The sequence below is a fragment of the Lactuca virosa genome, chromosome 9, assembly GCF_052849685.1.
Source record: "Lactuca virosa cultivar CGN04683 chromosome 9, Lactuca_virosa_CGN04683_v6, whole genome shotgun sequence".
NCBI lineage: Eukaryota > Viridiplantae > Streptophyta > Magnoliopsida > Asterales > Asteraceae > Lactuca > Lactuca virosa.
The window spans coordinates 155,635,003-155,707,091 of NC_136434.1; the positions used below are offsets into that span (position 1 = coordinate 155,635,003).

The 72,089-nt window shown below is 38.2% G+C and overlaps 2 protein-coding genes, 1 long non-coding RNA gene and 1 pseudogene across 4 annotated transcripts; 2 read left to right on the forward strand and 2 right to left on the reverse strand.

Annotated features, from left to right (window-relative positions):
• Positions 1-4,067: 4,067 nt before the first annotated feature.
• Positions 4,068-6,116, forward strand: LOC145139934 (L-type lectin-domain containing receptor kinase IX.1 pseudogene; annotated as a pseudogene).
• A 221-nt stretch (positions 6,117-6,337) lies between these two features.
• On the reverse strand, positions 6,338-9,619 carry AGD2 (Pyridoxal phosphate (PLP)-dependent transferases superfamily protein). Its single transcript, XM_079071165.1, has 10 exons — positions 9,439-9,619; positions 9,265-9,341; positions 8,948-9,015; positions 8,705-8,821; positions 8,444-8,506; positions 8,174-8,278; positions 7,987-8,037; positions 7,355-7,675; positions 6,848-7,054; positions 6,338-6,752 (listed from the first exon to the last, which is right to left on the reverse strand). The coding sequence occupies exons 1-10, from the start codon at positions 9,525-9,527 to the stop codon at positions 6,459-6,461; spliced, it is 1,392 nt and encodes a 463-aa protein (XP_078927291.1). The 5' UTR covers positions 9,528-9,619; the 3' UTR covers positions 6,338-6,458.
• A 1,770-nt stretch (positions 9,620-11,389) lies between these two features.
• On the reverse strand, positions 11,390-14,032 carry LOC145140862 (uncharacterized). 2 transcript variants are annotated; one of them, XR_013722317.1, is made up of 4 exons: positions 13,773-14,032; positions 12,600-12,712; positions 12,433-12,506; positions 11,390-11,680 (listed from the first exon to the last, which is right to left on the reverse strand). It is a non-coding gene; the product is annotated as an uncharacterized LOC145140862 (long non-coding RNA). The 2 variants fall into 2 exon arrangements; XR_013722318.1 differs by having other exon boundaries at positions 13,736-14,032.
• Positions 14,033-23,900: 9,868 nt separating this feature from the next.
• LOC145139303 (putative pectin methylesterase CGR3) lies at positions 23,901-26,665 on the forward strand. The gene is made up of 7 exons (XM_079073175.1): positions 23,901-24,096; positions 24,743-24,885; positions 25,002-25,041; positions 25,127-25,168; positions 25,249-25,623; positions 26,123-26,178; positions 26,278-26,665. Exons 2-7 carry the CDS (start codon positions 24,763-24,765, stop codon positions 26,428-26,430), a joined length of 789 nt encoding a protein of 262 aa, XP_078929301.1. The 5' UTR covers positions 23,901-24,096; positions 24,743-24,762; the 3' UTR covers positions 26,431-26,665.
• Positions 26,666-72,089: the final 45,424 nt, after the last annotated feature.

Sequence of the window (72,089 nt, forward strand, 5' to 3'; positions counted from 1 at the left end):
AAATAATATCCCTTCGCAAATGAGAATTTATGTTTATGAGTTGAAATGTGTAATTGATATTGTTAATGATATTTATGAGATAATTGTGATTAGGAAATCGAGAAGAATGGTCGAACAAGGAAGTTCCAAGGTCGGGATATCATCTAAATAAACCATAAAGGCCAAGGTGAGTAAACATTGATTTACTCATATATTGATTTAGTATGCTTAACTAAATTCCAAGAATTTATAATTGCAATTTTTATGTTAAGAATATATGTGATTTGAAAGAGAATGATTGATAGAGGATAGAAATTGATACTAGAAAACCCACGAGAGGTGATTGGATGGTATCATGTATGAGAATTTCATTAAAATGATATGATGAAATCTTGATGATATATATAAGATGAGATTGAATGAGATAATTGAATTGTGATATGAGATAGTATCGGTAAACGGAGTTGATTAAGAATACCTGAGAAATGTGTATCATGCCCGCGAGGGGTATAAGAGTCGTTTTGATACAAAAGATGATTTTGTGATTATAATATCTTAAAGATATAAGAAAAAGTTACTCACTAAACCTTGAGCTTACTTTTGTATATTTCTTAATGAATGCTGGTAAAAGCATCATGGATAAGGGAAAGAGCTTGATGGAGTAGCCATAATGTGTTTCTTTTGATAACTAAACTTTGGAATGTTTTGTAGAATTGCAAACCTGGCTCGAACTCGATCCTGTATAACTATCTTTTGATGTAAATTATAACGACTTGTATGATGGCTTGTATGAAGTACATATTTAAAAATAATAAAAAGATAATAAAAAAAAATCTTATGTATTTTATTTTAGCCGGGTGTTACGAAGACGTAGTATGAAAAAACATCAACCTATTTAGTTTGTTAAGACACAATTTCATTAGTCGCAAACAAGCACCATTCAAGAGATTATGTAAATATTTGTTATGCTAATAAATTTTCAAAATGAACTTTTAACTTTTTAGTGTCCATGCTAATGAGGTTGGCTGGCTATCGTCCTTGGTCCATAATATTGGTTCATAACATGAAAATAATGAAATCGATATGAAATGAACCTTTAGATTTGACTTTTACAAATGAACAAATAACTTTTAAAGATAATGCCTTGGGAGGGTAAGGTATTTTAGCTTTTGGTCATATTTGGTCACTAAATTATTTTTGGTGTTTTATTAACCCTTGAACTTTTTGAAACGTATACATTATACTAGTATGACGAGGTACAATGGGTTTTTGTCGGTTTTCGTCATCTTTTCCGGCAAACATAGGTTTTCTGACCACCTTCTACGGCAGTGGCGAATCTAGAACAAAATATCACGTGGTTTCCAAACTAAGTGAAGCCGATAAAAAAATCAACAACACTTCTGAGGGGTCGGGTCGGGTCGTGTACGATTTAAAGAAATATAACTGAAAAAACCGATCAGCCACCACAAATTAAAATTTTAAAAAAAACCGACTGAAATATAATTGAAAAAACCGAACGATTTAATGAAAAATTAGTTGATTATTAATGCATTGCTACCTTATTGTTTTATAAAAACTATATATTATATTTAACAGCACAAATGTCTCATATAACTTATTTTTTGCCCTTTTTAAAATGATTTTTAAGACATTTTAAAAAAAACAAACTCAAGGTAGGTCTTCTGTTTTTTCTAAAGTAGTTCTTAATTTTTATGGTATATATATTATAAATGAAATTCAAATTTTAGGTAGGTCCTAGGACCTACCTTCTCATATGTTAGCTACGCCCTTGTTCTACGGCCAAACATGAATTTTTCGGCGAAGTTCTTTTTATGGAAGAACAAATTCCTTGAAAACACACACACCATCTTAACTCAACTCCATTTCTAAAATCGTTTGTGCATTGTGAGTCCAATCAATCGAAACCCATATCAGATTTCCTAGGTTTCAAGAGATTTTCGAGTTCTGAAATTCAAGGGTTTCAACGGTTTTTCAAGTTTTGAAGTTCAAGCTTTTTCTGAGTCCAGTCGTGCTCATTGTGTGGGTAAACCCATATACACACTGAATCGAAAAATCAAAGTTGCATCTATAACATAAATCACAAGTTAAAAACACTCGAAACTTGAATATGAACAAATGAAGAACAAACTCAAATATGGAAAACAAACCCATAACTTGTTCTTGTGTTCATCGTGTATATGTATAACCCGGAAAAGCCCTAAATCAAGGTTTCCTTCTATTGAAAACCCCAAAACCGAATCTAAATCAATGGTTTTCTTTTTCTAAAAACCCCCAAAATTGAATCTAAATCAATGGGTTCTTCATATGTGTGTTTGTGTGGGAGAAGAACAATGATTGTAGGTGGGTTCTTCTTCATCAAAATCGAATATGAATCTGAACAAACAAAATGAAGCTCCAAATGGAGCTTTATTTCTAAAATCATTTAGGGTTTTTTTTTTGTTCTTGTCAAAAATATGAAATGAAGCTTTGAAATCTAAAAGGAATCTTAAAATCTGAAGCTCGAAATCTGTCTATGTTCATGTTCCAGATCTTAGAACTCTATAGAAGCAAAGAAAGAAAGAGAAAAAGAGAAACAAGAAATCTAAAAAATGTGTCAAGAATTCATCTCGCCGGAAAATATATTTTGGCCAGAGAATATGACCGAAAAAACCATACTTCGCCGGAAAAGGCACCGAAAACCATAAAAACCTTCTATTACCGGTCATAATGGTATGTTTTAAACAAAAAAACAAGTTTAAGGGTTAACAATGCTTAAGTAACAAAATATATACAATGGGTATAGTTGGATACCCTTTCAAACCTAACTTTTAATATGTAATTGAAATAATATATTTGATATATTTAGGGTTTGGAAAAAGAAAAGAAAAAACATAATTGAAATTTTAATGCATAAAATTTCTCATGTGAGTGTGACCCTCTTCTTTGTCATCAGTTTGATGTACCATTGGTAATGCATGTAGTACAACATTCACAGCAATCTACTTTTTGGAATCTGGTTCGTTGTTATTTCATGTATGGGCCTTCCAATTGTCATCCTATATTTGATGAAAAAACAGTTTAAAAATAAAAAACGATACCTGCTCGAATTTTTAAATAATGGGTTTTATTTATTTTCTACCTATATAATGTATTTGAATTGACCAATTTTTCAATATTTCAACAAAAAGAGAAAAAAAAATCATCTGGCATATTAAAAGAATAAGAGTATTGTGACCATTATAAATTATAAATTATGGGAAAATCCAAAAAAAATATTAAAAATGCATCATGTTATTTTTGTGTCCATTAAAAGCGTTATATTTTCTGATTTTTGATAAAATAATGCTCCGGGACAGGATAATCAAAGAAAACTGGTCGTTATAGCTTACGTAGACTTAAAATGATATATTGCATTATTGATTTAATTATAAAGCTTACATGAAATAACAATTATAGTTTTTAGAAATTAATGAATAGCAAAATAGTAGCAGTTTTCTGAAATAACCATTTATATTTTTTGAAACTAATAATATTATATAATTTTTTTAGTTCCGTATAGCAGTATAGGATACAGAGTCCAGTACGGAAACATTAATTTAGCCAAAATCGAAAAATATATAATACTTATAAAAATATCATAGTGGTTTTGTAAGCATATGAGGAAAATACGTTGAGATTTTATAGGGTTTTCTCTAAAACTATCAAAGAAAATTTTATTTGATGGTTTTGAAAAGTCATGTAAATCTAAATAAAATCATTTTATTCCACACTTGTGTCTCAAATAAACCATTTTTCTGAAATCTGTTTTTTGAACATTTAACATTGTAATAGACGCCATACAAGATAAGTAAAAAAAGAATAGCATAATAATAATAATTATTATTAATTTTGATAATTATAATAGCAACAAAAATTATGATAATAATAAAAGGTCTTACACTTCTTTTGTAGTTGTGCTTCAGCCGGCTTAACCAGCAAAGTCCTGGTCATGAGTTGACTTAGCCAAGTGTTACATGCCAAACCTTACAAATCCAATGATTTATACTTTAAAGTTTAAACCACCACCACCTCTCAACCTTCACCCACCTATGGCTGTTTTCAGCAGCCCTATAGTTATTTTCCTCATTACCACCACCACCACCATCCTCCTCCTCCTTCCAGCACCTTACGCCACCGCTTTATCCTTCAAAAAAACCGGTTTCAGTCCAAACGACGGTGACATCACCTACGAAAAAGACGCGTATCCTTCAAACAATGCGATACAACTCACCACAAACCAACGCGATATTCATGCATTGGCTAGCATCGGTCGAGCTGTGTACTCCGAACCATTACACCTGTGGGACCACAACTCCCGAAACCTAACCGACTTCTCGACACGGTTCACTTTCACCATCAATTCTCTAAATAGCTCCAAGTATGGTGACGGGATCACGTTTTTCCTCGCACAAAACAGTTCCACGGTTCCTGATAATGTCACTAGGGGAAGCCTCGGGCTCAGGGATCCCGGTCAAGAGTTGAACTCAACCGACATACAATTTGTTGCGGTTGAGTTCGATGTTTTTCACAACGCGTGGGACCCGGAGAACGAACATGTCGGGATCGATATCGGGTCGATAGATTCGGTAATGAATGTGACGTGGCGGAGTAGGGTTAAAGAAGGTAAAACATATGATGCATTGATTAGGTATGATTCTAGTTTGCATAACCTTAGTGTTGCGTTCACCGGTTTCGGTCGAAGTGGTTCCCGTCTGACTCAACGGATTTATTACATTGTCGATCTAAGAGACCACTTACCCGAGTGGGTTGAATTCGGATTCTCCGGTGCGACCGAGAATGCTTCCGCTATACATAGTATATTCACATGGGACTTTAGTTCAAGTCTTGGTATCAGTGAGGATATAATGGATCCCAATCCCGATCTAGTTAGTCCAGGTCTTGGGAATCCTGTTCCCACGCCCAAGACCAAGGTTGGCTCTAAACCAACCGGTGTACTTGCTGGTTTGGTGATCGGGAGTCTTATCCTGATAGGATTGGTTCTCGGGTTCTTTATGTGGAGAAGGAAGAAAAAATTTGAAGTTGAAGACGACGTTTTTGTGTTAGATACCGAATTTGAAAAGGGTATCGGAGCGAAAAAGTTTTCATACAAAGAGCTGGCCCGAGCCACTAACAATTTCTCGGAGCAAGAAAAGCTCGGGGAGGGTGGTTTCGGCGGGGTTTATCGAGGGTTTATCAAAGAAATGGATTCATACATCGCAGTCAAGAAAGTATCAAGCGGTTCAAGCCAAGGAATAAAGGAGTACGCGTCGGAGGTCCGAACCATTAGTCGTTTGCGCCACCGAAACCTAGTCCAACTCATCGGATGGTGCCATGAACACAAAGATTTAGTACTTGTATACGAGTTCATGCTAAACGGTAGCCTAGACTCTCATTTATTTCACGGGAAAAGTTTATTATCATGGCCCGTGAGGTACACAATTGCACAAGGGTTAGCCTCCGCAGTACTTTATCTGCACGCAGGATGGGAGCAGTGTGTGGTGCACCGAGACATCAAATCAAGTAACGTGATGTTGGATTCGAGTTTCAACGCAAAGCTCGGTGACTTCGGGCTAGCCCGGTTTGTCGACCATGAGAAGGGCTCGCAGACGACGGTTATAGCCGGGACCATGGGCTACATGGCTCCGGAGTGTGTAATGACCGGTCAAGCTAGCCGGGAGACCGATGTTTACAGTTTTGGAGTTGTGGCACTAGAAATAGCATGTGGAAGGAAACCAATGGAGTTGAAGGTTGCGAAAGGTAAGACGAGAATGGTGGAATGGGTTTGGGAACTTTTCGGGCAGGGGAAGGTTCTAGAAGCGGCTGACCGAAGACTTAATAGAGATTACAACGAGCAGGAAATGGAATGTTTGATGATTGTTGGGCTTTGGTGTGCACATCCCGATAGTAGCTTTCGACCTTCGATGAGGCAAGTGGTCCAAGTTCTTAATTTTCAGTCCCCGCTGCCCGAACTGCCCTTAAAGATGCCTGTGCCAACTTACTTTACCCCGTTTTCAAAACCGAATCTTACACAAAGTAGCCACACACAGAGCTCAGTCTCAAACTATAGCTACGGCTATAACACAGACTCCTCAAAGTAACCGCTATTTATTTTTGAATTTTTATTGTGCATAACAGTGGTTTGTTGTTCGAGTGTTGTTTTCTTTAGAAAAGGGTTAAAAATGTAAGAAATAGCAATATACTTATATTTATTTGTTTATTAAAGAATCCTACTTTGATTTCTTTCGATAACAACATTGCATTTTCATTTTTCTATTGTACTTTCAATTATATTTCTGTATGAAATTGTGCAATCTAAATATCCATAAAACCACAACAATCTTTCCATATCAAAATTCGAAAGTTAATCTAATACAAATCATGATTCATGAAAGCAAATTATTGAAAGGTTTAGAACTACAAAACCTGGTTTTAATTTTGTTTTACTTGTAAAGCTCTTTGAACCTCCTACAAGCTTCCAACACGTTGTTCCTGTGTCCAAAAGCACTAACCCTAACGAACCCTTCACCAGCGGGCCCAAACCCACTGCCAGGTGTCGTCACCACATGAGTCTTCTCAAGAATCTCACTGAAAACATCCCATGAGCTTTGACCCGGGAAGTGGACCCACACATATGGAGCATCTTTTCCTCCATATACCTTAAACCCTAGTGAAGTAAATGTATCCACTATAATTTGTGTGTTTTCTTTGTAGAATCCCACCACTTCACGCATAGCCTACAACAATTATAAAACTCATTCATTTTCCATTTTCCATATATTGATTTATTTTCTTTTATTATGCTTATTGTTTTACAACTAATATTTCTAACCTCAAGACCTTGAGGAGAAAGACATGCAAGTCCACCAGATTGAGCAATGTTTGAAGCTCCATTGAAGCCAGTGCAAACAATTCGATTGAAGTCTTTTGCAACAGGAAATCCATCTGAATATTTCAGCTCTTTTGGGACTACAGTCCACCCTAAACGAACTCCTGTAAATCCAGCATATTTTGAAAAAGAAGCTGTTTCAATTGCAACCTGCAATTTGAACAACATGTTAAAAGTTTGAGTAAATTACACTTTTGGTCCCCAAGGATAGCTCACTTTTTCAACTTTGGTCCTTATTTCAGGTTCTTGTAACGTTTTTGGTTCATCTTCTAAGTAAAATTACCATTTTCATCTCTGGGTATGGCTGAATTTTGCGACTTTGATCCCAAAAATATAGTCAAAATCTCAAACAATGATCAAGATTATATTTTGGGGACCAAAATTGAAAATAATGAGCTGTAATTAGGGACGAAAAATGTAAATTACTCAAAAAGTTTTGATTTTGATTACCTCTTTGGCTCCAGGGATTTCAAAGATGGATTTAGGGGTGTCGCCTGATACATACATGGCATATGCTGAGTCATAAACAATGATGGATCCATTGTCTTTAGCAAACTTTACTAATTGAATAAGTTGTTCCCTTGATGCAGCTGAGCCAGTTGGGTTGTTGGGTGAACAGAAAAATATAATGTCTGTTCGTGAAACTTTGGATAAATCAGGAAAGAAATCATTTTCTGGTGTGCATTTCATGTACTCAATATTTGCAAATTTCTCAACATCTTTCTGGAATTCTCCTGTTTGACCCATAATCACACTTGAATCTACATAAGCCTGCAAAAGGGAAATGAATATCACAAATTAACTCTTCATCTTCAGAGTAAATTACAAAAGATTGTCTTTTATTTTTTGTTTTTACCATGTTTAGTCCAAAGTTCCAATCTTTTTTCAGTTTTGGTCCTTATTTCAAGGTTTTGTATTGAAATTGGTCTCTGGAACCTTGATATGAAGACTTGAAATAAGGACCAAAATCGATAAGAAACCTTGAATTAAGGACCAAAACTGAGAAAGGCTTCAATTTTTGGACTAAACATGATAAAAAATATAAAGTGCAGGGACCATTTGCATAATATTGAATTGGTTACCGGGTATGATGGATCTTGAACTGCCATTGTCACATTTGACCCAAATAAGACCTGCCATGAAAATAAAAGTAGAGGGTCAACTGTAAATAATGATATGATATCATCTTTTCTGGTAATGAACTAATAAAGAAGAAAAGGACAAAATGTTTAAAGAAGATAGAACTAATGCTGTAAAGCAAGCACAAACCTGAAGGCGAGAAATGTCGGATTTAGCCCCATCAGATACAAATATGTCATCTTCCTCTATGCCAAGGTTAGCATAAAAAGCTGAAGCAAGTCGAGCTCTTAGTTCCTGATCATATAAATGGCATAAATGTTAATTAACTATTGTTGTAATGTACTAAGGTTAATTTGTCAAAGGTGTATGAGTGGAGTTTTTACATCAATTCAAGCTATGTATAGTTTATTGCTTTAGAATCATAACTATAATAAAAAAAATACTAAGAATTATACGTACCTTTTCACCTTGTTCAGCTCCATATCCACTGTAACCCTCAACAGTTGATAAACCAAGAGCTCTCTGTCAACCAGAAAATGAAAATATTTGTGTTTATGGGTGTATATACTTAATTACAAAACTACCCTTTTCTAGTCACATCTTATAGAAGAGGGACTATACATGGGACAAAAGATATATCATTGAGAAAGGAGGGGACTTTGATTTAAGAAAAAAATTTAATATGCACTTATTGTTAATTACAGTTAAGTGTGATCATACCTTAGCCATGGCTGAAGTAATAACATCTGGAATGGGCTCAGTAGTATCACCAATACCAAGGCTTATCACTTGTGCATCAGGGTATTTCAACATGTGAGCAGCTTTCCTTCTACCAATCTGTAATTGAGAACATGAAAAATCTTTGAATCTCATCTCCAAATGCAATGTAACAACCAATTAAGAAAACAAAGTTTAACATCCACATTTGAAACTCTAAGTAACATGTGACGTGATGTTACAGACCTCTGGAAAGAGGTAACCAGCTTGAAGTTTAGCAATGTTCCCATTTCGGGAGACTTTCGTTTTGTAAGCTGCAGAAGAGCAACAAAGAGAATTAAAAGTTTGGATTTCAGATGGATGTATGGAAATGTTATCAGAAGTATAGATGTATAAGTTCCCTCCAAAACATGGGTAAAAGTTCAATATAAAATTGATACACCTCAAATCACTTAATCAGTAAGGAATTTTTCCAATTATGCAGAAGCATCGAATAGATAAAAGTATCTTCAAATTGTGTTGACAATTGAAAACGACAAATTACTAACAAAATGTGTAATTACCAGTCTGTTCTGCCGGGGAAGTAGCTACACATTTACAAACCCCCGCCTTTTTGAGAGGTACACTTACAATCTGAGTTCTGCAGTGAAAAAATATATAGATAATTAGAACAAAAATTGAGTAGTCCAAGGACTCGGGATTAAATTCTGTTACCAAACAGGGAAATAGATGGATACCTTAGAACATCGAGGCCATTTTGAGCGAAAAAGGAGGAGGTTGACGATGAGAGTGAAGCTGCTAGGTGATTATGCTGAAGAACAGACATTGTGATCGGGAAATGATTGGACTGGACTAGCAGGAGTAGTACTAAAAGGCGCAGTCGTTTTTATGGTTGGTAGGAAACCCTAGCTTCTCTAGTCTTTGAGGGAATTGCACAAGTAGTCCTTGGCCAAATTCTTTTACTACATAAGGGTGTTCGTTGGACTATTTCCTAAATATTGTTTATTTAATAAAAAAAATTCACAGATAGTCCTTAAGTTTTTCCATTTGTCTTTAAATAGTCTTTATGAAATCTTTTTTTTTACATGTATGGTCTCTACGAAACAAACCTGACACACAAATAAGACCAAAAACTCCTCTGATTCTCGTCAAGATCAACGATAAAAACTATTGGATGTGACTATTGTTTGTGTCCCTTATTCTGAGTTTTTGGTAGCCATGCTATGATTGAATATGACACTTCTTCAATTTTTTTCTCTCTTGTAACAACTACAATTTTCATCGGTATTTTTTTCTTAAATCATCGTTGAGAAAGGAAGAGAGGTCAGAAGAGGCGGTGAGGGTCGAGAGGTTGTGGAAACGAAGGTAGAGGACGACGAGGTTTTTAATTTTTGGGATTTTGCTTCCTCCTTAGCCACTAAGAAGGAAGGACGCGAGTTACCTAAAAAATATAAAACGACGACCAATTTTAGGACACGCGGATGCATGTCTTAAATCCTTTAAATTTTATAAAATATGACATTGTTTATGACACCTACTTTTGCATGTCATAAATCTAGTGCATATCATAGTTCACGTGTCACTAAAAGCCTTTATTCTAGTAGTGATTTCAACCAACATAACATGCAAGCAAACAAACAATAGCCTACGAGTATAGCTAAGCATACAGTCATGTTAAAACACATGTTTCATAAGTAATACAGGAAGAAAATTCACTAGAACAATTACTCAAACAATTATCAACGATCCAACTGGCGAGCAAACACACCAAACATATATTAACATATAATAATATAACTGATGAATATATAAGGAAATATAGTAACTAGTATCCATGTCCTTCACTAATCTCATTAATATTGAAATGGCTATCAAACTATCAAATAAGAATTAGCCAGTCAAGATAGTCAGGAGGCATGATTATTTCGGCGTATAGTCTTTCTGAAATCCAACAACCAGACCAACGTGTCTATCACAGACACCGCTCCCATAAGTAGACGAATCAGTTCATAGCTGAGATTAATGATTAATCTAATACACGAGTTCATAATAACGACAAATGAGTATACTCTATATCAAGTTATACTTAAGCGAAAATGTAACTTACCCGATTGACAAATAACTCAGAAAACGATGAGCGTAACTTCGACGCTTTATCATTCTCTTAAGGATCCTTTCAAAACTTTCATCGCTTCACTAACAATATTTCAGGACGAGAAATCGAATCACGAAGGACCAAGATTTCGAGAGAGATAGAGAGGTTAAAGGAGGTGCAATAATGGAAGATGCTTGAGGCCTCTACTTATAAGCTGGGAAACCAGCATTCGCGTTACGCTTTCTCTTGTGTCGCGTCGTGAACTCCGAGACGGACATACCTACCTTGATATTTCTTGCACGCAAACGACTATATGTGGTGTCGGCACATTAACTCCTCACACCATGATTCCTTAAAACGTGCCACTAAATTTATAAATCCACCAAAGCTTAAAAAATCATAACTTTCACGTAAGAACTCCATTTTCGACATTCTTTATATCTACGTGTTTGTATTCACGTTTACTACAACGTTCATTTAGATTATTTTAGCTAAAATCATTTAGATTATTTTAGCTAAAAGGTAGTATATTTTTGCTTTGTGTTCTATAAACAAAGTTTATATCTTTATATGTCGAAAAATAAAAACGGGTGTTACAAATGAAATCCTTTGCAAAGCAACTTATAATGTAGATCTCAAAATCCTAATATCATAAAGAAATCTATATATTTCGATTGGAATCTACCAAATAACATATAACTATTTCACATGCATATCTATTCTTAATAAAAAAGTACTTTGGATGCCACGTGTCCCTCTTTTGCACCTCCAACTTGCCACGTGTCTTTACCAGGGAGTTCTTATGCATCAAATTCCCGCCCATTCTTTACACCAAAAAATCGAGAAATCAGCCCCTAAAAATCAGCTCACAGATTTTCAATTGCCTGCAAATAAAAACTCATACTAATCATATATTTATGGTCAATTTATGGTCAAAAAATCGATAAATCAGCTCCTTTAAATCCACATTATCATCTCCTGTAAATCTGGAATCAAATGAACGCAAATGGTTGACTACTAATTCGTTTTTTTTTTCTGCCAACTATTTGTATATCATAATCATAAATCTGTACCGATTTCCAAATTTAAATCAATTACCCACTAATCAAATCCATAAAAATCAGGAATAAAATCTGTGCTTCATTAGTCTCTGCATATTTATAGATACCTATCGAATTGCACATAAACTTCTACTGCTTTGCCCTCAAAATTTCATTTTCTTATCTACTCTGCTCTACCGATTTGCAAAAGGTTAGTAATACAATCTTTTCAAAAAATTTTTCTTTTAACATTAAACTCCACATCTATTTCGGTAGTTTCGATCATTCTTTGTTCTCTTTTTTTTTTTGGGCAGTTTCAATCATTCACAAGTCATAATATGTTTGATTTTATGCTTACATCAATTAATTGACTTTCATTCTTGCTATGTTTGCAGCAAATGCAGGTACTATTTTAAAAGTTGTTATTTTTCGTTTTTTTTTCTGCCAATTATTTTCAGATCACAATAGATGATACATCAATATACTTTTATATTACTAAATATTGCCTATTAGTTATGTAAAAGAGTACTTGATGCAATCTATTATCTTTTTGACTATTAGTAAATATTCATACCATTATTAAAAGTATTAAGTACCTTTCACTAATAGTCACACCATCAAGTTGCTAGATTGTAAAGATGCAAACTTTGTTTAGTTTTTGAAGTACAACCTATATAAATCAGCACCAAATACATTTAATATTCAATATGTTTAATATTTTTTTTATCAACTATAATAGTAAATAATATATTACGTTTTTTACCTTTCAACTAACCATAACAATCACATGTCCATAACCACATAGTCTGCTTGTGTTTGTACATTTGTACCCTTCATCCATTTTTAAACCATTCTCAGCACCCTTTACTACATTTTCTGCGAAATAATCAATAAAACAAATAAGATTATTTAATATAATAATGTTGGAATTAGATATTTGGATCACCTGATGCCACAAGAAGGAAGAAATAAATAATTTTTGCTTATATCTGTCTATAATTTATTAAGCATTTAAGTATAGGTGAAGGTAAAGTTAGTGTTGCTGCAATATGAGGGGTAAACTAGGGAGCAGAGTGATAGGGTTAACATTTTAGAATTATAATGATCTAATTGAATCAAAATTATTTAAAATAAAGAATATAGGGTTAAAAATTTTAAATTAAAAAAAGAATGAACAAAAACAGGAAAATAAATAATAAACATTTATTTCAAAATTAAGAAAAATGCAAACTGTGTACATAAATTGTTTGTTATATGTAGAGATGCACTAAAGGGTAAAATCGTCAAATTACAAAACTGTTGGAGGTTCTCGGCCATCTCTTCTATTGTTGTAATTTCTCTTTTCTTATGATTAATATCCGCTAATATATAGGTAAGAACAAATCAATTTTTTGGTGTTTGGGTGTGGTTTTAACTTTAATATTGGACTTATTTTTCAGATTTAACAGAAGGTTTATAAGTTTATGTACTTAAAAATAACACCTGTAGAGATATCACCACTTTAAGTGGTTATTATGTGTGTGATGTAATTGATCGCATAGAGATCATATGTATTATACCTAAAATTGAAACCCTAAATATACAGTTATACAAATGTCATATAGATTGGAAGGTATATCAACTACAATAACTGTTTTATTTACTCATATATTATCCCGTGATTAATTTTGCACCAAATTATGTATAAATTTTCGCAAATTCGAAATTCAAATATTTAAACAAATACTCAAATTTCAAAATTCGAACCAAAAGCATATCTATCTGATTGTGTTTCCGCTCTTAAAGAATTTCAAGGCATTCCTTTGATCAACTTCAATTTTCGTTAATATCTTCAGATAAAACATTTCTGGAGAAATAAAATCAGGTAAGATTTCTTCAACAAAATGTATTTTCTCTTACCAAAACTAAGATTAACAATCAATTGATCTTCTCTCACCTTCGATCTTGATTTCTTCAACCGCCAAAGTTGCGTTTATTCAGTCTGAGTTCGACATCGGCTATTACTGTATGTAAGCTTCTCTTCACTTCAAATTTCTAATCGGTTGTGTAGTAGTATCTTTCTTCGTCGATTTAGATGGAGAAACTTTGACACCGTTTTCATAATTTGATCGGTGGTTCTGGAGATATGTATGTAATCGATTCTAGGTCTGCATTGTTTTACATCGTTTCTTTTACAGACAAATGGGAAAGGGGGAAATATTGGGATGCCGACAAATGTTAGGTGATGTGGGCTTTTTGATAAATAAAAAATGTTGAATATGTTAAAAAATGATTAAAATGTTGTTTTTATTTGTTTCTCATTTTTTCAAATTAAATATTTACATAATTTCCATTATTATATTTCTACAATTAATATACCCAATGTATGTAAATTAACTGATAACATATAAATAAAAATTTATAGGTCGTATCTATTAATTTGCTTATATTTATATATCATTATACAATATTAACTGTTTTTATTAATTTATACATAAAAATGTCTTAATTTATAAATAAAACATCTTAAATATAATATATATATATATATATATATATATATATATATATATATATATATATATATATATAACTAACTAACTCATTAACCCTTATGATTTAGAACTACCATTTGTTTGCTATTTTATTATTAATCAATTTTTTAATTGAAGTTTATACGTATTACATAAGTTACCAATCATCTGTAATGGGTATTTTCAAATTATTAGTTTTTTCTAACGTTACTTTTTTTTATTATATATTAAACAAGAACATGGATGCCACACACACTAGAGAAAAAAGAAAGAAAAGAAAGTTATACTTGGATAATAAGAAATCCAAGAAAAACTATACCGCGTAATTGTCTCAATGTATACATATTGCACATGCTATTCCTTTTAGCGAATACGGTAATTTTCTTACTTTGTTTTACATATGTAATATCTATTATTTATTTATTTTTAATGTGTTCTTCATAATTATTTAAAAATAAATAAGCTTTTATAAAATATAATATATTGAACTTTATATAACAAAACGTCGTTAAATTATTTACTATTATTTTATATGTTCAGTTAACACTACATACTCTACTAACGCTAAAGAGAGGAGAAAATTTATAAAGTTATATTTGGATAATAAAAAATCCAAAATAATTTCTAATACATCTACGCATCAAAAATATTCTATTACACGTGTTTCTAACTTGTTGAATAATGGTATTGTTATTCATTCATTTTACAATTCTTTTTAACTATATAAAATATATCAAAATTTTGTATTATTAAATTTATTCTCTTTTTAAAAATTAATATTATTTGTTTTATTACTAACTATTTTTTTCTCATTACATAACAAATGTCTACAATCGTCGTCGTCATTTAGTATCTATGGATAACTATAGAAACGTTACATCAAATAAGGAAAACAAAAAGTCAGTCAAATCATTTGTATATCAACATACAACTATTCATTCTCCTTCTACAAATATAAATGTTAGAACTCCCTTATCTAACATTTCAAATGGTATGCATTTGTATATAGACAAATTCTAAAACATATGTTTCATATTTATATAATTTATAAAAATTCGTAACGTTGTAATTTGTATTTTCATTATACAAAAAAATAACTTTCTAACATATCTACAAATACAAATTGCTGATTTGATATTCAAACCATTATCATTTCGTAATTTCAACCCATCATTATATCACTATGAAATTACAGACAGAACATTGCTCAATAGTTAAGTTATAATTTAATTTAATTATTTTTAAATTTCTTTCACGTGTTGTCCACGGGTTATAACCTAGTTAAATATATTTAAATAAGAATCTCTTCTGGAAATAAAGGAAAGTCAACTGAAAAATCAGGTTTGGATATGAAAATCCGCACCATTATAACCATAAAACCGCACTAGCTAATTTTTTTGATTAAAAACTAAAACCGCATGGAATGGATCTGAAACTGCAAAACAACACCGAAACAAAACATCGGTTTTTACCTTATAAAAATCGCACCTTGCAATGTGCACAATGGCAGACCTATGTAGAGCCCGGGGTCCCATGTCACTACTCCGATTCCTGTAGTGTATTTTTTTATGTTAGGTGTAATGTCTTCGTAATATGAGTGTCACCACTATTCAAATGTTCTGCGTCTGCCATTGGATGCACGATTCAATTTGGTTCAAAACCCGGACCATGCTCACCCTAACATAAGGTATACTAAGTAATAAAGTATGAAAAAAACAATAGCACACACATTTGGAGCTGAATACTAGCTAATAACAACAAATAAAGAGGGAATGAAGGTAGACTTAGGGCCGTAAACGAACCGAACTAACACGAACAAAGGCTTGTCCAAGTTCGTTCATTTAAGTTAGTCGAACAATCGAACAACACGAACGGATAAACGAACATAGTTTTCTTGTTCATGTTCGTTCGTTTAACAAATTGTCTTGTTCATGTTCATTCGTTTATGTTTGTGAACATGCTAAAAGAACATAAACGAACAAAGATAAACAAACACAATTGAACATATATGAACATAAACGAACTATAATATAATAATGAAATAAAAAACAATTGAAAATATATGAACATAAAAAAACTTAAACGAGAACGTAAACGAACAACATAAACGAACGTTCACTATAAGAGGTTATTATTGAAAACCACACAAAATAACGTGAGTGTGTTTATGTATTTATATTCAAGATAACAACAGATTATACAGGATATACTCCTATAACAGAGGAGTTGATAAATACAATAATATAATTATCTAATATCCCCCCTCAAGCGAATGGATGGTGGACCGAGACGAAGCATAGAACGAAATTGTTCGAATTGAGGTCATGGAAGACTCTTGGTGAAAATGTCAGCCACCTGAAGCTTGGTTGGGACGAACTTGGTATAGAGTTTACCAGAAGCAACAAGTTCACGGACAAAGTGATAATCAAGATCAATATGTTTAGCACGCTTGTTTGAGACCGGGTTTTGTGTCATAAATAAAGCACTTTTGTTGTCACATAGCAAAGTGGTCGATCAGGTGGTAAAGCGTGTAATTCCCGTAAGAGATGAGTGATCCAAACAATCTCGGCTGCCGTGTTAGCCATCGCTCGATATTCTAATTCACAACTAGATCTAGATACAGTTGGTTGCTTCTTAGCACTCCAAGAGACTAAATTGCCACCAAGAAAGATTGAATAACCATATGTTGAGCGGCGTGTTTCAATGCAACGAGACCAATCGGCATCAGAATAACCCAAAATGGTGTTTGTATGTGGCCGACGAAAAGTAAGACCAAACGTAATAGTGCCTTTGACATATCGCAAGATGCGTTTAACAGCTTGAAAATGATCATTAGTTGGAGAATAAAGAAACTGACTGGCTTGATTAACAACATAAGAGAGATCAGGTCGTGTGACGGTCAAATATTGGAGAGCTCCTGTAACGACCCAATTTTCACGTCCAAAAATTTCATTTAAAATAAGTGATTTGTAAAACATTTGTAGTAAAACATCATCCGATCATATCATTTCATAAATTATATCTCGTGTCTGAAAAACCAAATCATAAAAATAATAATAATGTCAGAGTACAATCCCAGAACATCTCATAATGCGGAAAAACCAATGCGTGTGTGTATGATGTGCCGCTACTGCGCCAGCTCCTTCCCCTTTGCTGTAGAGGTACCTGAAACAAAACTGTAAGCTGTAAGCACGAAGCTTAGTGAGTTCCCCCATCGTACCACATACCATACAATCACATAACATACAGATACTGTCAGGCATATCTGGGTGCTGACCTCCCCTTCGGTCATTTCGACCGGATACTGCCTAGCATATCTGGGTGCTAGCCTCCCCTTCAGTCCTTTCGACCGGATACTGCCTACCATATATGGGTTCTGGCCTCCCCTTCGGTCCTTTCGACCGGATACTGCCTAGCATATCTGGGTGCTGGCCTCCCCTTCGGTCCTTTCGACCGGATACTGCCTAGCATATCTGGGTGCTGGCCTCCCCTTCGGTCCTTTCGACCGGATACTGCCTAGCATATCTGGGTGCTGGCCTCCCCTTTGGTCCTTTCGACCGGATACTGGGGACTATTTCACCCCCTACTACTACCACATAACATATATCACATAATCATAATCTGTATAACATGACTGGGTATGACTACCCCTTTCGGCCCTATCGACCGGAAATCCTGGGGACTATCTCCCCGACTGCTACTAGCATATAACATCATATCATACTAGCACATAACATACCAGGTAGTAGCAAACCTAGATGATATCACAAAGACAATCACCCAACATACAACTCCTACTGGTGGGCCGACATTGTGGTCGTAGACCCACCGCTACTGGAAGGTAACTCACCTCGTAGTAGCTGCTGATCTATGCGGGAATTCTCTATCTGCTGCTGCTGCTCCGGAAATCCTCCGGCTATAAATCCCACAAAGCACACAATCAGAGTCTGATATCTACTCTTTGGGTAAAATGACCATTTTACCCCTGATCAAGTCAAGTCAAAGTCAAAGTCAACTTCCAGTTGACCTGACTCGCCGAGTTGGATAGCCAACTCGCCGAGTCCCTAACCTTGCATTTGTCCTTATCCACGACTCTACTCGTCGAGTTGGGCCGTCAACTCGACGAGTTCTTCTCTCATATGAACCTCACATGAAAAACTCATCCGACTCGCCGAGTTGGTGAACAACTCGTCGAGTCCACCTTTATCTGATGAACAAGTTCTGTCCTCGACTCGACGAGTTGATGAACAACTCGTCGAGTTCTAAGAAGATTGCCGTGGACTCGCCGAGTCCGTTCGTGCACTCGCCGAGTCCCATGAACTTCCAGAACAATGGCTTAGTCCAGAACGTTGGGTCACTCCCCGGGACCTCCCGGAAACCTTTCCACACTCAACTGGGTCCTTGACCCTTAACAAATATGGGCCTCAAAGCCTCGGACTCGCCGAGTCCAAGAACGGACTCGCCGAGTCGGTCATATCCACACTCTAAATCCTTGATTTCTGATATACAACCTTTGATCAAAAGATAGATCCAAGCTTCTATAATCGATCTAGCACGTAAAGTTACAACCTTTACGTGCTTGCATGGGACTTTGAGCTCAAAAGGTCCTAAAAAAAGCTCTTACAAAGCATGGGGCCTTCTTTGAGTGCAAAAGCCACTCCTTTCTGCCTTGTAACCCTTCTAAGGACCTAGATCCGAAACATCAACCCCAAACCATGCTTGCAATCATGGTTGGTGACCAAAATGGCTTAGAAAAGCCCTAAAACTCCATGAAATGGGATCTAACAAAAGAACAAGCAAGGTATAGACTTTATACCTTCTGTAGACTGGAAATGATGCTCAAATCGGATCCTTCTAGCCTCCTCTTGATCCTTCAAGCTTTTCCTTCCTTCCTTGGGTCACAAAGCACCAAAATCACTCCAAATGCCTTAGATTGCTTCAATAACGGCTAGGGTTTGCTATGGGGGTCTTCTGGGAGTAAATGGGACGAAGGAGGCCGAGTTAAGGTGTTTAAATAGGGTGCAAACCCTCGGGTTAGGGTTTTTTGTCCAGACAGGGCCTACTCGCCGAGTCAGGGACCCGACTCGCCGAGTCCACAGCTTAAACCCCGCGTCTCAACTCGCTTCTACTCGGCGAGTTGGTCCTTCAACTCGCCGAGTCCAAGGCCAAAATTGCAAAACATTTAGAGAATTAAATAAAAGAATACGTACCAAGAACCAGGTGCTACAGCTCCTACTAATGAACGATAAAGAGTGATATCTTTGAAAGGAGCTCTGTTTGACGTGAGGACTTCATGAGTTGCAAGTAGAGTAGACACATGTTCAGAATCTAAGAGATCACTGCGAGTAAGGATGTCTGTGACATATTTGGATTGACTTAAAAAGAGTCCATCATCCGTGTAGCTGACTTCTAGACCAAGAAAATAGCTTAAATCACCTAAGTCTTTGATTGCAAATTCTTGATGAAGACGAGTGGTGAAGGCAGTGAGAACAGATTCATTGTTGCCAGTAAGAATCAAGTCGTCCACATACACGAGTAAGTACATGATGCATGAATTCCGAGCATAGATAAACAAAAAAGGATCAACACGACTGCAAAGAAATCCATTTGAAAGTAGAAATGTACTTAAACGATGAAACCAAACTTTGGGAGCTTGCTTTAGGTCATATAAGGCTTTAGAGAGTTTGCAAACATGATTGGGGAGTTGAGGATCAACAAAACCAGGTGGTTGCTCCATAAATACGGTTTCATTTAGACATCCATGTAAGAAGGCGTTCTTGACATCAAGTTGATGTAAGCGCCATTTATGCAATACTGAAAGAGAGAGAACTATACGAACCGTGGAGGCTTTAACAACTGGACTAAAGGTGTGAGAATAATTAATCCCGGGAATTTGAATGAACCCTTGAGCAACTAAGCGAGCTTTAAGTCGTTCTACGGATCCATCTGATTTGTATTTTGTGCAGTACACCCATTTAGATCCAACAACATTGGAAGCAGGTGGACGTGGAACTAAAGTCCATGTATTATTTTGCTTCAAGGCATCCATTTCTTCATGCATGACAGCCATCCATTGAGGATTTTTAGTTGCTGATTTAAATCCTTTGGGTGGCAAGGAAGAAAGAAGTGCAACATGTAAAGCATGAGCGGTGAAGTAGGTAAAATCAGGAATATATCGTGTTTTACTAATTCCTGATTTAGACCGAGTGTGCATAGGATGAGAACTTGATGATCCAAGGGCAGTAGGCTCGTGGGTAATTGGAGGTGCAGAAGGAGCATCAGTTTGAACTTGGGCTGGTGTAGACACAACTATGGTTGAGTCGATATCAGGTCTACATAAACCACAAGGAGGAGATGAAACAGACTCATCGGGTTGTGGACTTGGCCGGGAAGTTGATGAATTAGACCTGGTCGCGTAAACAGGAGGCTCTTGCAGTAAATCGGGAGTGCCATCGTCAACATAGGCGTATAAAGGCCAGCTTGAAAAATGTTGAGAATTTGTGGAACCCGTAAATGGAAGAGAGGTTTCATCAAACCTTGTGTGTCGAGTGATGTAGATTCTAGAGGATGATGGATCAAGACACTTGAATCCTTTATATTGTGAGTGATAACCAAAAAAAATGCATGGAATACTTCTTGGAGAGAGCTTGTTTGCTGAATAATCTCTTAGATAAGGATACACTCGACATCCAAAAGTGTGAAAGTTGTCATAAGATGGCATTCGATTGTAGAGGAGCTGGAATGGTGACTTTTGTGAGAGAACTTTGGTAGGCAATCGATTTATGATGAACATTGCTGAAATAAAAGCATTTACCCAATAAGATGAAGGTGCGTGAGCATGAAATAACATAGCCAATCCTGTTTCAACAATGTGACAGTGCTTTCGTTCAGCACGTCCATTTTGTTGAGGAGTGTAAGGACAAGATAATCGGTGAAAAGTGCCATTTTCTTCAAGTATTGTTCGAACAGTGTTGTTAACAAATTCAGTGCCACCATCACTTTGAAAAACTTTGATTTTTCTGGAAAATTGAGTTTGCACAAGTTTGATGAAGGCTGTTAATACCGAGTAGAAACCTGATTTAGTTTTCAACGGGTAGAACCATGTGAAACGTGAGTAATCATCAACGAAAACTACATAATATACATTTGAGGAAACAGGTGTTGGTCCCCACAAGTCACAATGGATTAAATCTAAAGGAAATAGAGAGCGTTTAGAATTTAATTCAAATGGTAATCGGTGTCCCTTAGAAAGCTGACAAGGTTTGCAAATGTTTGGTTTAGGTAAAACTGAAGTAACATGTAAAACACCTAATTTGTTCAAAAAAGAAATAACATCAAAGGAAACATGTCCAAGTCGATTATGACATAATTCAAAAGAAGCCTTCTTAGAAACACTAGAAACTGCAGCCAAAGCGTTTTGACAATCATGAAGCACATAGAGTCCCTCTTCACATGTTCCTTGAGCTATCATCTGCTTGCTTGCCCTGTCCTGAATATGAAAAAATGGTTGAGAGAAGAGAACATCAACCGGATGATCCATGGTGAGTTTGCTAATAGACAAGAGATTTTTAGTGAGCTTGGGAATAACCAATACATCACGTAATTCGAGTTTATTAGAAAGATTAGAACGACCAATATGAGAAATAGAGAGTTTAGCACCATTACCGACAGTGACATGCATAGTACCCGAATAAGGAGTCGAAGAAGAAACATTTTCTGATGAAGGTGTCATATGAGCTGTGGCACCGGAGTCAACATACCAGTCCGGGTTTCCTTGAGTAACATGGCACTGTGAGTGGAAGGCTTGTGCAAGATTGGCATCCGAGTTTGAAGCATTTGAAGCATACGTATGTAGATTGGGACATGAAGATGCGTAGTGACCATTTGTACGACACAGTTGACAATGGGGGGGGGATGCCCACCCCCACGACCCCTACCACCATTAGAAGAAGCACGAGAACCTCCTCCTCTTGAGTAGTATTGCTGACGGCCACGAGATGTAGTAGAACGAGACTGTTGAAAGACAAAAGCAACATGAGGAGTGGTGGTGCCATGTATGGACTGAATAAAAATCTCATAACTCTCCGCCTGAGAGAGTAAATCACGAAAAACTGGTGCAGGTTTGGTTGTGCGAATGGTTGTGGAAAATTTTTCAAAAGAAGCATCTAACCCACAAATGAACCAATGGAGTTTATCCATTTCATAAATTGGCTGCCCTATGGCAGTAAGTTTGTCACACACACTCTTGAACTTCCGACCATATTCAGAGACAGAGGAAGTACCTTTTGACATTTGTCGAAGAGAATCTCGTAGAGAATGAATTCTTTCAACAGAAGAGTTGCTGTAGGCGTTCTCTAGAGCAGTCCAGATGACACGAGCTGTGGTAAGACCAAGGATTTCAGCCGCCGCCTCCTCTGTGAGATAAGAGTTGAGAATAATCACAACTTTTTGATCCAACTCATGCCACGAAGTATAAGTAGGGTTTGGAACGCGCTTATTATCAACGAGAATGGTAGTTGGAGGGGCAATGGAGTCTCCTGTGATGTGAGACATTAGTTTTCGATAGGAAAGAAGATGGAGCATTTGATTGTGCCATAAGAGATAATTTGTGGAACACAGCTTGATTGGAATCATGTGGAGAAGCGTGTTCATGGAGAAGATTCCATCTTGTGATGTCGACATTGAAGGTACCAGGAAGAAGAAGAAGACAGAAAGTAGGGTTAACGAGGGAGGACAGAAAAGAACGGTGATATTAGGCTGATACCATATAAGAGGTTATTATTGAAAACCACACAAAATAACGTGTGTGTGTTTATGTATTTATATTCAAGATAACAACAGATTATACAAGATATACTCCTATAACAAAGGAGTTGATAAATACAATAATATAAATCCTTAATTATCTAATATTCACGAACGTAAATGAACGAACGAGACCATTGTTCATGTCCGTTTGTTTAACTAAACGAACGAGAATTTGTGTTCATGTTCGTTCATTTATTAAATAAACGAACTTCTCGCCGAACAGTTCACGAACGTTCGCCGAACGTTCAGTTCGTTTACAGCTCTAGGTAGACTCCTAAGACTACTAGCACAAACATAGGCTTGTGAGGAAAGGAGACAAGTAGAAAAAAGATTAAACCTAAATGACTGCTCGTAAGTCTTAACTACTCTTATACTACTATGTTATTTTAATCATATATCTCCACATCCTCCTATTAGATGTTTTGTACTCATAAAACCTAACTCTTTCAAGTCTAACATCACATGTCTATCCACTTCCTGCACGGACGACCTCTCTTCCTCTCCTCTCTACAAATACGTGTCCATCCTCTTAAGTAGAACAAACATCAACTCAAACTCTATACATATATGGGCCGGGTTCTTAGATAGGCGTCCAGCCCAATCTAGGAACGTTAAAAGAAAAAAAGCCCATTTCGCTCAACGCGTAATGAAAGCCTAAACCGACAACGCGGGTTCCCGTCCCTACTAACATGCGCGATGTGCGCATTTACCTGTCATTTTCACCAGAAATCGCAGAAATTTACAGTACAAGTTTATACATTTCTTAATCACAGTTTGCGATAGAGATAGAGAGAGAATCCTAGAGAGATAATTATAAAGTAACATACAACCCCACTTGATTTTTAGCACAATTTTACTGCAAAAAACACAGATCTAGATCCAAATAACTACTCTCAACTCAAGATCTCCAAGCTCCAAGCTCTCTCCGACTTCATTCAGGTTACACACACACTCTCTCTTTCTATTCATCACTCGCGCACTGTGGTTTTTGTTTGTTTCTCGCATTACGATGAATTGTTTAATCAATTGCTGACTATCTGCTTGTTAATTTTGAGGAATATACCAGTATGAACAACGAATTATGACAGAATCAGTTGAATAATGCTTTTGACTTGATCGATTCTAGTAAATTTTTTGTTATTTGTATTGAGTGGTAACGAAAATTGGTTGATTGCTTGTTTTGCTGGGCTAAAAACGATTTGAAGAATGCCGCGTTAGGTTTTCGTCATACATTCATACCAAGTGGTCAAGTCGCTTAATGTATTAGTTCGGGACACTTTCGTTCTCCCGTTTTTCTTCGAAGAGGATTTTGAGTCTCGCTTATTTTAACTGGATACTTATCCCGAGTAAAACTATCCATCAGCATGTTTTGGAAATGACTGTGTTAGTTTAGATTAGTGAAATGTTCGTCAGCTACAGAACAATTAAAATTAACGGATTGATTTAGCCATTTAGGATACTAAATCTCAGCTATTGAATTAAAATTGTGGAACACCCCATTTGTCACTGATATTGGATACATTGATCTTTCAAAGTTACCATTGTTTCAGTTTCATAACAAAACGAGTTAAACATTTTTCTGCAGGTGAATCACAACATATACAGATGTCAAGGAGGCCAGCTAGTTTATCAAGGCGTTTGGGTGATGGAACTGGCATTCCCTTTATGGGATCCTTGAATCCAAAATCACGCCCTTCCCCTTTCTTATCCATTGGCCTTGTTCTAGTGGTAATCACACCTCTTAAAGCTTTTACATCTACTGTAACATCTGTTACTCATGATTCATACCTTTGATACTCTTCTTCTTTTCTTAAAACAAATACTAATTCTCTCGAAACTTTCAGGGAGCTTTTCTCATAATTGGCTATGTTTATAGTGGTTCAGGTTAGTACATATAAATTTCTTTTGGCTAAAAAAATTCTATCTTCTCCTATCTCAACTTATATCAAAGTTATCTTTGTAACAACAGGTGGAAGCAATATTGATAAAGTGGCTCTAAGTAGGCTTGAAGGTAAACCATTTAAGATAATAATAATAACAATCAGTTATCTATTCAATGATTATAAATTTTCTGATATGTTGAATATGCAGGTGGTGTTTCATGTTCAGCAGAGATTAATCAAGCATTACCATATCTAAAAAAAGCATATGGTGACAGCATGCATAAAGTTCTACACGTGGGTCCCGATTCATGTTCAGTGGTGTCCAAATTATTGAAAGAAGAAGATACAGAAGCATGGGGTCTTGAACCTTATGATTTAGATGAAAGTGATGCAAACTGCAAGAGCCTTATAAGAAAAGGAATTGTTCGTGTTGCTGATATTAAGTTTCCTCTTCCTTATAAATCAAAATCATTTTCTCTTGTTATTGTTTCGGATGCTCTTGACTATTTGTCACCAAGGTACCTCAACAAAACTCTTCCAGAATTATCAAGAGTATCTTCAGATGGATTTGTTATTCTCTCTGGTGAGTTTTTTTAGCACTTATGAATACTTATATTTTATATAAAACTAACACAAAAGTACAAAAATGGTCCCTGTGGTTTGCCAAAAGTCACAAAGTCAGTCCTTGCTAATTTTTTTTGATGCAAATGGTCCTTGTGGTTTGCAAAACTTGCACAGATGACCCTTTTTACTAACTCTGTTAGTATTCAGCCGTTAGGGACTGAATTTGTAAGGGCATTTTCATCTTTTTTTTATGCAAATGGTCCCTGTGGTTTACCAAATGTCACGAATTCAGTCCCTTTATACTTGAAAAGACGAAAATGCCCTTACAAATTCAGTCCCTAACGGCTGAATACTAACGGAGTTAGTAAAAAGGGCCATTTGTGCAAGTTTTGCAAACCACAAGGACCATTTGCATCAAAAAAAAATTTAGCAGGGACTAACTTTGTGACTTTTGGCAAACCACAGGGACCATTTTTGTAATTTTGTCTAAAAGTAATGTTGATTTTATTTTGATAAAGGTTATCCTGGTCAACGTAGAGTCAAAGTGGCTGAAATGTCCAAATTTGGTCGCCCTGTAAGTCTTCTCTTATATTACTTGATCCCAATTACTTCAAATTTAAAATTTAAAGAAACATTAAATAATAAAAAATGAATTTATATATATTTATAATAGGCGAAATTGCGAAGCTCTTCGTGGTGGATTCGGTTTTTTGTTCAGACAAAATTAGAAGAAAATGAAGTTGCTACTAAAAAATTCGAATTGGCTGCAGCCAAGAAGGCATACCAGTCAACGTGTCAAATTTTCCATCTCAAATCACTCCATTGAATTCAATATTTTGATGAAATATGAAATATGGAAAAGGTAAAAATGGTAAACTATATACCTCAAATACCATGCATACACAACAACTTGGATTTTTTTTTTTATGAAGAAGATGTATATTATTATTACACTCTTATTTTATGTTTTTTTTTTTTTAAGTATTGTTTTGTTGGAACAAATGATTATTTTTAGACTGTTTTTAGTTTCAATGTATTGCATTAAATCAGTTGTATAACAAGTCTAGTTTGTTCAAGTCTCATAATTGGTTATAGTAATTTGGAGTAATTGGAGTAAGATGCTCAATAGCTATTTGTATAATTTGTGTTTCTCGATGGTTAATTTTTTTTTTTCTCAAATAGCAGGAGGAAAGAAGATATGATAAAAAAGAATCGATAATAAAAACAGAAAGCAAAAGCAAAAAAGAAAAAGAAAAAGAAACTCAATCAAAAGTAAAAGAAAAACAAAAACATTTATTGTATTTCATGTCCCTTTGTGAAAACAAAAACATGTATCACATTATATATGTAAAATCAAAAGCATTTCTATACGTGTTCTTTCCTATGTATAATGGTTTCATAATCATAACTCAACATAGTATATTTTCTCAAAGAAATATTGGTTTACCAAAATAACAATCCAACCTAGTGTAGAGGACTACCAATAGTAGAAATCAACAATCCATTTGGTGAATGACTGAATGGTGATGGACGAGTCTAGAAACAAATTAAATGGTTTTCATATCAATTCTTAATGCTTTAACTTCTATCATAAACATACATATATAATTAAGACTAACAGTTATTGGCATTATACAAAAAATACTACACCAACCTAAGATGAATTAACAGACTTGCATCTAAAGAAAAAACTAATGTGATACAAAAATATTGGAGTTTGGTTGAATCAAACAAGTTGAAATCGACCTATCTGACTAGTATGGATATTTGGGTGTATCTACACATCTTTCGTTGGTTTGATGATAATCAACCAAAAAAACGAAATTATGTTTTATACTAATGAGGTCATTGTATTTTGTAAAATAATATTTACATAATATTGGTTGAAGGTGACGATAAAAATAAAAAATATATTCTATTGAAAGTACAACACCTCTATGCATCCGGTTTCTATGCATTAAGGTCTCCACATGTTTATCTCCTATTAATTTAGTTTAGTACCTTGTTGATTTAGTCTCTTTTCGGTTTTCAGAAGTAGTGGTGGGTTATCCCATGTTTAGTGCTCCACGTTCTTTGTAATGTTTATAAGGCGTGCGATGCTTTGTCTTCAATTAATGATCTAGCAATAATAAACACCCTTAGTATGTGTTTTCCATACGAGTAATGTCTTTTGCTTCCTATGTGTTTTTATCTTCATAGTACATTTAAAGAATTTTGTGTGAGTGTTGTTTAAGGTCTCTAGCAGGTTTACATATTAGCCTTAAAACCCAAATGGAAATCAAATTACAAATTGAAAACATTATCAAGAAGACGATGATTTCCTATTAGAGAAGCGTTTTAAGTTGAAGAAGTGTTCTGAAAAACATTATGAACAACTTCTTGAATGGTTTAGAACTCCATTTGAGATAGATGTATTAGTTAAGATAAGAAATTTTACAAAATAGTTTTAGAGGAACTTACATAAATGATCCTTATGGTTTGGTGGAATCGTAGGTTTGGTCCAATATATAAAAGGTTGATAGATCACATCCGTATCGTTTCAAAAAATTACAATCCATCATCATTGTCCCATATAAAAAGCCTATAATACCCTCACTAAATTGATTTTTGGTTTTCTTTATTAACTAATTAACTATAAATAAGAAGGTAGGTGATGGGTTATGATTGGGATTATTTAGGTCTTTCGATTGTTGTTTGTTGTTAACCTATCTTATGGATTTAACTATATGAGGTTTTGTTACTTTCATTCAAATACTCTATTTTGTTTTAACTGGGTTGTGTGTTGGAAGAAGTTTCATTATATACAGAGAAGAGATTACTATGGTATGTGTTGCAAGGAGGAAGAAGAAAGAATGAAGAAGAAGAAAAATGGGGGTAAGTAACGATGGTAGTCAGAGGCAGAAAAAAAAAATAGAAGTGAATGAGGTGGAGTTTATTAAAATTTTTATTATTAGAAAAAGTAAATAACTAAAATAAAAAATATAAAAATATATTAGAAGGGAAAGGGTAAAATAGTATTCTTATATAGACAGATGGACGAGACACAGGATGTAATTTGTTAAAATCGCATGGATGCAAGGTATCAACATTTCAAAAATTGGACCAAATGTGCAATTCTTACCAACCCACAAGAACTAAAATTGTAATTTACTCAAAAAGATTATATATAGACATAACTACAAAATTGGTCCCTGTGGTAAAAAACTTTAGATAGAGTACAAAAAGTTTTTGACTTGCATGGAATGTTCAAAATTAGGAATTTCCTTTGGTTTTGGTCCATGAAAAACTTGAAATGACTATTTTGCCCTTTTAATTTCTTTTTTTCTTATTTATTTATTTATTTTAATAAAATTCTTATTTAAAATTAAAAAAAATCAGGCAACCACCCCACCCGCACCGGTACCCTACCCCTTATTTTAATCTCTCACCTTTAATTTCACAACATCAACTTCACCGTCGATTGCTTCTCCTTCATCCTCTCTCTTCATCATCGAGTGCATCTCCTTTGTACTACATCTTCACCATGGACCTACATCATCTTCTTCGTCCCTCTCCACCAGCCAACTGCATCATTAAAATTTCCCCATCCTCATCATAAAGTGAAAACCATCAACAAAATCGAAGATTAGAAATCAAGACTCATCTTCAAAATTGTATACCAGTTGATCGATTGAATATACGGTCTACCAAGAAAAGTTCATCCTTGTGTTTTATAGATTCCACAAGATTTGTAAACAGTGGTTCGAAAATGAACAAGAAATTTGGTCTAACAGCGTATTAATTGGAAATTGACATCCATCTGCAAAATAGAAAACAAAATCGAAATTAGGGTTCAATGGATAACAATCGATGACAATCATCATTGGGTAGAGGTATCAATAAATGTTGGTGTATTTTTTTCTTAATATGCTCACTGTATTTGATTTCAGACAATTATGATTCAGATTCATCAGGTCCAACTGTTTGATTTTGGTTCAGGTCAAAGGTTTGTTTCGAATACATACCTCAAGAACAAAGTAATATTCTTGGTTTCCTTGTCTATGATTCCAATTTCATCTGATTTGATTTAAGGGTATGTATTTCTATGTCTCAAGAACAAAAATATTTTTTTTCTGGTTTCCTTCTTCATGATTTCAGGATCATTAGTTTGATTTCACGGATTGTATGTATAGTTTCCTTATTCATAAACGATATCTTCAAGATATTTCTGGTTTGATTGTATTTTTAATGTATATTATTTTGATTATACTTATTGTCAGAGTAGTAAAATTCTTTGTTCCTTTTTTTTTTCAAGACCCAGAACTGCATCACAAATGAAGAACATGATTCAAGTTTTTTTTGTTAGTTTGATTTTTGGTTTCAATTTGAATGGTCTCTCATCATCACACATTTGAAACGAATGTGAGTTTTGTCGGTTGAAGTGCAAAGAAGGGATGGAGACAGCAATGACAGTAGTGGGAAGGAGAGAGAGGGAGGGAGGGAGAGAGAGAGAGAGTCAAAGAAAGAAAAAAAGTCAAAAAGAGAGAGGGGGGGGGGGTACGGGTGGGGGATTGGGGGGTGGGGGCAGATTAATATTTTTTTTATTTTTAAATTGTAAATATATTAATACAGATTTAAGAAATACATAAAAGGAAATAAAAAGGGCATAATCGTCTTTTCAAGTTTTTTTGGACCAAAATCACGGAAATGTTTTGATTTTAGACCTTCCATGCAAGTTGGAAACTTTTTGGACCATATCTAAAGTTTTTTGAATACCATAGGGACCAATGTTGCAGTTTTGTCATATATATATATATATATATATATATATATATATATATATATATATATATATATATATATATATATATATATATATATATATAAACCATTTATTGAATAGAAGGTTTTATAAAATGATTCTTAATTATCATCTTTTGCATTTTATGAAAAATGAGGTTTTTTATTTTTTTTATTTTTTTATTTTTTATTTTTTGTTTTATAAAAACTAAAGGGTAAATTACACGAATGGTCCCTGTGGTTTAGGGTAATCTGCGCGTTTGGTCCCTAATACTTTTTTTTAACTCGGAAGGTCCCTCAAACGTATTTTTGTTACGCGTTTAGTCCCTACCGAACACAAAATGACTATTTTACCCTTAATATTTTATTTTTTTATTTTTGATTATTTATTTATCATTTTTAATTAAAAAAAAGAAACAAAAGACCCTCCCCCACCGATCCCCGTTTTATCCCCATCCACCATCTCATTTAGGTTCTCACATTCCCAAAACTCATCACTTCTCCAATGACCGTTGGTACTTTCCGACGAGCGACCCACCCCACTAACGACCATGTGAGGCTTCTTCCTATCTTCATCTTTTTTCTCTTCTCCGTTCGATTTAGAGAAAGGGGTGGTAACTGAAGATTGTGGTGGCTACAAGATGCAAACAGGAAGAAGGAATAAAAGAAAAGGGTAGATTGATCGACACCTACAGTGGCACATCAACACTGGAGCACAACAACCTTTGCAAAAAATCGTGAATTGGAGTAGGACCACCATCGATGATGTGAATCGGAGCCACCACACACCATCGTTGCATTCCCCTAATTATTCAAACACTATTCAGAAATCGATGTGATCCAGAAACCTTTGTCCGTTTCAGAAACCCCGTTTTGATTTCTTCGCAGAAGATCAACATAGGATAACTGGATTTTGATTTCGATTTCTTCACCTGATGTTTCTGAAGTTTAATTTGAGGTTCATCGGAAGTAAATCTTCACCTGATGTTACTAGATTTCTAATCACGAATTCATTTAGGCATAAACATCTGGATTTGATTTTCGGTAGGGGATTCACATGTAGGTTTGGAATCTGGGTTTGTTTGTTTTTAAGTTTCTTAAGGCTTTGAATATGAGGTTTGATTTCAGATGTGTTTTTGATGTTTTATTTCAAATGTGGTTTTGATTTCAACTATGAGGTTTGAGGTTTCATTTCAGAATTTTCATTTATGCATTTTGGTTTTAGGTTTAAGGTTTAATTTCAGCTTTGAATATGATTTGGAGGCGGTGACCGGTGGTGGTTGACGGCAGTGAACGGTGGTGATTCATGGTGGTTGTTGAACAGTTATGATTTTGGTGTGGTGGTTGGATCTTTGAACACATACCGTGTCCGTAGGATGTTGGGTTTAATTAGTGGTGGTGATTGTTTTCTTTTAATTTAAAAACAATAAATAAATAGAAGAAAATCAATAATATATATTTTAAGGGCAAATTGGTCTTTTCATGTCTGATAGGGACTACAGACGCAACAAAATAACGTTTGAGGGACCTTCCGAGTTAAAAAAAAAGTCTTAGGGACCAAACGCGCAGATTACCCTAAACCACAAGGATCATTCGTGTAATTTACCCAAAACTAAAAGATGAGATATTCTTTCATAAAAGTAATGGTGACAATTGATGACACAACACGATAAAAAATACATGACACAAAACGAAAATTGGACAAAACTGAAATTCGAATTCATGTTCGTGTCGTGTTTGTGTCAAGTGTAAAAAAATACAACGTCATGTCGTATCGTGTTCGTGCTCAAAAATTGACACGAAATTAACACAGTTTAGCATTTGCTTGTCATGTTTTTCGTGTTATTTATGATTGAATATTAATTAAATAAACTAATTATTATTTAATGTTATATTTGTCGTGTTGTGTTGTGTTTGTCGTTTTTATCGGTTCGTTTTCGTTTTAGTTAAAAAAAAACACAACATCGTGTCGTATTGTGTTAGTGTTACATAAAACATTTGTGTCTTGTCGTGTCAGGCAAACGACATGATTGCCCGATTTATCACCCTTACATAAATTTTGTAAGAACCCTAGCGCCGTGGGGGATTCTCATTCACCGTTGTTAACTTGAATTTTTCCGGTGATAAGGAGGACCTTTTGAGCTTCGTTAGTGATTATATGTTAATGAAGAGTAATGACAAAGACAAAAGTGATGAACCATACAAATTGGCAATGGACTTTTGGAGCATCTAAGAAACCTAGTGTAAACTCTAACCAGAAGAAGGTGGAATCGATGTCAGTTTCAGTTTATGTGACTAACTTTCTTTATACAACTAGCATGAAAGAGTTGTGGAAGGTTTGTGAACCATATGGGGCGATTTCTGATGTGTATATTGCGAGGAAAATTTCGAAACAAGGTAAGAGATTTGGTTTTATTCATTTTTTTACTTGTGCAAGATGAGGACCGTTTAATACAAAATCTGAGATCGTTGTGGACTGGAAATTTCCATTTGTATGCGAATGTTGCAGGGTTTAACCAGAATGGTCATGAAATTCCAGTAGAAAAGATTCTTGTGCATACAAGTAAACCTTTGAATACGAATAACGTGAGAAGTGAAAAGCATGGGTTGGTTAAAGAAAATAAGAAGTCATTTTTTTCTATCCTAAAGGGTGAAGGGAAGGTGATAAATAAGCCTTATGATCATAAGGTGTCTTTGGAGGTGCAAGATCTGTTGGTGATTCCAGACTCTTCATGTGTTGTTGTGGGATGTATTAGGGATGTTCAATTGCTCCCTAATTTGTATTCAGTGTGTGCAAAGGAGGGATTCAAAGGCCTGGAAATTAATTACATAGAAGGCATGTGGGTTTGGATAGAATTTATTCACACCCCGGCCGAGGCGGCGAAACACGTCGGGCTATGCGACTAAGTTTATGGATCACAGGTAAACTGAATATATAGCATAAGTACAACAATAAACAAAATATCATTTATATTCTGTTTTGATGTTTGAATACAAGGTTCTTACAGATAATAATAGTACATGAGTTTCCTTAACAAATAGGCAGATAATACAACAGCTAGTAATCCATCCGTCTTGAATGTCTGTTTAGTGATTTCCTGAGAATACATGTAGTTTTGAGGGTCAACACAAGCTTTGTGAGAGTTATAGGTTTTCTGCTATTAGTAGTAATACTTTTAAAAAGTCTAAAAATTATTTTCTTTATAAGTATAATATTAGTCAAAACTGTGTTTGTAAAGAGTCTTTGAAAGCCAAAATGTATCTTTGTATAAGTAAATCCATACTTAAAATTGTGTTTGTAAAAAACCCTTGAATATACTTGAAAAAACAAACTGTATTGTTGCATGAGTAAATTCACACTTAAAATAGTTTTGAAAGAAACCAAGCCCATGGTTTGTAAAAAGAGAGACCATAAGTGTAACACCCTGAATTTAGAAGGTCCGAAAAGAGAAGAAAACCTCAAATGAGGAAGTGACTCGTCGAGTAGATGGGTGACTCGACGAGTAGGAGCACAATTTGGTCGCGGGTTTAGTGACCTACTCGACGAGTCAGAAGACTGACTCGGCGAGTTGGCCAGGTTTGGGGAAAACCCTAAATACGGGCCTTGTACCCTATTTAAGGAGCATTATAGCCTTCATCAGCCCCCCTTGATACTCTCTCAAGTCCAGAACGAAAACCCTAGATCCTCCCTTGAGTTGTGAATCATTTTGAGAGTTTTGGAGCATTCTTGAAGCTTGAAGGAACAAGAAGAAGGTTGGAGGTTCAAGGAGGAAGGAGTAGATCCAGAAGATTCACTCCATTTGCTGCTCATTTTGGTAATCAAGTTCCTTCCTTGACTTCTAGTTTGTTAGATCTCTTTATGTCCCTTTTTATGAAGTTTATGGACCAAGAATGACCTCTTGTGGGATTTGGACGTCCCCAAGTTAGATCCTTTCAGATCTGGGAGTATTTGGAGTAGTTAAGGCATAAAGGTGGAAGCTTTATGCCAATAGAACTCCCCATGCACAGTTTAAGAGGTTGTTATGGCCTTTTGAGAAAAAAGGGACATGCATGGACGCAAAGGTATTAGCTTTGCGTGTTATTCCGACCCTAGGAGGCTAGATCTGGGTTTTGGATGCCTTGTGCTTGATTGAAATCGTCTGAATAGAGTTGGACATAGAGGGACTTGGCGAGTCACTTGTGGGACTCGGCGAGAGGCCATTTTCTTGCCCCAAAACCCTTCTGTTAAAGGGCATGAGTTGAATGGTTAGGGACTCAGCCAATCCGAGTGTGACATCCCCGTTTTCATGGTCAGAAAAGACCGATTTTGTTTATGCTTGTTTGAAAATCAGAGTAACATTTTAAATAAAAGTGTTGCGGAATTTGTCCTAAAACAAAATATGATAAAGATTTATCAAAAGCATTTCCAAGGAAATGTATTTCATTAAAAGACTCGGGATGTCATGTTCGATACAGATAAAAAGCATAAACAGTACAACATAAGCCTTACTACATTATTTCATATCTACAGGCCTATATCTGTAATCCCTCATCCAAAACATCACATCTATGCTCGAGCGCCACTACCTGTAATACATGAAACTGAGTGGGTCAGGCTTGGGAGCCTGGTGAGCACATAGGGTTTTCAACCCATAATAAATAAGTTCATTAATTTCATCAATCACCAATAACCCGATTACCCATTCCCGTTATCCTCACTTTACGTCCCTAAACACCTATCATAAGGGACCTAGCCTAAGGATCATCATCGGGATGGACACTACTGCTAAGGGGGTTCCTCAGCAATAAATGTCCTAAAGACAACCATGAGGGGGATGGAGTACACCGGTGACCACATCGTTCACAAACACCTACAGGTTGCGAGCCTGCTAGCGTTCCACTGGACTGTCTAGAAGAGTCCGTGGTCGTCATCTATACTCCGCTAGATGACTGGATCACCAACAACATCGAGGCCTCTAATCATTTTATCACACATCGTCTTATTACATCTACCCATGTTTTACCCCAACATTTTTGTAGATATAAAATACATATACAGTTTAAATCATTTAAAACATGTATAAAAATCTTTCATCAGCATAGACAACAAGTATTCAGATAATATGCACACATAGCACGTAATTTATATAAAATACTTCATATCTATGTGTAAGATGAAAGTAACTATGCACTCACCTGATTAGGTGGTGACTCGGTACTTGAACAACACTTCGTTATCTCAAAACAATTTTTCCTTGACCAAAACCTAGTATCAATACCACTAGAGTTTAGTTTTAGCGTTAACCGCGACTAATTAATAGTCTAGCTATTATTATTATTATTATATAAGCGTTAAATAACACCCAATATAACTCATAATAATAGCCCAAATAATTATTTTCAGGACCTAATAACATTACTTTAGTTATTTAAAAGTTATATTAAAAATTGCGTAGGCGTAGCTCACTTACAGCGGATTTTAAAGAAAACCGGGCTTTGCTCGGAGCAGCGTTTCCGAACCGAAAGACCCTTTTTCTCGGGACTCCGGGAGCCTCGGGGCTTCCTTTGGGTGCTAGGGATTTTTCCTAGGGTTTAGGGGGGTTAAAGGGGTAGTGAGAGAAAGTAGAGAGAGAAAGAGTTGTGAAAATGTGTGAACAATCCAGGAAAATTCGCATGGTATTTATAGGGGCCGAAGTTCGGATCTACGCGGGGCGTAACTTCGGATAAGGGTGCCAGCTTCGCACAGCTGGCTCGTACTCGTAAGAGGATCAGGTCCGAAGGTACACTGGGCGTACCAGCCTTGGACGCGGGGCGTGGGGCGAAGCGAGGCGACGTGGCGTTCATTGGATGCGAGACCGTGGGGAGCAAGGGAAGGCTGGGATTGAGCCACGCCATCGCGTCCTGCATCAGATTTCGCAAATTGCACTCTCGACTTTAAAAATTCGTAGCTTTCACATACGAGCTCCGTTTTCGACGTTCTTTATATCCACGCGTAGGCGGGAACGTACTCTACAGCTTTCGTTTAGACTCCGTCGGCTAATTTTGACTTTATTTTAAAAGTTATATTTTTAACAGGCCGGGACAGGATTGGTCCGTTAAAAATTCTTAACTTTCCCATCCGACGTCCGTTTTCGTCTGTCTTTTTATCGATACGCTACTATTAACGAGACCTTCGATTCTCGTTTAGGTTGCGTCGGATAAAAACCGCTCGATCTAATATTCGAACTTCGGGATGTACACTGCTAAGCCGAAACTTCGAAAAATCATAACTTCCTCATACGAAGTCAGATTTGGGCGTTCTTTTTATGGACGCTCTCGGTTTAACGTTTTCTACGACTTTTGTTTAGATCGCTAAGGCTAAAGCTCGCTCTATCGTAAATTCACTATTTACGCTTCCTGGTATCGTGCCGGTTCCATCACGAAACTTCGACGGGTCATAACCTCTTTGTTATAACTCGGATTTCGGCGTTCTTTATATCTCCGGAATCCTTGTTTCGACTACTACAACTTTATGTAAAGATATCGGGCTTATCTCACACTTTAATTTTGACGCTTATTTTTATTCTTTATTTATTATACATTTATAAATAAGTAATAAGCATATAAATGCACATAATTCACATAATACTCAAATAATTCATATTTATTACTTCAAAAAGAGTTACAATAGTTGACCTAGACTATTACATCGTTTAAAAATGCTTAGCCCCGAAACCCGGGCGTTACACCGAGTCCATAGTGGTCACGAAGTTCATCGTACTCGACGAGTTCAAGGAGGAACTTGGCGAGTCTAAGGCAATCTCCTTAGTTTATGAAGATGGACTCGACGAGTTGTTCATACAACTCGGCGAGTCACAGTCTAGACACATTCTTATGTGGATGATGAACTCGACGAGTTCAAGGTCGAACTCGGCGAGTCAGATGAAGATGGTCCCGATTGTATGGTTGAAGGAGAACCCGTCGAGTCCTTGCTAAACTCGACGAGTGGAGTCGGGGTTGTATGGGGTTGGAGGAGTATGGAATCGATGAGTTGGTAGACCAACTCGGAGAGTCAAGTCAACTAAAGGTTGACTTTGACCGTTGACTTTGACCAAGTTGACCAGGGTTGACTTTTGGGATTATTGTGGTTTAAATGTTATTTTGGGTATTGATAGTTCGGGAAGCCGAAGGGTCAGCGGTTCAGAAGTTGCCGGTTAGCAGTCAGAAGTGTTCAGCTAGTCTTCAGCAGTGCGAGGTGAGTCTCCTCACTGTGTGCATGGGTCTACGGCCACAATGTCGGCCCATTATGATTATGTGCATGTTTATGTTTATGTATAGAATAAAGACCCGGGGGTTAGCCCTAGGAAATTATTGTTATATGTTCCGGGTTACGACCCGATGCCGGGCGAGGCCCGAGGAATGTTAGGATGCTAGAGGTCTTTGTGATTCTTGCATGTGTCGGTACGATAGGTTCCGGACCGGGGGTCCGATGCCGGGGAAATCCCGAGGAAGATTCTTATGTTGTATGTTCATTTATACTTGTGTCTCTGTGATACTAGTATGTGCCTGGTAGGGAGGTGAGTGTGGGCGAGGTCTCATATCTCATCACTAGCTGAGTATGGATGGGGTTCCATGTCTCGATATTAGCAAAGTAGGGGCGAGGCCCGCGATAGGAGGGATGTGAGTGTGGGCGGGGGCCCGTATCTCACTATCAGCAGGAGCGTGGACGGGGTTCCACGACTCATCAGTAGCAGGACATGGGCGAGGCCCAAGGTAGGCGAGGCCTTAGATCAGGAGTATGGTAGAGTATGTTTAGCTATTTGTTATGTGTGATGTTTGTATGTGTTTAGCGGGCGAGGCCCAGAGACAGGCGGGGCCTAAGCGAAACAGATCTGTATACCGAGCGGGGCTCGATGCCAGGTGGGGCCTGATGCCGGACGGGGTCCGATGTAGCGGGCGAGGCCCAGAGTTTGCAGGATGTGGATATGTGGTAGGTTGGGGAACTCACTAAGCTTCGTTTTTACGGTTTTCAGTTTTGGTTTTAGGTACTTCCGGTAGCGGAGGGAGGAGCTCGGGGTGATTGCATGGCACACACCATTGTTTGTTTAGCCTGGGATGTTTTACTCTGATATAATAAGAATATGTTTTGGAATTATACTCTGATTTGGTATAACAGTTTTGTTTATGAATGAAATGGTTGATAATTATGGCTTTCACTAATGATTTAAAATGAAATTTTGGGACCGTATTTTTGGGATGTTACAAGTTGGTATCAGAGCCTTGGTTTGAGGGATTCGGGCACACTCTCAGGTGTGACTGAACTCAAACTGAGGACTTGGTAAGGAAATTTTCAAAAGAAAATCATTTTTATAAAAAGAACTTTGAAAAGAAAAAGGATTTCGAAAAAGAGAAAAGAACTTTGAAAAAGAAGAAAAGGGGTGTGGTGCATGCAATAAACCGAGCTTAAGTAAGTTCTCCCAAATTACCCATACATGTTTGTTATGTTATGATATGCTTATGAGAACTGCATGCTAGATTAGGACTAAGGATTTAGGAGGATGCCTTATGTGCCTGTTATATGTGTATGAGCTTTATGTGTTGCATGCTAGTACAGATTCCTGATTAGAGGATAGAACAACTTGATTGGATTATGTGGTTAGTTTTCCCAATGCCCGAATGCTGCTTGCTTTGTGCTATTAGGAGTTCTAGTTATCTCTAACTAACTAGTGAACGAATATGTTAAGTTACATATTGCAAGGACTAAATAATTTCAGAAGGTTAGGTCTAGCCCTATTCCGCAGCTCTTGTCTGAGTCCAACCGTTATAGGGTAGGATCTCTCATTCAAAGAATTATCTAGTCTGAGTGATATGTAATGATATTCGCAAGTTAGTTAGGGAGAGGTCACAGGAACTTCTTATACAGCTGAAGGTAGATAGCAAGTTAGAGGATACCCTAGGGCAAGCCTAGGATGAGAGTAGTGATGGGAGCAGTGTTAGTAGCAGTGAAAGGGACTTGGCATAGTCAAGGCAATTCTTGAGGAAATTACGGATAGATGTGGAAGGTAGTAGGGGCCCATACTACTGAAAGCAGAGGATCTGTACTCGATTCAAGAAGGGTCGAGATAAAACCAGGGAACTTGTAGTGTGAGTGTGTGTGATCCCTCGACAGTGATGTGTATTTTGATGATTGTTATGGCATGTTTTCAGCATGGCGACGTTGCGAGATAGACCACTGGATGGATCAGGTGTCGGAGAGGGATCAGGCTCAGGTTCAGGAACCGAGCAGCTCTAGGAGCGGATGAGGGAGTTTGCATCAGCTGAGATTACGCGCAGTATTCTAGACCAGACTCCTGTGATCTTTGGTACGGTCAAGGAGGGCACACTAGAGATTTTGGATGAGAGGCTTGGAGCCTTCCGCACTGAGATGATGGCCATGATGGGAGCACGTACATTGACATTTCGAGAGTCCCGAGCTTGTGGAACTCCAGATTACCATGGGGCTAGGGACTCCATTGCTAGCGACAGATGGTTGGCTGATGTCGCCAACGCTTTTCATTCTAGTCGGTGTCCCGACGGGGACAAGGTTCGACTCGCCTCTTGTCTTCTGAAGGACAGATCACGGGATTGGTGGGAGGAGGTTGGTCATGCTTTCGGGGATGATGCCGCGTTGGACGCGATGGCATGGAGCGATTTCTCGGCCAGGTTCAAGGCCGAATTTGCATCGGTGATTGAGGTGCAGCGGTTAGCCCGGTAGTTTCAGGATCTGCGGCAGAATACAGAGACAGTGGCGGAGATCACCACCAAGTTCAGGGAGAGAGCCCTTCTAGTTCCGCAGTATGTGGCGGACGAGGAGATGAAGAAGGCTCGGTACCACGAGATGCTGATGAGTGATATCAGTCAGTTGTGAGTCGGTCCAGCTGCAAGACGCCGGAAGACATGATCGCACGGGCCAGAGAAAGAGAGATTGATCTTGAGACAAAGAAGAAGAGGAAGTTGGCAGAGGTTCAGATATCTACGGGATCGGGCAAGAGGCCCAAGACATCAGATTCTAGCTTGAGAGGTCCTCAGGACTAGAGCCGTTGTGGCAAGTGCGGCAGGACGCACGAGGGTGCGTGTAGGAATGGCAGCGGTGGTGATTCTAGCTGCTTCAGGTGCGGCCAGATTGGTCATTTTAGCAGGGATTGTACTACTACCACCACCCAGGGATCAGACCTGATATGTTTCCATTGCAGTCATAGGGGCCACAAGAAGGCCCAGTGTCCGAGTTTGCATTCAGCAGGACAAGTGATAGCACCTGCCCCTGCAACCTTGAGGATCGCCGACGGCCGTCAGGGTCGGGCGGAGGTGCCTGCAGCGAGGAGCAGGGCGTATCAGTTAGTTTCCGAGGAGGCGTGAGCAGCCCGATGTGTCAGGTGCGTATCTTTCCTTTCTCTATCAGCTTATGTTATGATTTTATTGTTATGGTTCTGCATCGGTAATGATAATGATATTCGGGAATATTGTGGCCTGCTTGTGATCGAGTTATATGCCATCTGCATACCCTAGACTTTAAAATGATAATTAGAGGTCATTCCTTTAGAGCATGTTACTCAGGATGCAGTAACCGTAGCATGCAAGTGTGGCACTCGGTAGGGTCTCGCTAGTTTTTGGGAAAGGTATCGTTGGGAATAGATTGGTTAGATCACCATCGGTAGTAGGCATGGGTTTTCAGCAGAGTGGTCAGGGGATGGTAGGGAGAATTATGAATTCTTCCAAGCTGTGAGCTGTGAGGATCTAGTCAAGTCGAAGTGGGGGAGAGCCACCCGAGTGTCTAAGGGCAGGAGTAAGTACAATACTGGGATAGTTTCGCAGTCTTGGTGAGGAAGAAGGCAGCTCAAGTGGCTGTTTGGATTGAGGAGCATGTAAGTTGTGATGAGTTTTAGGTACAACAAATAAACTAGAAAACAATTCCTAAGTTCACATGCAACCTACTTTGGATCTATGTTTTAACTATTGAACATACAACTTTGAATTGCAAAACTAGAACCCTAGAGGAGAGAGGCTAATTTCGAAATTAACAAACTAGGGTTTAGGGTTTACATACCTTTCAATTGCTATAGCAAACAATTGATATTCCCTTGATCTTGATCTTGATCTTCTTGGAAGCTTAGCACCACAAATGTAATGCCTCTAATGGAATCACACCCAAACTAGCAAGAAGGAAAGTAGAAGAAGAGAGAGGGGAGAGGGAGTATGCAAAATCTCGGCCTTAGGGTTTCTTCCAAAGAAAGATTCACCAAAAACATGAACCAGGAGGCTCCTTATATAGCTGAGGGATCTAGGGTTTAAGGGAAACCCTAGTTATCCTTTGCTTAGGGCCTAAGCAAACCCAAGGGCCTTATCCAAGCCCCTATGGACGAAATTATTAGGGTTTCCCCTAAAGATTTCGTCCACCCTCTTCCAAGGGGGTTCTAGAGCCTTCCACTCAACTATTAGATAATTGCAAACTAGTCCCTGCACCTTATAATTAATTCTTTTAACCCCAAAATCAATTCTGATTATTTTCTGGCTAACAATTAATTAAACATAATGATTTCTAATTAATATATTAATCCATTAACATATTAATAAATCATTTATATATATATATATATATATATTAATTTATTAATCTTATAAATTAATATCTCTCCTTTCATAATTTCCTTGTCCAGTTGCTAGGTTGAGGGCAACCCAAAAGGACTGTGCTGCTATCAATTCAAGTACATACCAATTATAGTTATGGGCTTTGACACCTAATCCAACAGTCTCCCACTTGGATAAGTCTGTAACTATAATTGCTAGTATGCCTTCTAAATTTGACCAGCAAATTGTAGCTTCCAAAAAGCTGCTGCCGAACTCTGACCCAGTCAGTTACGTGTCCTAAGATAAGTGATCATATAACCCTTCGTTATGCTTGATATCCCCAGACAAAAGACATGGAATGTAATCAATCTGTTTGTCCAGAATCTATGTTTCCCGATTCCTGATTTGTGATGATGTAGGACTTCTAATCGAACACATCAATTTAGTCCTGGCTGGGCCCAGCACATAAGTCAACACCAAATCATCGAGGGGCCCACAGATATCGCTTTTCCTGTTTGGGCAAAAGGAACGAATAAACGTTGACTCATATGCTTGTATCTTTTACTCATCAAATTATGCATGACAATACGTTTTATAACACCAAGTTACTGATGCGTTTTCGTATCACCAATGCACAACCGACTTGTAAATTACAACTCATATATCTTCGTTTCAAGATTATAAGATATTATCGTCTCAGTATTACTCGTGATGAATTCCATGAAGTAATACTCTGAGCGTGGGTTTATCCAATACTCAAATCTCAATTTCTGAGTACTCATGAACATTGCAGCAATTCTATTGCCATGTCTATCCTTAGACAATCTGCAATCCAATTCATGACAGTCTTAATTCACTACTTACTTCCAAGAGTACGAGCGACTGTGGAGTTTGAATAATCTCATTATTCAGGAAGTAAAACATGCAAAAATGAAACACAATAATAAACAATTGACAAAAGGTAGTAGCCAAACTTATAAATAATACTTTATTATTTAATCACCAAAAGTCAATTACATTTACTTTGTTACAAGTTTCAAAAACTAATCTAACTACTAAAACTAATATCATCTTTCAGTCCTATGCTCCGAGCATGCTGAATATGCTTAGCCCTACTCAGACCCTTTGTGAAAGGATCTGATGGGTTATCTTCAGATGACACCCTCTTTACTATAAGATGGCCTTCTTCTACTCTATGTCTGATGAAATGGTACTTTCTGTCGATATGTCTGGTCTTACCATGATCTCTTGGTTCCTTTGTCAAGGCAACCGCTCCTTCATTATCGCAGAACAGTTCCATAGGCTCCTGGATGGTTGGAACAACTCCGAGATCCCCGATGAAGTTCCTCAACCAAGCTGCTTCTTTCGACGCTTCACTTGCTGCTATGTACTCTGATTCACAAGTAGAATCAGCCACCGTATTTTGCTTGGAACTCTTCCAAGTAACTGCTCCTCCATTCAGTAAAAACACCCAGCCTGACTGAGAACGGAAGTTATCTCTATCCGTCTGAAAGCTGGCATCACTGTAACCATCTACTCTCAAAGTATTACTGCCACCAAGCACAAGAACCCAGTCCTTTGTCCTTCGCAAATACTTGAGTATATTCTTAACTGCTATCCAATGAGCTCTACCTGGGTTTCCCTGATAGCGACTGACCATGCTCAAAGCAAATGCCACATCAGGGCGAGTACATGTCATAGCGTACATGATCGATCCGACAGCGGAAGCATAAGGTACACGACTCATGTCATCTATTTCAACATCTGTACTCGGGCATTGAGTCTTACTCAATTTGGTATTGCTCTGGATAGGTAGCTCTCCCTTCTTGGAGTTTTCCATACTAAACCTCTTTAGTACCTTATCCAAGTATGTGCTCTGACTAAGTCCAATTAGTCTCTTCTTTCTATCTCTCAATATTCTAATCCCAAGAATATAGGCAGCTTCTCCAAGGTCTTTCATGGCAAAACACTTTCCAAGCCAAGACTTAACTTCTTTCAAGGTTGGAACGTCGTTACCAATGAGTAATATGTCATCGACATACAACACCAGAAAAGTTACTATACTCCCACTAGCTTTGATATACACACAGAACTCATCTTCACTTCTAGAGAAACCAAATTCTTTGACTTTCTCATGGAAGCAAAGATTCCAACTGCGAGATGCTTGTTTCAATCCATAAATGGATTTCTCAAGCTTGCACACTCTATTAGGGAACTTTGCATCAACAAAACCCTCTGGCTGACTCATGTAAACATCTTCAGCCAACTTCCCATTAAGGAAAGCAGTTTTGACATCCATCTGCCAGATTTCATAATCATGAAAGGCAGCTATGGCGAGCAATATCCTAATAGATTTAATCTTAGCCACTGGCGAGAAGGTTTCATCATAGTCAACCCCTGGGGTTTGAGTGAAACCTTTTGCAACCAGTCGAGCCTTGAATGTGTGCACATTTCCATCCATGTCTGTCTTCTTCTTGAAGATCCATTTGCACCCAACTGTCTTACGACCTGGTGCACTATCAACCAAATTCCAAACTTGGTTGTCATACATGGACTTAATCTCGCTGTCCATTGCCTCTTTCCACTTGGAAGCCTCTGGACCTTCCATTGCTTCCTTATAAGTGACTGGTTCATCTAAGTTTACCAGTGTTCTGTCACTTATGAATGTGTCACCATCTGAAGTAATATGGAAACCATACAACTCAGGTGGCACACTCACCCTAGTGGATCTTCTAAGAGGTAATGAGTTATCGATTGGTTCAACAGGAACTGTTTCCTCTGGTTGAGTGCTAGTGTCATCTAAGGTTCCTTCATTGGCTGAATCTTGAATTTCTTCAAGGTCAATAGTGCTCCCACTGTCCTCTTTGAATATGAGCTCTCTTTCAAGAAAGACTCCTCTTCGTGCTACAAAGACCACGTTTTCACTAGGCCTGTAGAACAAATATCCAAAAGACTGCTTTGGGTAACCAATGAAAACACATTTCTCACTTCTAGCTGCTAGCTTGTCGTGAGTCTCTCGTCTTACGAAAGCTTCACAACCCCAGACTTTAATATGTGCTAACGAGGGAACTTTCCCTGTCCACATTTCGTGAGGTGTTTTGGCAACCTTTTTTGTAGGGACAAGATTGAGGATGTGGGCGGCTGTCTCTAAGGCATACCCCCAGAAGTGAATAGGAAGCGAAGCCCGACTCATCATAGAACGAACCATGTCTAACAAGGTTCGATTGCGCCTCTCAGCTACACCATTTAACTGTGGTGTCCTAGGAGGAGTCAATTGTGAGACTATCCCACATTCTTTCAGATAGTCGTTAAACTCGATACTAAGATACTCCCCGCCTCTATCGGATCTAAGTATCTTTATCTTTCTGCCCAATTGATTTTCGACTTCATGCTTAAACTCTTTGAACTTTTCAAAAGTTTCTGACTTATGCTTGATCAAGTAGATATATCCATATCTGCTATAATCGTCAGTGAAAGTCACATAGAATCGATTAGCATCTCTTGTAGTTGATCTGAAGGGCCCACACACATCCGTGTGTATGAGATCCAACAGACCTTCACCTCTTTCACAAGACCCTGTGAATGGTGATTTTGTCATCTTTCCCAAAAGACAAGATTCACACATGTCATCTGACTTTAGGTCAAATGATTCCAACACTCCATCCTTTTGGAGTTGGGCTATGCGTTTCTTGTTGATGTGTCCAAGACGACAATGCCACAAGCATGCCTTGTCTACACTATTAGACAAGTCAATATTAAGTACACTATTTCCTAGGCTATCAACACAAGTCACTGTTTCATACACACCATTACAAGGCAAAGCTTCAAACATAAAAACACCATTCTTATAAACAGAAATTAAACCATTCAAATCATTAAAAGAATATGTAAAACCTTGTCTGAACAATGCATGAAATGAAATAATGTTTCTCGTCATCTCAGACGAATAGCAACAATTTATTAAATCTAATCTAACATCATTACTAAGCAGAAGCTGATAAACTCCGATCTTGGTTACTGGTGAAGACTTTCTGTTTCCCATGATCAGGTTTATCCTTCCTCGCTCTATCTCCTCACTTTCCTTTAGACCCTGCAAATCAGAACAGATATGAAAACCACATCCTGTGTCAAGGACCCATGAACGAGAAGATAATGAGTTATTAGCAGAAATAGTGTAAATACCTGCCGAAGATGGCTTCACTTTGCCATCCTTGATATCTTGCAGATATTGTGGGCAAGATCTCTTCCAATGCCCTTTTTGGTTGCAGTAAAAGCAAACTGCCTCTTTTGGATCAGAAACAAGGGGAGTGGAACCATTGGGCTTAGCCTTTGGGCCATTACTAGATGACCCAGCTTGAGCCTTGCTCTTCCAGTTTTGCTTGGGAGGACCTTTCCTCTTTTTCCCCTTTCCCTGTCCAATAGCCAAAACAGGGGCACTAGCAGGTGTGGAGGGTATACTTTTACCCTTCATCCCTGCCTCAGCTGTCTGCAACAAGTTGTGCAATTGGGCCAAGGTCTGCTCAGTATTGTTCAAATGGTAAGTTAGAATAAACTGACCATAACATTCAGGAAGTGAGTTCAAGACCATGTCAATGGCCAATTCCTCATCAAAGTGAATATTGAGCTTGACCAAACGCTCTATGTAGCGTTGCATTCTTTGCACATGTGACACAACCGACTCTCCATCTTTCATCTTGCAAGCCATGAGTGACTTGACTACTTCGAACTTTTCTTGACGAGCTCGCTTATGGTACTTTTCCATAAGGTCCTTGTTCATCTCGAAAGGCCAGTAGTCCTCATAGTACCTCTGCAGTTCTGGGGACATAGTTGCCACCATGATGCATGCCACTTTGGTAGCATCATCGTAATGTTTCTTGTAGGCAGCAAGATCTTCAGGAGTAGCTTCATTCTCATCAAGCTCTTTGAGCTCCTTTTCAAGAACATATTCTTTGTTCTTGAAACGAAGAGCCATCTTGATGTTGCGCATCCAATCGTTATAGTTTGAGCCATCCATAACGACTTTGGAGCATATATTGAGCAAGGAGAAGTTCTGGTTGGAGGAGGATGAAGTAGAAGTGTTTCCATGAGTAGACATCTGAAAAGAAAGGAATTTTTAGTTAGATTTCAAGATACCTTAATAGAATAACCCAAAGATATAATATCAAGGTTAGGATCCAACTATGAAGATTCACAACTCAGAAATGGGATGCCGAGATCCAAGTGCAAATTTCATAAAGGTAGGCGAATGACGATTCACCAATTCCACCATTAGAAGAAACAAACGAAGTGAAATTCCTAATTCTTTTGAGATACATTGAAACTATTCAATGGCATGTTTTAATCTCAGATTATGCTCTTCTATTTGTGACTGGGATGCCGAGGATCACAAACAAGATGTGAATAACCATGCAAATGTGCTTGGTAACCTCATTGTCTTTATCATTAACTATTGATGTGCTGGTAAACCACACACGCTCCATCAAAATGACAATTATGAGATACCCATTACTACTCTTTATTAGTGCCTTTTAGTGTGCTGGTTAACCACACACGCTCCACTAACGACCAATAAAGCATAATGTGCAATTTCATGGATTAGCATACTTTTCACATTTTTCCTAAAGTAACTAGAGTTGGGATTTTGAAAATAATGTTCTAGTACTTTCTTTAATATCATTATACTTTTAATGAGAAGTAGTTGTCCTATCAAATCCGTTCTGCTAACGACCCTCCACTAATCAAGGAAGCGGTGGGTGAGAGTGGACACCCATTCAACTACCATTTTATAGGCAGTTTCCTTATACCCCCCTTATAGATTAGCTTCGTGAATGAGGCATACTAGCGATTTGACTGACCATATTCTTATACATATATAATATTAAACTTTTAATTATAATATATATATATAAGGTGTGTTTTAAAACATTTTAAAACTTCAAGGGTTTATAAATTTCGAAATTTAAGCTATTAAATTTAAATTTAAATAAACCAATTAACTAGATTTAATATTTATCTTTTAATTAACTATTAATCAAATTATTAAATCTTGTAAGGATTATCTAATTAAATTAATCAATTAATTTAATCCTAATCCTTATCCCTCTAATTTCGAAAAATAGGGTAAGGATAATTATCCAATTAATCTAATTAAGTAACAATTATCCAAAAACAAGAAACCCTAGTTATCCTCTTAGCATATTTCGAAATTCATAAGGGAGGAGGCTAGGGTTTTCAAAACCCTAACCCTAATTTCGATTAGGGTTCTTTGGAGGCTAGGGTTTTCGAAAAAACCCTTTGATCCAAAACCCTAGAAATCAAAAGATTGGCCTTTAGGGTTTAATAGCTATAAACCCTAATTTGCAATTCAACAATTGTAGCAATTCAATTTAAAACAACAATGTCTCTGATACCACTGATGAGTTTTAGGTACAACAAATAAACTAGAAAACAATTCCTAAGTTCACATGCAACCTACTTTGGATCTATGTTTTAACTATTGAACATACAACTTTGAATTGCAAAACTAGAACCCTAGAGGAGAGAGGCTAATTTCGAAATTAACAAACTAGGGTTTAGGGTTTACATACCTTTCAATTGCTATAGCAAACAATTGATATTCCCTTGATCTTGATCTTGATCTTCTTGGAAGCTTAGCACCACAAATGTAATGCCTCTAATGGAATCACACCCAAACTAGCAAGAAGGAAAGTAGAAGAAGAGAGAGGGGAGAGGGAGTATGCAAAATCTCGGCCTTAGGGTTTCTTCCAAAGAAAGATTCACCAAAAACATGAACCAGGAGGCTCCTTATATAGCTGAGGGATCTAGGGTTTAAGGGAAACCCTAGTTATCCTTTGCTTAGGGCCTAAGCAAACCCAAGGGCCTTATCCAAGCCCCTATGGACGAAATTATTAGGGTTTCCCCTAAAGATTTCGTCCACCCTCTTCCAAGGGGGTTCTAGAGCCTTCCACTCAACTATTAGATAATTGCAAACTAGTCCCTGCACCTTATAATTAATTCTTTTAACCCCAAAATCAATTCTGATTAATTTCTGGCTAACAATTAATTAAACATAATGATTTCTAATTAATATATTAATCCATTAACATATTAATAAATCATTTATATATATATATATATATATATATTAATTTATTAATCTTATAAATTAATATCTCTCCTTTCATAATTTCCTTGTCCAGTTGCTAGGTTGAGGGCAACCCAAAAGGACTGTGCTGCTATCAATTCAAGTACATACCAATTATAGTTATGGGCTTAGACACCTAATCCAACAAGTTGGGAGTTGGGGAAACTTTCCAACCTTGAGTTCGTGTATTCGCGATTAGTTGAGGTTTGGATCAGGGAACCAGGTCGGAGAGCTTCCGGCAAGATGCGAGTTTAGTCAGGATATAAGACCGTGGGATAGCCGCAACATTCCCTAGCAGCGAGTTAGTGAGAGAAGTGTTGTAAGACTGCGGGTAAGCCGTAGCATTCATTAGCAGTCTAGTTAGAGGAGTGTGGGCAGGGACCGTATCTCCTAGTTAGCGGAGTGTGGGCGGGGGCCCATATATCCTAGTTAGCGGAGTGTGGACGGGGGCCCGTATCTCCTAGATAGCGGAGTGTGGGTGGGGGCCCATTTCTCATAGTTAGCGAAGTGTGGGCGGGGGCCCGTATCTCCTAGTTCGCGGAGTGTGGGCAGGGGCCCGTATCTCCGGATTAGCATGATAAGAATCAAGAGGGATAGCAAGATGAGATTAGAGGAGGATTGGGCCTCCCTAGCCCTGGATGGGTGAGACCGGTAGGAGAGGCCGCTCCGAAGTATAGTTTGGGTGAGACCCGTGGGCGAGGCCCGTGTTCTTATGGCAGTAGGTGGCACCTGGTAGAGACCTTAGGGTAAGGTAAGGGATCAAGAATCCCAGCTCTTCTAGAGCCAGAGTGGCTAGGTTGGGAGGACAGTTCGGGTAGTCGCAGTATCCTCATAAGTCACTGAGAGCGGCTGAGGGTTGTTTTTGCGTGCGGTGACCGATGGGGGACCGGTATTTCGGGTAATGGTAGATCAGTTGGGACCAGGGTGGTCTCGGTTCATCCGAACGGCGGATAGGAGTCGGCAGGACTTCAGACAGGAATGATGATAAGGTATTTGGTGCAGAAAGCAGTGAGCTGATCGGGTGATGCTAAGTTGCTCACCGCGGAATCAAATAATCTCGGAGTGAATGATTTGGCTCTGTGATGCAACTCTCGTCTGAGCCTCAACCGTAGCCGAGAGGGACCTGCTACTCGAATGATGGTCTGAATTCACGCGCTGGGTGGAGTTTACAGTATTGGAGCATCGTATGAGGGGTTATATCGTGAGTACTGGTGTGATGGCCGACACTGGGAGTGGCCAGGATTGTGGTTTCAGCAGAAGATTTGTTCTTGATCGGGATCGGAAAGACTGTTGCTTATAGGAAGTTGCCTTGGAAGGGCCAGTATCAGTGCAAGGAAAAGGGGTGAACCCCTTGTGTATCAATGTAAGTGCACTGGGAGTACCGGTAGGGCTACCGGTTGGGTAAAGGTGTTGTGCTCGAAGGTAGTAGTGATCGGATTATGCTGAGTGCGACGTTTTAAGGATTGGATCGGATAGACGAAGTGTGTACCTAGTGGTAAGTGGATTGTAAGGTCGTGGACTGTGGCGGACTTCGAGGACGAAGTCTAGTTTAAGTGGGGGAGAGTTGTAAGACCCAGAATTTAGAAGGTCCGAAAAGAGAAGAAAACCTCAAATGAGGAAGTGACTCGTCGAGTAGATGGGTGACTCGACGAGTAGGAGAGCGATTTGGTTGCGGGTTTAGTGACCTACTCGACGAGTCAGAAGAGTAACTCGGCGAGTTGGCCAGGTTTGGGGAAAACCCTAAATGCGGGCCTTTTATCCTATTTAAGGAACATTATAGCCTTCATCAGCCCCCCTTGATACTCTCTCAAGTCCAGAACGAAAACCCTAGAGCCTCCCTTGAGTTGTGAATCATTTTGAGATTTTTGGAGCATTCTTGAAGCTTGAAGGAACAAGAAGAAGGTTGGAGGTTCAAGGAGGAAGGAGTAGATCCAAAAGATTCACTCCATTTGCTGCTCATTTTGGTAATCAAGTTCCTTCCTTGACTTCTAGTTTGTTAGATCTCTTTATGTCCCTTTTTATGAAGTTTATGGAACAATAATGACCTCTTGTGGGATTTGGACGTCTCCAAGTTAGATCCTTTCAGATATGGGAGTATTTGGAGTAGTTAAGGCATAAAGGTGGAAGCTTTATGCCAATAGAACTCCCCATGCAAAGTTTAAGAGGTTTTTATGGCCTTTTGAGCAACACGGGTCATGCATGGACTCAAAGGTATTAGCTTTGCGTGTTATTCTTACCCTAGGAGGCTAGATCTGGGTCTTGGATGCCTTGTGCTTGACTGAAATCGTCTGAATAGAGTTGGACATAGAGGGACTCGGCGAGTCACTTGTGGGACTCGGCGAGTCAGGCCATTTTCTTGCCCCCAAACCCTTCTGTTAAAGGGCATGAGTTGAATGGTTAGGGACTCAGCCAGTCCGAGTCCATAGTGGTCAAGAAGTTCATCGTACTCGACGAGTTCAAGGAGGAACTCGGCGAGTCTAAGGCAATCTCCTTAGTTTATGAAGATGGACTCGACGAGTTGTTTATACAACTCGGCGAGTCACAACCTAGACACATTCTTATGTGGATGATGAACTCGGCGAGTTCAAGGTCGAACTCGGCGAGTCGGATGAAGATGGTCCCGATTGTATGGTTGAAGGAGAACCCGTCGAGTCCTTGCTAAACTCGACGAGTGGAGTCGGGGTTGTATGGGGTTGGAGGAGTATGGACTCGACAAGTTGGTAGACCAACTCGGCGAGTCAGGTCAACTGGATGTTGAATTTGACCGTTGACTTTGACCAAGTTGACCAGGGTTGACTTTTGGGATTATTGTGGTTTAAATGTTATTTTGGGTATTGATAGTTCGGGAAGCCGAAGGGTCAGCGGTTCAGAAGTTGCCGGTTAGCAGTCAGAAGTGTTCAGCTAGTCTTCGGCAGTGCGAGGTGAGTCTCCTCACTGTGTGCATGGGTCTACGGCCACAATGCTGGCCCATTATGATTATGTGCATGTTTATGTTTATGTATAGAATGAAGACCCGGGGGTTAGCCCTAGGAAATTATTGTTATATGTTCCGGGTTACGACCCGATGCCGGGCGAGGCCTGAGGAATGTTAGGATGCTGGAGGTCTTTGTGATTCTTGCATGTGTCGGTACAATAGGTTCCGGACCGGGGGTCCGATGCCGGGGCAATCCTGAGGAAGATTCTTATGTTGTATGTTCGTTTATACTTGTTTCTCTGTGATACTAGTATGTGCCTGGTAGGGAGGTGAGTGTGGGTGAGGTCCCTTATCTCATCACTAGCTGAGTATGGATGGGGTTCCATGTCTCGATATTAGCAGAGTAGGGGCGAGGCCCGCGATAGGAGGGATGTGAGTATGGGCGGGGGCCCGTATCTCACTATCAGCAGGAGCGTGGATGGGGTTCCACGACTCATCAGTAGCAGGACATGGGCGAGGCCCAAGGTAGGCGAGGCCTTAGATCAGGAGTATGGTAGAGTATGTTTAGCTATTTGTTATGTGTGATGTTTGTATGTGTTTAGTGGGCGAGGCCCAGAGACAGGCAGGGCCTAAGCGAAACAGATCTGTATACCGAGCGGGGCTCGATGCCAGGCGGGGCCTGATGCCGGACGGGGTCCAATGTAGCGGGCGAGGCCCAGAGTTTGCAATATGTGGATATGTGTGGTATGTGGTAGGTTGGGGAACTCACTAAGCTTCGTGCTTACGGTTTTCAGTTTTGGTTTCAGGTACTTCCGGTAGCGGAGGGAGGAGCTCGGGGTGATCGCATGGCACACACAATTGTTTGTTTAGTCTAGGATGTTTTACTCTGATATAATAAGAATATGTTTTGGAATTATACTCTGATTTGGTATAACAATTTTGTTTATGAATGAAATGGTTGATAATTATGGCTTTCACTAATGATTTAAAACGAAATTTTGGGACCATATTTTTGGGATGTTACAATAAGTAAATCCATAATTAAAATGTTTTGAAAGCAACCAAGCCCATGGTTAGTAGTGAGAGAGACCATAAGTAAATCCATACTTAAAATAGTTTTGAAAGCAACCAAGCTCATGGTTTGTAGTGAGAGAGATATTCTAGTTAATGTTTATAGTGAGTCCTATAATCGAGCTATGTGACTGAATGCACCCCCTACAACACTTCATTGGACGTTGTAGTAAAAATAGTAGATACTTATCACCCGCTTCGATTGATCGGTCGAGGTTGTAGCTAGCAACCGCATGTGGGGATGTCAACCCCATATAGATCTATACATATGTATCTCGCTCTGAAGATTAACGATTATAGTAGTGGGGGTATGCTAAGTGTTTAGACTCAGCTAATGAATATAGTCTCACTAAAAATCCCTTAACTATGGAACGTGAATAACTCTCAGCCCTAACTTATAAGTAAATAAGTTACCAGGCAAAATGAATTGGATAGAGTTTATAAAAGTCAAGTATATCTGGTATGTGTGTATAGTGTAAGGTACTCGCTTATATAAAAAGGTATGTCTCAAATATGTACATATATAAACTTTATGTATTTAAACATACAAATATACATGCATAGGAATAGTTTGAATCCTTAAAATACTATAAAGTTTTATGACACCCTTTTTATGACATACAATGTCACATAAAATCATATTTTTTTGTATCATGTAGTATTGGTTATGTGGACTAGTTATTTCACGATAAAATAACTATAATATCTAAATGGAAAGTGTATACTAGTTTATTTGTAACAATTTGTTACATTGTCGGATAACATTTTTATTAACTAGACTTGTTGCATTTTCGCATGAAATGATAATTTGTTTGCATAAACAAAGTATATAGGCACATGTATCCCCCCTCCCCCTCCCCCCGGAAATAATTAGAAATATTAAAAAGGAGCCATAAGCACTCACCCTTGAAGCGTGAATTTGATTTGTACGGAATGGTTTATTTTGAGAAGCTTGACGTGAGAAACCGTAATACCACAATTCTTGAACTTTGAAATACTTTCGGACCGTTTCGTAACAAATTTAAACTATTGGGGCTGCTTGGTGATTTAATTAACCAAAGTAGGACTCTTTTGGTTAAAATAAATCAGGGAGAGACTGATTTTATAGTAACTTAAACAACTATAGGGACTGGTTTGTAACTTCTTGAATAAATGGGACTGCTTTGGTTAATAAATACCAAAGGAGGGGTTGTTTTGAATAAATGGACTCAATGTTTGGGGGTTGAGACTTATTTTAAATGAATGCTTTAACAGAGGGTTATTTTGTCATTTCATAAAATTAAAAAGGATTTAGGGCTTTTTCCCTCGTCATTTTGACTATCGAGCAAGGAAAGGAAACAGGATCGAACGACCGCAGTCAAGAAGTAAACGCGAAGCCAGGTAAGGGGTCCGATGGATGTCGATCAATCGCTGGTGGAGGGAGCACCACCGGTGGTCAACGAGACCGGAGAAAGAAAGGAGGAGCACCGAGGCTGCTCTCTTCCTGCTCCGATAGCGAGGTGCGAAACGGGGAAGGCGATCAGCGGCTTTTGGATCGATGGTTCGGTGGTGGCTAAGAGGTTGTGAAGGGAAGGGGGCAGAAGTGGGGGTTTCATCGGTCTCGGCGGATGCAGCGAGGGGCTGCTCAACAAGCTTCTCAGCTGCTTGCTTCCACTTCGGTAGTGAGTCGTGAAAGAAAGGAGCAGCGAAGCAGCGGCGCAGGTGAGGTTTTCGGAGGTGTTTGCTCGACCGGAGAATGTGTGGGATGCGATGGGGGGTTGCTCCGGTAATCTCCTTGCTCCCCCTTTCTTTCTGATTTAACAGCCAACAACGAAGGAAAATGGAAGCAGGCAGAAAACGATCTAAGGGGAGTGTTTTGTTTGTTTGATTCTTTTAATAGGGAAAGATAGAAGGAAGAGCTAGGCTGTTGGTCTCTTGATGTTCTTGGCAGAAATCAAAGAAGAAGAAGAAGAAGAAGAGAAAGGAGCTGCTGGTCTCTTCTGTTTGCACTAGAAAACACCCACTTCGGTGGTGTGTTCTTGACTGAAAACGAAGAAGAGAAGGAATGCAGGGGTGATTTTTCTTTTGTATTAAATATTGGTTGTGAATCGATGCAGAAAAGAATAGAGAATGGAAGAGTGTTTGAGTGGGTTTTTGGCTATGAAGTTCAAGTCTCTGATAAATTTTGCTTCTAATTGATTGTACTATGACTGAATTGTAGAATCAATATCATTCATACTTTATGTGTTAACTTGGGTAAGTTGAAATGTGGAAGAAACACTTCCAATTTGGCTGTCAATTTAAAAGGTGTACTTTGGCTTTATTGTGCAAGCAATGTGTTGACTTAATTGAATATATATTTGTGTATATTATTTATTGAGTGGTATGGATGTGTGTTGACTTAATTGAATATATATATTTGTGTGTATTATTTATCGAGTGGTATGTATGTATGGATTGTGTATATAGTTGGTAGATTCTTAGATGATCTTAGTTGTAAAAAAAAATCAAGAGTAAATTACAGTTTTGGTCCTTTGGTCAAATTTGTATATTCAGTCCAATCTTTAAAAATTTGACAAGATGCATCCCTATGGTTTAAAGAAATTACACTGCACATCCTTAATCCACTTAAAAAGATCATTTTACCCTTACTTTTATATATATATATATATATATATATATATATATATATATATATATATATATATATATATATATATATATATATATAATTGTTTAATTATTTTTATATTTTGCCACTTATATATTATTTTATTTATTTATATTTTTTATGATTTATATATATTTTTTTAAAAATTTTATTCGCATATATTTTTAATGTTTTTTATATTTTGTTCGTTTATATTTTTTTGACGTTTTATTTGAATAAATTTTCTAGTTTTTTTTGATGTTTTGTTCGAATATATATCTTTTAATGTTTTTTTGATGTTTTGTTTTTTTATATAGTTGTAAAGCTTTTTATAAATATTTTTTTGTATAAAAATATAAAAAGGTTAGTTAAATGAGAATATAATTAACACATATTACATATATAATTATTTATTTTAATAGGGTTATTGTATAGGCTAACCGAAATTCAAAACATGTGTCAATGGCTTCGACTTCAATTTTTTAGTTTTAGATTTTTTTTTACATTTTGTTTCGAATGGAAAATGCTAATCATAATTCATATAACTCAAATACATGTGTCAATGTTTTTGAGTTCATTTTTTTAGAAATTTTGTTTGTTTTCGGGTTATATGGTTTTCCAATTAGCCTATATATAACTTGAAACCCTTTTTCGAATTTCAGTTAGCCTATCTATTAATCTTATTAAAAATATAATTTTATATCTAATCTAATTTAATAATATTCACATTTAATAAAAAAAATTTATATATTTTTTTTCAAAAAGTATAAACAAGCAAAACATCAAAAAAATTAAAATGTATTCAAACAACACGCAAAAAAACTAAAAAAAATTATGGAATGGAAGGTAAGTCTTGTTGGAATAAGGTCCAAGCAAAACATAATGACACAATCTACTACAAAATAAGAATACACTACTTTAGAAGTTGAATTCAAATATGATTGGATGAATGAGATCATTGAAAAACTATGTTGATTTCTGTCATTCAAGGATCACATAGAAATCTTTGTGACTTCGAGAGTATATTTAATAAAGCTAAGAGACTCTATGTCACGAAAGAACACCAATCATATTCTCCAAGATATTTAACTATACTTATAGCAAAGTTAAGTATGGAGATAATAATATTCACAAAATTCACACAAATTAAATTTTGTCAGACCCATTGATAAAGTCATTCCTTTGAGCTAAGTATGAATGGTCACACTTCAGTTTTAACACTTTATTATTCTAGAAATGAGATTTTGATTTGGATTATAACAACTATTGGATAATGTTATGATATATTGAGATATAGTCATTACATTAATACTTGTGTTCTATATTAACATGTTTAATCCATGAATAATGTTATTATTCTAAAGGTTCATAGTCAGTTATAATTATGGGAGCAATTATGAAGTAAGAATAATATGAATTGGATTGTTTGACTCTCACTAGATGAAAGTAGGCAAGTGGTTGTAACCAAGTTTCATAGGTACTTGTCAGAGAACCAGTACTGAACTGACCCACATCAAGATCATCTCATGAATCGCTATCATGAATGATATTTGATTAAAAGGTACTATCTTTGTATCCTTAACACTTGATATGCATAGTGGGACTTAAGTGTAGGGAGTACTATGCTTTGATATGGTCAAATGTTTTTCCTTAACCGAGCTATTATAAAAGCCATTTCAGGTATGGTGTGAACTATGCAAGAGGCTTATGTAGTCAAGATGAGATTTGTTCCTCTTATGTGTTGAGAGTTAGACATCTAATGCGCCTTACCAAAAGTTGAACAACTAATGAGATTGATCGCGATCCGTATCTCATGTTCAACATGATGTCTATAGCAAAGGGATAACTGATAAACCTACCTTATACACCAATTGTAGCTATGATCTTTTTGGGAATTGGGTGTTGATAGAATGGCACAATGTCGTATGTTGTTGGGGGCAGTGAAATCTTGCTAGACATTCACCACTGTCTATATCAGTCTAATATGAGTCTTGCGCAAGTGAGAGATTGAAAGGTCTAGTATGCTCAAGAGTCATATTAAAGTGATATTGCTAATTAACATATGATACTAATGGGTCACACTAACAACAACTTGATACAATTGATTATTTATTAGAAATTGATTTAAAAAAATATTCAATAAAACTCTTATAATTGAATTAGAAATTATTTATTTCATGGAAATAATAATTTTCATTAGTAAGTAACATTATATTATTTCATATGGTATGAATTAATAAGTCATGCACAACTTTTTGGACTAGTTGAAACCCTTTTGTCTTTTACTAAAAGACAAAGTTTATATTTTATAAACCTTGAGTTTATAAAATTTAAACTAACTTTCCTCTTTTATATACAATTTTCAGAAATTGATGAAAAGGAAGAAATGTATGGCTTTTCCATTAGTTTATTCAAAAGAAATCAAGCATAGGAGACATGTTTATGACATGAGGACATATGTGCTTAAAGTGTTAAGACCTAATGGTTAATACTTTCACTTTATGCATATAAATAAGAGGCTTGCATTCTTGAAATGTTGCTCATTATTTCCTTCCTCTTAAAACCATAACATGCTTAGAGCATGTTACTCTCTCCTTTTTGTTCTTATTTTCTTCAAGAATACTTGCATCTTCATGCCTTCTTTAAGTTCATATTGGATATAAACTTAAAGCTTAAGGGTTTAAGAGTTTATGGACTAACATCTACATCAAGTTGAGTCATTGTTGGTGTCTCAAAGGTTCCACATTATTCATTAACTTCCAAGCCTCCCAAGAGGACCCAAAGACCCATAAAGCTTATTATTTCTTCATCCTTTCTATGGTTCATATTTCATCTTTCTATAACTTGCAAGAAGATCCTTGGTGGGTATAAAATTGTGACAACCCGAATCTTTTTCCGTTAGCGTTAGCCGATTCCATTAAATAAATTTTGAATTTTTTATTTAGTTCCGTCAAATTCTTATGATTTGGAAAATCATTTAAGTTATATATAATTAAATTTTATATAAGAGTCGGAACCAAAATCGCGCGAAAACCCGAATTTCCTTTGAAAATCAGCAGTTTCCGGCCTGACTGGTGTTCACGGTCATGAACCCGATCACGACCGTAAACCCATTCACGGCTGGTGGCCCCCACCACTGACCATGAACCCCCCTTATATATACATGACCCCTACCCTCATTTATACTTTTCTGGCCGTGAACACCCTTTCTCTCTCTAAAAATCATCACCCAAAAACACAAGATTTCTCTTCATCTATCACTCTCTCCGCCTTGGAACTCGTTTTGGAGCATCAAAACATCCGTTTTTCATCAAAATCAAGTGTTGTTGTTATTGAGTTCACGACCGTGAACCCTTTAAATCTTCATATTTCACCAAGAACAGGTCGTGAACCCTTCAAACCTTCAAAGACCGTGAACCCTTCAAGGGCAGTAAACCGTTCACGGCCGATAACAGATCACGGCCGGGAACAGTTCACGGCCGTAATCCCCTTCACGGCCGCAATCAGCCCTACGTCGTGAATCTTGACTGCAAACCCACTTTTTCCGATTCAATCGAGTCCCAGTAACATTCCTAAACCAAAAGCAAGTGTTTTTCCAACACTATATTTAATGGTTTCGATAATAAAATGCATATATGTATTTAACTGTTATTAGGATCCCGTTAAGTGCCGCGTACATCAACCCGAGGGTCTTCATTCCCAGTTTCGTTGTCCAAATTTTCACGTAACCAGCAGTGAGTTCATACCCCAATGTTTTTACTGTTTTAACGTTTTCAGGGGGAATACAAGCCAAACACAAATGATTTTGTGAATTTATACAAAAGGATTTCAACACGATTAAAACTGATGCAGTTGATATAACCATACATTTTTCACATTTTTATAAAATATTTAGATATTTTTATCCCTTTTGTAATATGCTGAGCATAAGGGACGTTTTCGACTTACAACCAAAATTGCATAGTTTTCAGATCAATACATGAACCAAATACATAGCATACATGTAAACTATAATAGGTATAGTTTGGGGTTTCAAGATACAGTTTTACAAATTCAGAGCTTATACATTGATAAACATATAAACTATGACAGACTTAGTTTATGATATACATTACTACTTTCAGATTCCAAGGGTACAACACTAAATAATTATTTAAGTATAATTATTATTACTCTACAAAGTATACAAACGGATTCAAATACAAGAGAACAATACAGAACTACACGTAAAACTAGTTAATGCTGGATTGTGAGACACCACTTCAATTTGTACCCTTCGGTATACTGAACTAAATCCTATCATAGTATAACCAGAGTCTCCTGGAGGCAGAGCGTGAGATTTGTGAATAGATCTATTCGGGACTGACAATCCCACACCTGAACTGCTAGCTACAGTTAGACAGGCATGCCTGGGGTGACAAATGTCATATATCCGACACTTGAAGAACGTCGTAAAGGTCACTGGGTCATATCAAGCATGGTTATACGACTCACAATAGTATAAACTAACCTTTTTGTTTATGGGATTTCATTCTTCATTAGTTTTATTTTCATTAATAAAACTACTTCATAATACAACTGGAGGATTCCATGGATTTCAACTCACGGTTTTATTTTAGTTAATAAAACTACTATACATAGTGGTGTTATCCAAGGTTTTCAAACAGAACATTCTATATATACTGGTGTTAGCCAGGGTTTTTATACAAAAGGGTTTCATTCAAAGCAACATCATACGATACATCCAGTGATAACCATGCATACGAACTAATATATTATGGAATATTATAACAAACTCATATGTCAGAAAATATTGGATTTTCTTGGAAGGCATACAAACATTCTTTTACAGATTCAAAGACGGGTTTACATTCAAAAACAATATTATGAACTCACCAGCTTTTGTGCTGATACTCTTTTTAAAACCGCTTGTATTCTCAGGAAATCAGTAGAGAGGTACTCTCGCAGCTTTTGAGAAGACAGAGCGTATTAGAGTCACGTCTTTATCTTTCTGCTACTTTTGATGTATATGAATATGAATCAAACAGATGTAAATACCTTTTATATATATTCAATGTAATGTTTGTGTTTACTTTGATTACTATGATGCAATTGTTGTGATACTACATATGACGTCATCCACCCCCGAATGTTTCTGTCGTTTCGGTTTGGGGGTGTGACAGATTGGTATCAGAGCTATTGTTTATAGTGAACTAAGTATACCGAACCTTACATGGTATACAACTATAAACACTAAAGGGGCCGAAGCGCTCTGAAACTAAAAGTATACTTTAAAATATAAGTATTTTACAAGAAGTATACAAGTATACATACATACCAGAAACAGTATCACAAGAAGAACAAAACAGAAGTGTTTGGATGTTGGACACTGCGGTTAAACCTGAATAGTTATGTAGTCATGTGTGGGGCCAATATAACATGATCAACTATATTTGTCCGAGATATGACCAACATGTGTTTGGGAGTGACTGTGGTGTTGCGACAAGTCTAAAACTCACCAAATCTTATACTAATGAAGCACATAGTTAAAATACTAACACTATAACACTGCACAAAATTGTTACAAGTTGTACTAATCCTCACTAATGAAAGGCCTGCAATTCCTTGTTTATGCTAGTAAACCTTATTTGTAGATCTCTGTTAACGTTGTAGGATTAGGATATATCTTGCTCGAAACTATCCGATTCATGATCTGTGTAGAAGTCTTATCGTCATTTTCCCCTTGTATCTTTTAGAGAAAGATGCCTCCCAGATAGAGACCCAACATAAAGAGCAACAATCCCCCGACAGATCCGCCACCACCACCTCCTCAGTTCGATCATGCCATGTTCCAGGCAGCATTTACAGCCGCTGTGGCTGCCGCGATGTCGCAAATCAATCCTGGTGGCTCTAGCGGATCGGGAAGTGGTAGCCACCCCCATAATCTTGAGGGTGGTTAAAGACACCAAAAGGACTGTTCCTACAAAGAATTTATGAATGTGAAACCCAAATCCTTCGACGACAATGGAGGTGTCATTGCCCTAACCCGGTGGTTCGAGAAGATCGAATCAATTTTCGAGATTTTTGCGTGCTCCGAGGTAAGCAAGGTGAAGTTTGCCGCCTGCACCTTCACTGATAGAGCACTGACTTGGTGGAATAGCCGAGTCAAATCCTTAACTCTGTCGGTAGCCAATTGTAACACCCGAGTTTCGGGGCTAAGCATTTTTAGACGATGTAATAGTCTAGGTCAACTATTGTAACTTTTTTTGAAGTAATAAAGATGAAATATTTGAGTATTATGTGTATTTGTGTGCTTATTACTTATTTATAAATGTATAATTAATAAAAGATAAAAATAAGCGTCAAAATTAAAGTGTGAGATAAGCCCAATATCTTTACATAAAGTTGTAGTAGTCGAAACAAGGATTCCGGAGATATAAAGAACGCCGAAATCCGAGTTATAACGTAGAAGTTATGACCCGTCGAAGTTTCGTGATGAAACCGGCACGATACCGGGAAGCGTAAATAGTGAATTTACGATAGAGCGAGTTTTAGCCTTAGCGATCTAAACGAAAGTCGTAGAATACATTAAACCGAGAGCGTGCATAAAAAGAACGTCTAAATCTGACTTCGTATGAGGAAGTTATGATTTTTCTAAGTTTCGACTTAGCAGTATGCAACCCGAAGTTCGATTTTGAGATCGTGTGATTTTTAGCCAAGACAATCTAAACGAGAATCGAAGATCTCGTCATTAGTAGTGCAACGGTGAAAAGACAGACGAAAACGGACGTCGGATGAAGAAGTTATGATTTTATAACAGAATTTTCCTGTGCCGGCCTACTAAAAATAATATAATAAAAATAAATCAAAATTAGCCGATGAAGTCTAAACAAAAGTTGTAGAGCGTAGTCTCACCTACGCGTGGATATAAAGAACGTCGAAAACGGAGCTCGTATGCGAAAGTTATGAATTTTTGAAGATCGTGGCACGCATACCAAAGCTTATCCGAAGGAGTTGCTGATCCGATCCGAACAACGCCCAGCGTAGTTGAGTACGCCCAGCGTACACCGAAGCGTGACCCGCCTCGCACTCGAGTGCTCCGATGACGTAAGCAGTGACGATCCGAGGCGTACGCCCCGCGTAGCTGAGCATTACGCCCAGCGTAATGCGAGGCTTCAGCCCCTATATAAAGGATGCGAGGGCAGCCGACCATTTTGCTCCTATTCTCTTCTCTCTCTCCCGTTTTGTCTCGTTTTTTGTGCCAGAATTATCCCGAAGCCCCGGTATCATTCCCAAGCCCCAAAGCAAGTTCCGAAGTCCCGAAGATCCCGAGAAGTAAAGTTTCCGAGCCGAAACTCTGCCCGCGAGAAGCCCAGTTTTCAAGGAAAACATCCCGGTTTTATCGAAAAAGTTTATTTTAAGAGACGAGGTGTTGTCCGACCATTGTCTTATCAAGTGAGTGCATAGTTACTTTCATCTTACACATAGATATGAAGTATTTTATATAAATTACGTGCTATGTGTGCATATTATCTGAATACTTGCTGTCTATGTTGGATGAATGATTTTTATACACGTTTTTCATGATTTAAACTGTATATGTATTTTATATCTACAAAAATGTTGGGGTAAAACATGGGTAGATGTAATAAGATGATGTGTGATAAAATGATGAGAGACCTCGATGTTGTTGGTGATCCAGTCATCTAGCGGAGTATAGATGACGACCACGGACTCTTCTAGACAGTCCAGTGGAACGCTAGCAGGCTCGCAACCTGTAGGTGTTTGTGAACGATGTGTTCACCGGTGTACTCCATCCCCTTAGGGGCGAGATGCAAAAGCTGGAGCACGAGCTCTGGAACCTGAAGATGAAGGGTTCCGACATTGCTGCGTACACTGCTAGGTTTTGAGACCTGGCTCTTCTGTGTCCCGTGATGATCACCCCTGAAAGCAAGAAAATCAAGAGGTACATTTGGGGATTGACACCCCGACTCAAGGAAATGTCTTGGCTGCAAAACCTCTCACATTCGATAGCGCCAAGTGTCTAGCGCAGTCTCTTATAGATCACGGGGTTGATCATGAAAAAGTAACAGCCGTTCCCGAACCACCAAAGGCGAGTGGTGGAAAGAAATTTTTTTGGAATAAGCGTAAGGGCCAGTCTTCACAGGAGCCCTCCAAGAAACAACAAACAGTGGCAGTCCACGCTGCTACTACTCCTGCTGCTGTTCCAATCGCCCAAGCACCTGCCAATAGATATGCTGGTACTCTTCCAAGGTGCGACAAGTGTAACTTTCATCATCATGGACCCTGTCGTGATTTGCAATGCAATAGTTGTGGCAAGATGGGACACACAACTCGTTTTTGCAAGACTCCAGCACAACCAGCCAATCAAGGTCCCAGAGCGAGAGTAGGCCAAGCCTGCTATGGTTGTGGAGAGACCGGGCACTTCAAGAGAAATTGCCTCAAGGCAACAACTGCTGGCAACACGGGGAAAGTGCTAGCCATGGGCCAGGAGGAAGCGGTCGTTGATCCCACCGTTGTTACGGGTACGTTCCTCCTCGACAACTCTTATGCATGCATTCTTTTCGATTCTGGTGTGGAGAGAAGTTTTGTTAGTCATGCATTTAAGCATCTACTCAATCATAATTCCCAACCTTTAACCGAAACATTTACCGTTGAGATGGCTAACGGAAAGAAAGATAGCACTAACGACGTATTCATAGGCTGTACACTTACCTTAAATGACCATTGTTTTTCAATCGACCTTATGCCAGTTTCCATAAAAAGCTTCGATGTCATCATCGTCATGGATTGGTTGAGCCCCAATCGTGCTGATATCCTTTATTATGAAAAAGCCATTCGCCTCAATCTGCCATCTGGCGAAGCCCTCATTATTTATGGTGATAAACTCGGCTCAAACCTTCATATCATTTCATGCATCAAAGCCCAGAAATATCTGCGAAAGGAGTACCATGCATTCCTAGCCCATGTCATTAATGAGAAACAGGAAGTTAAAGACCTCGAGAGCATGCCCGAAGTCTGCAACTTTCTTGATGTCTTCCCCGAAGATCTTCCCGGAATCCCTCCCGAGCGCCAAGTCGAGTTCCGAATCAACTTAATCCCTGGAGCTACCCCCGTAGCTAAATCCCCATACCGTCTAGTGCCGGCAGAAATGCAAGAGTTATCCAGCCAGCTCAATGAACTACTCAGCAAGGGATTCATCAGACCAAGTTCCTCGCTCAGGGGAGCCCCTGTCTTGTTTGTGAAAAAGAAAGATGGGTCCTTTTCGGATGTGCATAGATTATCGTGAACTGAATAAGCTCACCATCATGAATCGCTATCCTTTACCCAGAATCGACGACCTCTTCGATCAACTCCAAGGAGCTGGTTACTTCTCAAATATAGACCTGAGATCAGGGTACCATCAGTTGCGAATCCATGAAAGTGATGTTCCTAAGACAACATTTCGGACTCGGTATGGTCACTATGAGTTTGTACTGATGCCCTTCGTATGAGGAAGTTATGATTTTTCTAAGTTTCGACTTAGCAGTATGCAGCTCGAAGTTTGATTTTGAGATCATGTGATTTTTAGCCAAGACAATCTAAACGAGAATCGAAGATCTCGTTATTAGTAGTGCAACGGTGAAAAGACAGACGAAAACGGACGTCGGATGAAGAAGTTATGATTTTATAATGGAATTTTCCTGTCCCGGCCTACTAAAAAGAATATAATAAAAATAAATTCAAAATTAGCCGATGAAGTCTAAACGAAAGTTGTAGAGCGTAGTCTCACCTACGCGTGGATATAAAGAACGTCGAAAACGGAGCTTGTATGCGAAAGTTATGAATTTTTGAAGATCGTGGCACGCATACCAAAGCTTATCCGAAGGAGTTGCTGATCCGATACGAACTACGCCCAGCGTACACCGAAGCGTGACCCGCCTCGCACTCGAGTGCTCCGATGACGTAAGCAGTGACGATCTGAGGCGTACGCCCCGCGTAGCTGAGCATTACGCCCAGCGTAATGCGAGGCTTCAGCCCCTATACAAAGGATGCGAGGACAGCCGACCATTTTGCTCCTATTCTCTTCTCTCTCTCCCGTTTTGTCTCGTTTTTCATGCCAGAATTATCCCGAAGCCCCGGTATCATTCCCAAGCCCCGAAGCAAGTTCCGAAGTCCCGAAGATCCCGAGAAGTAAAGTTTCCGAGCCGAAACTCTGCCCGCGAGAAGCCCGGTTTTCAAGGAAAACATCCCGGTTTTATCGGAAAAGTTTATTTTAAGAGACGAGGTGCTGTCCGACCATTGTCTTATCAAGTGAGTGCATAATTACTTTCATCTTACACATAGATATGAAGTATTTTATATAAATTACGTGCTATGTGTGCATATTATCTGAATACTTGTTGTCTATGTTGGATGAATGATTTTTATACACGTTTTTCATGATTTAAACTGTATATGTATTTTATATCTACAAAAATGTTGGGGTAAAACATGGGTAGATGTAATAAGATGATGTGTGATAAAATGATGAGAGGCCTCGATGTTGTTGGTGATCCAGTCATCTAGCGGAGTATAGATGACGACCACAGACTCTTCTAGACAGTCCAGTGGAACGCTAGCAGGTTGCCTTTAGGACATTTATTGCTGAGGATGTGTTCACCGGTGTACTCCATCCCCTCATGGTTGTGAACGATGTGTTCACCGGTGTACTCCATCGCAACCTGTAGGTGTTTGTGAACGATGTGTTCACCGGTGTACTCCATCCCCTCATGGTTGTCTTTAGGACATTTATTGCTGAGGAACACCCTTAGCAGTAGTGTCCATCCCGATGATGATCCTTAGGCTAGGTCCCTTATGATAGGTGTTTAGGGACGTAAAGTGAGGATAACGGGAACGGGTAATCGGGTTATTGTTGATTGATGAAATTAATAAACTTATTTATTGTGGGTTGAAAAGCCTATGTGCTCACCAGGCTCCCAAGCCTGACCCACTCAGTTTTATGTATTACAGGTAGTGGCGCTCGAGCATAGATGTGATGTTTTGGATGAGGGATTACGAATATAGGCCTGTAGATATGAAATAATGTAGTAAGGCTTATATTGTACTGTTTATGCTTTTGATCTGTATCGAACATGACATCCCGAGTCTTTTAATGAAATACATTTCTTTGGAAATGCTTTTGATAACTCTTTATCATATTTTGTTTTGGGACAAACTCCGCAACACTTTTATTTAAAATGTTACTCTGATTTTCAAACAAGCATAAACAAAATCGGTCTTTTCTGGCCGTGAAAATGGGGATGTCACAATTGGTATCAGAGCATTAGTTTAAGCGAACTAGGAATTTGTAGGATTTCTAGACTTAAACTTAGAATGCTAAGCGATGATTGTGAGGTGTGAGCACTAGCTTATTTTAGGAATTATGCCTAAAATGCTTTTATGTGCTAAATGTTGTGTGCCTGATATGTTGTTATTTGTTCGGATCTATGGTCTGTTGCCGACCGGATCTGGAAACCTTATGTGTTTAGGATTCTAAACGTACGATTACGATATTAGAACTAACATGTAAACGTTTCGGAGTGATAAGGATGATTTAAACGACTATCCTAAATAAAGATCTTAATTCACCTTATTCGGTGTATAGATCAAGATGGCAAGGACCCGTAGCGGAAATGTAAATGCAAATGGGAACCGAGATCAACCCCCAGTGATATAGCAAATACCAGTCGTGGTAGAAGTTGCACCTGAGCCGATCACCATGGCTGGAGTACAAGCCATGATGCGGGCTATGTTAGCTTAACAAAGGGAAGAAATGAGGCAAATGATGCAAGAGAATAGGGACGAACCTACCATACATGTTGAGCCGACCGAGCCAATTCCCGAGCAATCTGAGGAAGGGAACTACAGCCGCCAAGTGAGTCAAGTAGGGACTCAAGGTAGGCAAAGGGATGGCCCGGAGAGGAGAAACAACAAGGATGGGCGGATGTACAAGAATTTCTTGGGTGTGAAACCACCAAGTCTCTCAGGAAGCCCAAAGCCTGTTGAGATTATGGATTGGATCTCCGAGATGGAGATGGTGTTTGAGAGTTGCGACTGCAGCGAGAAGCAGAAGACCGTCTTCGCTGTGAGACAATTGAAAACTGGAGTCTTGAGCTGGTGGAAGCTATTGGCGGATACAATGCCGCGAGGAGAAGCTCTGAAAATTTCATGGGATGAGTTCTTGGAACAACTGAAGGCGCAATACTGTTCAGAGATAGATCTAATTGATCTGAACAATGAGTTCCAAAACTTGAAGAAGGGAAGGATGAGCGTCGACGACTACGCTACTGCATTCACGGAGAAGATGAAGTTGTTTCCATACCTAGTGCCAACCGAACTCTCCAAAATTGAGAGGTTCGCAAATGGACTGCCAGCCGACTATGGCCCAACAGTCAAGATGACAACCACTCTAAAATCAGTTGTTCGAGCGGCTAAGAATGTGGAGACCCAGCAGAAAGAAAGGGGTCTGGAGAGGGCCGAGGTTGGTGAGAAAAGGAAATTTGACGGATCCTCGAGGTCCGGAAAGAAGAGTAAATTCTCGAAATCTGGTTCGAGAGGAGGAGGATCAGAAGTGAAGTGGTGTGACAAGTGCAAGAAGAAGCACTTTGGGAAGTGTGACGGAGGGGTCACTTGTTTCAAATGCGGAAAGCCTGGGCACTATGCCAATGAATGCACCCTCACCCAGAAGGCCTGTTATGGGTGTAATGAAGAAGGACACATTTTGAGGGACTGCCCGAAGAAGAAGGAGGCAGGAAGACCCAACATTCCACCGAAGCCGAAGGCAAGAGCCTTCCAGATGACGCTCGAGGCTGCGAAGGAGGCAGCAGATGTCGCTTCAGGTACCTTTCTTGTAAATGGTTTTCCTGCCAATATACTATTTGATTCGGGAGCAAACTATTCCTTTGTATCGCATAGATTTGGAGGAAAAATAGCATTGCCTGTAGAAAAACTTGATAATGCCCTAATTGTGGAAGTTGCTAGTGGCAAATTCGTACCTGTTAGTAATCGTATTAAGAACATCGTCATCGACCTAAACGGAAACGAATTCCATGAAGAGTTGTTACCCATAGAATTGAACGGTTTCGACATCGTTCTGGGAATGGATTAGCTTAGCGCCAACGATGCTGAGATTCAATGCCGAAAGAAGATAGTAAGGGTAAACCCACCCGGAAAAGAGTCATTTATGGTGTACGGGGACAAACGCCGAGTAAATTCTGGGATCATCTCCCTGATGAAAGCCAGAAAATGTTTGTCCAAGGGATGTGCATCATACTTGGCATTCGTAATCGATGCTAAGAAGGAAAAGAAAGAGGTGCAGAATATACCGGTTGTGAGTGATTACCCAGAAGTCTTTCCCAAAAATCTTCCCGGATTACCACCTGATAGGTAGGTGGAGTTTCGGATAGACTTGTTACCAGGTACAACACCGATAGCAAAGGCACCTTACCGATTAGCACCGACGGAGATGAATGAGCTTATGACGCAACTTCAGGAGCTGTTGGACAACGGTTTCATTCGACCTAGTTCATCACCCTGGGGAGCTCCGGTGTTATTCGTGAAGAAGAAAGACGGAAGCATGAGAATGTGTATAGACTACCGAGAGCGGAACAAGGCAACGGTGAAGAACAAGTATCCATTGCCGAGGATTGACGACCTATTCGATCAGCTGCAAGTTTCGAGCTACTTCTCAAAGATCGATCTTAGGTCAGGATATCATCAGCTGAAGGTAAGAGAGCAGGATATTGAGAAGACTGCATTTAGAACGAGATATGGATACTACGAGTTCTTGGTTATGTCATTCGGACTAACCAATGCTCCAGCAGCATTCATGGATTTGATGAACAGGGTTTGTAAACCATTCCTCGATAAATCTGTGATAGTGTTCATCGACGACATTCTGATCTACTCGAAAAGCCAAGAGGAGCATGGCAAGCATCTACGGGAAGTGTTAAAGAAGGAGAAGCTTTACGCTAAGTTCTCCAAATGCGACTTTTAGATACGAGAAGTCCAGTTCTTGGGTCACGTGGTTAACCAAGAAGGGATAATGGTTGACCCCGCAAAGATCAAGGCTGTGATGAAATGGGAACGTCCGAAAAGTCCCACGGAGATTCGAAGCTTTCTAGGATTAGCCGGATATTACCGACGATTTATCCAAGGCTTTTCTTCGATAGCTGCTCCATTGACAGCTTTGACCCACAAAGGAGCTACTTATACATGGAGTGAGAAACACGAAGAAGCATTCGAGAAGCTAAAGAAGAAATTATGTGAAGCACCGATTCTTTCTCTACCCGATGGAGTTGAAGACTTCGCGGTCTATAGTGACGCATCTGGAGTCGGGTTGAGTTGTGTTCTGACCCAAAGAGAAAAGGTGATAGCATACGCATCTCGACAATTGAAGGAGCATGAAAAGAACTACCCCACTCATGATTTGGAGTTGGCAGCGGTAGTATTTGCCTTGAAAATATGGAGGCATTACCTCTATGGCACGAAGTGCAAGCTTTTCACTGATCATAAGAGTCTCGAGTATCTCTTTAATCAGAAAGAATTAAACATGAGGCAACGACGCTGGCTAGAACTACTCAAGGACTATGACTGTGAGATACTTTACCACCCCGGTAAAGCAAATGTTGTTGCTGATGCTCTCAGTCGGAAAGTCAACCTTGAAAGGAAAAGGCCAAGAGCGTTGAGAATTGAAGTCGTCTCGACGATTGTGGAAAGTATCAGGAAAGCTCAAGAAGAAGCTTCGGAAAAGAATGACCGAAAAGAAGAACGTTTGGGAAAGACGTTGGTGTTCGGTACAAACCGTCAAGGACTAAAGGTATTCCAAGATCGGATTTGGGTACCTAAGACGGGAGGAATAAGAGATCTTCTGATGGAAGAAGCTCACAAAACCATGTACTTGATTCATCCCGGTAGCACTAAAATGTATAGGGGCCTAAAACCCTACTACTGGTGGCCGACGATGAAGCTCGATGTTGCAAAGTATGTGGCCGAGTGTGTAACATGTGCAAGAGTTAAGGCACAACATCAGAAACCGTATGGGAGTTTAGAACCTTTACCTGTACCCATGGGTAAATGGGAAGACATCACCATGGATTTTGTGACTAAACTACCCAGGACGAAGAACGGACACGACATGATTTGGGTGGTCGTGGATCGTTTCACAAAGAGTGCACACTTCATAGCTGCCAACGAAAGGTGGTCTATGGATAAGTTTGCAAATGCTTACGTGAAGGAAATTGTGAGACTTCACGGTGTTCCTCTAACAATTATATCGGATCGTGATAGTCGTTTCACGTCAAGGTTTTGGAGAAGTCTACAAGAGGAACTGGGTACGACGTTGTGTCTGAGTACAGCTTACCATCCGCAGACTGATGGTCAAAGCGAAAGAACGATTCAAACGCTTGAAAATATGTTGAGAGCATGTACCTTCGAGTTCCAAGGTAACTGGGATGAGCACTTACCTTTGGTAGAATTTTCCTACAACAACAGTTTCCACTCGAGCATCAAGATGGCACCCTATCAAGCTTTGTACGGACAAAAGTGTCATACGCCTTCTTGTTGGCTTGAGGCTGGAGAAAAGCAGTTTATGGGCCCCAAGATAGTCCATGAGACTGCTGAGAAGCTGAAAGTGATCAGGGAAAGAATGTTAGCAGCTCAAGATCGTCAGAAGAGCTATGCTGACAAGAAAAGACGACCGATGACCTTCGAAGTTGGGGATTTGGTTTTGCTTAAAGTCTCACCGTGGAAAGGACTTATAAGATTCGGGAAACGAGGAAAATTGAGTCCTAGGTTTATTGGACCGTTCAAAGTTCTTCAGAAGATTGGGAACCAAGCTTACAAGCTGGAATTGCCCGAAGAACTCGATGGTATTCATAACACCTTCCATGTGTGTTATCTGAGGAAATTCGCGGGAGAAGTTCCCGACATAATTCCAACCTCAGAGTTAAGGATGGATGAGAATAAAAGGCTGATTGAAGAGCCCGAGGTAATTGTTGACCGTAAGACTAAGAAGTTATGATGCAAGATGGTCGACTTAGTGCTAGTCCATTGGAAACATTCGAATGGGCCGAATCTCACTTGGGAAACAGAGGATGACATGATGAGTCACTATCCACATCTGTTTGCTGATGCATGATTCCGGGACGGAATCATCCTAAGGGGCAGAGAATTGTAACGCCCGGGTTTCGGGGCTAAGCATTTTTAGACGATGTAATAGTCTAGGTCAACTATTGTAACTTTTTTTGAAGTAATAAAGATGAAATATTTGAGTATTATGTGAATTATGTGTATTTGTGTGCTTATTACTTATTTATAAATGTATAATTAATAAAAGATAAAAAT

Excerpts from the sequence above, each read along its gene's own strand:
- AGD2 (XM_079071165.1), bottom strand. The coding sequence starts at position 9,527 with ATGTCTGTTCTTCAGCATAATCACCTAGCAGCTTCACTCTCATCGTCA. Across the intron at positions 8,279-8,443 it reads GAGCTGAACAAGGTGAAAAG|GAACTAAGAGCTCGACTTGC; the intron begins GTACGTATAATT and ends TTATATGATCAG. Across the intron at positions 8,038-8,173 it reads CCGACATTTCTCGCCTTCAG|GTCTTATTTGGGTCAAATGT; the intron begins GTTTGTGCTTGC and ends TTTTCATGGCAG.
- LOC145139303 (XM_079073175.1), top strand. The coding sequence starts at position 24,763 with ATGTCAAGGAGGCCAGCTAGTTTATCAAGGCGTTTGGGTGATGGAACT. Across the intron at positions 24,886-25,001 it reads CCATTGGCCTTGTTCTAGTG|GGAGCTTTTCTCATAATTGG; the intron begins GTAATCACACCT and ends CGAAACTTTCAG. Across the intron at positions 26,179-26,277 it reads TGTCCAAATTTGGTCGCCCT|GCGAAATTGCGAAGCTCTTC; the intron begins GTAAGTCTTCTC and ends TATTTATAATAG.